This window comes from Zea mays, chromosome 5, assembly GCF_902167145.1.
Source record: "Zea mays cultivar B73 chromosome 5, Zm-B73-REFERENCE-NAM-5.0, whole genome shotgun sequence".
NCBI lineage: Eukaryota > Viridiplantae > Streptophyta > Magnoliopsida > Poales > Poaceae > Zea > Zea mays.
The window spans coordinates 102,619,523-102,691,611 of NC_050100.1; the positions used below are offsets into that span (position 1 = coordinate 102,619,523).

Here is a 72,089-nt window from a genome sequence, read left to right on the forward strand (position 1 = left end):
TCATCAACTGGTGTGAATATCCACTGGATGGGCAAGCAAGTTTTCAAGGACTAGTGTTATAGGAAATGGCATCATACTATGCAGTCAAATCTGCTTGTTAGTATGTTAGGTTTATTATTAGTTCTTTCACCCGTTCAGCATTGTTCAATTTTGGGTTATATACAGGGCTTGGATTGAATGAAGAGGTTCGACGAAGCTAAAGCCGAACTTGAGGAAATTGTTCACTACCTACGAGATCCTAAGGTGAATTGTTTTAGTCAGGCACACTATTTGTCTGTGATGATGGATGAGATAGAACAATGATTAACATTATGTCTAGTCCAATATGCCCATTATTTGACTATGTTGTATTGTTGTTGGCATATACCAATATTTCATGGCAAATCTTATATCCCAAGTTTTTTATATGCTCAACAGGCTGCACTTGAAGAAATATTATATCAGTTTGAGGAAAAACTCCAAGCTGAAAGAGAGGAAGCTGCTAGGAAGCAGGAAGAGTTGCAAGCACAACTACAAGCTCAACAGGCTGCACTTGAAGAAAACCAAAGTTTGTTGCGCCAGGCCCAAGAGGAAGTGAAGGGGATGCATACCAAGTTTGAAGAGACCAATGCACTGCTACGAGCTGTCCTGAAACTTCAGAAAGATTGAGGTAGGGATGCATACCAAGTCTGAGGATGATGCCTTTGCTTAAGGTTTTTCTACCTTGCTAGAACATATCTGTGGTTAGAACTTTGTCAGAACTACGTGCAATCTGTTTGAATGCTTCAAACCTTTGTGGTGGAACCTTTGTATGTTTGAACCTCTGTTGTGGAAGAACTAGTGTGCTGGAATTGTGTATGACTTGTGATGAGAATGTTGTGTATGATGGCTTTTCTGTGTATTATGATTCTGTGAGCTATCATGAAAGCTCAGTGTGTCGTCACTGTATGTGGGTGCCATAAGTGACGATCCCAACTTTAGGTGACGCGTTGACTGGAAAAAATGTGACAGATAACACCGTCATATATAGCAACAATATGTGACGGACGAACGCAGCCGTCACAAAAGGTGATGACATTATGTGACGGTACTCTGAACAGTCATCACAAGGTACATAATGTGACGGTCGTTATATGACGACCCTTATGACGCAACATTTTCGTCATAAGATGCTTTTTATGACCAATTTTGTACTAAACATAACACTTTACTTTTATCATACAAAACCATTTTTTGTAGTGCACGGCCCCTCCCCGGCGGCCCTCCCTGCCCGCGCGCCCTCCCCCGGCGAGCCCCTCCCCGCGCGCGCCCTCCCTGGCCCCGACTTGCCCCGCCGCGGCCCCTCCCCGGCGGCCCTCCCCTGCCCGCGCCCTCCCCTGCTCCCTGACGAGCCCGGCCCCCGTGCCCCGCGCCCTGCGCCCTGGCCGCGCCCCGCCGTGCCTCGGCCGCGCGCCCGCGGCCACGCGCCCCCGGCCGTGCCCTGCCCGCACCCTTGCGCGCCCCTGCTCGCGCCCGTGCCCAGCCGACTGGCGTCCCGCGCGCCTGCACAGTTCGCGTGCCCTCAGCACGCGTAGCGTGCTCTCGCGAGTGCGACCGTAGTCGCGCTGCGTTTAACCCTCGTTTTAATCCATTTTAATTTTAGTTTAGTCGATGTGCTGCGTCGCGCGCTTCATCGCGCGACGATTCTTTTAATTTATATTTATTAAAGTGCTGTGTTGCGCGCTTCGTCGCGCGACGATTTGTTCTAAATGCAGTTCTGTTAACATAAGCCGTCATGCGTTTCGTCGCGCAACGCTTAACGTTTATCTATAATTAATGCAAGAATCTCGTTGCACGCTCTGTCGCGCGGCAGTCGTTCATTTCTTAATTCAATTTAAATGTTGTGCCGCGCGTCTCGCCGTGCGACCACTCCCTTTCATTCATCTTTATTTATTTATAATGATTAAATGTAGAACATGACCTTACTTTATGCTAAACGCAGTGGCCAAATTAATACCCTTCTGTTAAGCGAGTGATTTAATTTATAATTATGTAACGTGATCGCTTCTCGACTCTAGACTCAATTGTCTTTTCCACTTTCTGTCTTAACGATAATTGCGGGCCCCGCGTTGAACGTCTGTTTGATTTTTGTTTTCCATTGTATGGTGTACAGTTCTTTTGTATTAAATGTGTGGAATGTATGTTTGAACTCGTATAGAGAACGATCTGGTTGAAGAGTCTGAGGAACTCGCAGGAGAAGCCCCTGAGCAGCAGCTGGTTGGTGGAGGCAAGTGTCCCTTGACCTATCTTTGTCATATACATTCTATAATTCACTTCCCGCATTTACACAGTTATACCTAAGGATTGACTAGCTTTTGTTATCCATGTCCTTGTTTACCTATTTGGGTTGGATTATTATTGTTTAGCTTTATGCTATTGCTCAACTCTAATCAATGAACATGATGAGATTTATCAATGATACGTTGTTTCCCTCCTTTATTATGATGTTATACCTGTGGCATTCAAGGGGGCTCGAGCGGTTTCTCGAGTGCCTCTCCGTAAGGACCTATTCGTTGGATGATCGCCCGGGAACACAGTGCAACCATGAGGGTGGAATGGGATGCCCTTAGCTGAATAATTAGAGGAACCGGGGTGTAGTTCGCTTATCTGTCGTGCCGTTAATGGGGTTTGGTGTATGCGGCTCGCTCTGCCAAGTTTGGGTTCGCCCCTTGGGGAGGAGTGCGGTGCATTTAGGAAACCTAACGGGCGGCTACAGCCCCGGGGAATCTTTGTAAAGGCTACATAGTGATGCCCTGCTGGGTCACCTTGGTAGTGATCAATGGAGAGTCATGATCTCCGGGCAGAAAGGGAATCACGGCTTGTGGGTAAAGTGCGCAACCTCTGTAGAGTGTATGAAAACTGATATACCAGGCGTGCTCGCGGTTATGAGCGACCAAGGGAGCTCCATTGATTAGTGGTACTTGATCAGAGATGTTCGGATTACAGGTGGTAATGAGATTGATGGTTTTTGGTATTGACTCTAGTAATGGTAAGTGGTATTCTTTCCATTTGGAAAGAGTATGTTTGGGTTAATAACGTGGGTTAAATCTAAAACTTGGCTTTCTCTACTAGTAATAATAATCTGACCAACTAAAAGCAACTGCTTGACTTACCCCCACATAAAGCTAGTTCACTACAGCCAAACAGGATACTTGCTGAGTATGTTGATGTGTACTCACCCTTGCTCTACACACCAAACCCCCCCCCCCATCCCCAGGTTTTCAGCATTGCAACCACTGCTCAGGAGAAGATGAAGCCGTGGAAGGAGACTTCTAGGAGTTCCAAGATTACGACGAGTTCTAGGCGTGGGTTAGCGGCAACCCCCAGTCGGCTGCCTGTGAAGGCCGCGTGTATCTATGTTTCTTTTCCGCACTTTGATTATTGTAAAGACTATGTGGACGTCTCAGACATATGATGTAATCGACTATTATTCCCCTTTTATATTATAATTTGAGCACTGTGTGATGATGTCCAGTTATGTAACTGCTGTGTACGTGAATTGCTGATTCTGGCACGTACATGGTTCGCATTCGGTTTGCCTTCTAAAACCGGGTGTGACAGGGACCCCGGATAAACCACTTACAACCAGGATCGCAAGATTAAGTAAACACAAATCACACACCAATAATTTGCAGCGGAAATCTTATTACCAAATTTTACAAGTTACATCAAGTTTACATTGTACATGATCGGAGTGATCACAAAAGTGATTCAAGGAAATAACTTTGAACTATTATAGATTATTTATAGTTTTAAAATATATGCTAGCTCAGTGACAATCCTCAATAAGAAGTATAGAAGAAGTACTTAGACTTATAAGAAGGTCGTGCCCACTGGCGCTTAACACCAATCACAATCAAGTGACTCGTAACCTATAGCAACAATGGGATATAACCCTAAGTACGCAAGTACTCAGCAAGACTTACCTGACTAAAGAAAAGACTCTCAAGGGTATGCTGGTTTTAAAAGGATTCAAGGTATGGCTTATCAAGAATCAAGGACTCTGTTTGCAGAAAAGTTTACTATGAGTGGATCCTTAAAATCCATTTTTACTTGTCAAGTTAAGTCAAAACCTGAATCTAGAGTTCTTTGTACCCTAGTTCAAGCACTTGGCCTAGACTAGCCGTCTTTTTATCATCCCTTCAGTTCACTGGATTGCTATGTGTAGGGCAGTGACCAAGTATTTATGTCCGAGAAGTAACGGCGATCCGAATCGATTAATACCCAGCTGGGGATCTCCAATCACACGACATATGTAGCACTTAACCCTTGCATATGTCAACTCGCCACCGGGGTTCTTAAGACCAGATCAGGTTCACGCCAACCGAGAGCACAGATACACCACCGTCTAGCCTCTTGCCACGGAGGGTGCACGCTACTCTCGCCATCACTCCACTCCCATTGCGTGTTGTCTTATTCTGGTATTAGTCTGCCCGACGCAAAACTTACCCATGAGGAGGCATGTGACCAGTTAAAGGGTCCTCAATCATCAAGCCTACATCGACACGGTCCTTAATCGACACAGACGGAGACACTACACCGAGACTCTCTTCTTGTGCAAGTCACCCGCCCGGTCTCAGCTTTATCATTTCAACCCAAAGTTTGGTACCTGTCAGAGGTACATATTTTCCGATGTTGAACCCATCACACCCATGATGGATCCACCATCTAGTTTTATTTTTGAAAACATCTCATCCCACTTGAAGCATCATCTTTTGTCAAAACAAACCATTTTGTTTTTCTAGAGCAAGACTAAGCATAAATAAAACCTTTTTATAAAACAAGTGATCAAGGAAAGGTAATCAATCTTCCAAGGAAGGACATACAGCAATTGTTTAGCACACAACTCCTATCACCTAATGCATCAAGCAAGTGAGAAAGATTTTAAAATAGCAAGGAGGTGGTAAATGCACCGGGGCTTGCCTGGATAACACTAGGTTAGTGTTGTTAGACGACGTCCACTTCGCGATCATCTTTTGTTCTGATACTTGTTTAGTCTGTCCATCTTCAATTCCGTTCATCAGCACCATCTTGTGGTCGACTCAGTTCTGGTTCTCCGCATCACGTGGTTAATTCACGTACCTGAATGAAATGCATTATGCACATGAATGCATATAGATAGGAATATTACAAACCTAAATAGTGTTATGCGATAGCGAATTAAACACCTAGTGACGAACCGTCGTACCATTTTATACAAAAACTCTAGTTATCGACTTACGACTAAGCGCATGATTACACTTCTCTAAATTAACTGAATCTAACGCAAACACCATGAAACAACAAACTATACAAATTTAATACGATTGGCCTAACACAACTTATCAGCTAATTAATTAAATTATAAACTTATCTCTCGCTTTATAAATTATACCACATCGCTCACAAAGAACTATTTTAATTTTATTTCACACCTCACATATTTTATATGTCAACAATTAATCAAACATTTCAGGTTTGACCACCAAAATATCCTACAAAATCAATGACAACAGCCTTATCGAATAATCATTTGGATTACTAAATCAATTCTTCACGCTATTAATTCTCCTCACTCCTCAGCAAAGAGCCAATTTAAACCTATTCGACATATGCATCCACCACATACTACCTGCGATGCATTTTAATAATCATTTAATATAACCACGACCGTATTTATCAGCTATATGAGCGAGACACTAACTTATTATTCACTTAACCACTCCTCACATAATAATCAATTTAAACTTGCTTTATCCGAATTCTTGAGACCGTTTGACGATGCAAGGGATGTTGACGAGTTGGAGGCTTCCAGGGTCGAGCACGACAGAGGGCTTCGGAGCTCAACGCAAGTGGCACACAACTGACAGATAGATCGTCGGGATCGACGGGCACGTCGCGGACGCGACATGGACGCGACATGGATTAACGACGAGGAGCAAGGGGGTGTCACAGCACATGAAGGACGACACGAAGATGTTGGGCACCGACTACGACGTGCGTGCAGATTCCTAGGACTCGAAGAGCTGGGCAAAGCCGAGAGCCAACCCCATGTGGCACCAATGACAACGCGAACTCGCAAAGTTTTCCCGCTGCACATAGAACGCCGGTACGGCGTCACGGCAAACTCCAAACATCGACGGTGAAGATCTGAGCACAAGTAGGTCGGGCGCGACGAACACGGGCGACCAGGCAAGCAGCGATGGCCGGTCCAGCCCGGAACACGAGCAGGGCGGACCCGGTGTCCAAACGCCAAGCCCGGGCGGACTGGACAAGCCGGCATGGGGCGCAGTTCGACATCGAGGAAACGAGCACCACTGGCGGCCGAACGCTGGCGGCGAACTACGGATGTGACGCGACAGAGAGACACGGCGCAGTGGAGTTGGACGAGCGCAGGGCGAGCAGGGAGGAGCGACCGAGCTAGGCTGCGGCGGGGAAACTCGACGGCAACGCGATGGAGAAGAACTGAACAGGGAGCTCCGGCCATGGACGGAGCTCGAGTACCAGGGAGGAGCTCGGCAAAGCACCGGATCAGGGGGAGCAATGAAGGTGCCGAGCAGAGGCGCGCGCGGCCGGGCGAACCAAAGGACGCGGAGACAGAGAGGAGCGTTCGGCCAGAGGAAAGCAGGGAACGCCGAGCTGGAGAGCTGCGCGGCTGGGGAAGGGGCGAGCCAGCAGAGGGAGCGAGGGCGAGCAGGGCGCGCAGGGGCGAGCTCGGCAGGGCGCGAGTGAGCCGAGGAACGGGCGCAGGAGCAGGCGCGGCATGTGTCGCGTGCAGAGGGAGAGAGAAGCAGGCACGGTGGAGAATAGAGAAGAATAGGGGCGCGCGTTAAGGCTGGAGCAGGAGCACGCCGGCGAGCTCGCGCGGCCGACTAGCAGAGCAGGAGGGAGCTCCGGCCGGACTTGGCAGAGGAAGCTGGGGGGTCGCGACTTCCACGGCCGAGCAGAGAACCGGCATGGGCGCGCAGGGAGGACACGAGAGGGAGAGGACGGCCAGGCGCGGCCGGGCTGAACTCCGACTAGGCGCGCGGAGAAGAAGGAGTAGAGGAGATGGACGCGCGCTGGAGAAGATAAGCAGAGAGAGACGCCGTGGAAAAATCTTCAGGTGAACAGCGGCTGGAAATATCAGGGGTAGGGGCGGCGGGGGATCAGGGAGAGGAGATACTTTTTCCCTTTTTTATTTTTCTTCCTTTTTCTTTTTATCGAAAATCACTGATATTTTTAAATCAAGATTTTTAGCGACGATAAAAGAGTCGATGCGCAATACGGCAAACGGCTATACACATTTCAGTCTAATGATTTAGCGAACTAGATCATTTACCAATTACTTGTTGTCAGTACTAATTACTGTGGTCTGGTTTGTTCCGGACAGGATGTAAATGGACCGAATTAAACGAATCGGCTTCGGTATTTTAATCTGCATTTAGTCTCGTCTGATTTTACGATTCTCACCAGCTGTCGATCATTTGCTTTAACGTCAAGGATCACATGCTGAGAGGAAAGATTCACTTAATCAGCTGGCGCATCGTTCTGTTCGGACAACGCGGCTCCAAATTGTTCATAAAATCAGAAGTCTTCTGATTTTTGTATTTACTTACGCGCGTGATTTGAACAGTTCAAAATTCGCCAGCGATGAAGATTCGATAATCCAAAAGTTTCTCGACCCTTTTTAATTGCGTAGATTATCGAAATAAAAACGACACCAAACTTGAATTTTTGTGAGATGATTAAATTCCAAGCTAATCGAGATTTCTCGAATAATCTTGGTAATCGGAGATGGGATTAATACCGAAATCGTTATTTACCCCGGCCTTTCTTACTTATGTCCATAATCGTTGTTTACGTACCGTAACACCTAGGGTGTTACAATGTTGAGTTTTTGTTTGTTGCAATTTATGCTTGAAATAAAAAATTTAACTCGTCTCTAAATTAGACTTGAATTTTAAATTTAAAATAGAAAGCAAAAATTAGAAATATAAGCTAATATAATGGATCTATGTATTGTTGGGGACTTGTTCTCAAATGCTATGAATTAAGAACAAGGCAACACAAAATGTTAATGGTTAAAGTCCTTCTTCCTTCGAAGCATTATCTCTCTTAGGATATAATGATCTTCAGACGAAGGTTATGAAGGACGTACCTTCATCATCGCAGTATATATTAATGGAAGTAGAAGCATATGAAACATGAGAAATAACATGAATAACCATATAACACTATTCATATCCCTTTATTATACCATCATGAATGAACATGAACAATATTGAATTACATTTATACCTTCGGCTTGACAGAAGGCAAAAGTCCAAGTGTGACGCACGAATGAATACAAGTCAGCGTGAACAGTACGAGAGTACTATTCATCTATTTATAGGCATAGGACGCAGCCTGTGCAAAATTACATTCATGCCCTTTATGTTTACTATCGTCTTGAGGACAATTTATCGAGGACTAAATAGCCTTTTCCTCTTTAAGTCGATTCCATTTTCTGCTGTTGAGTCAAAGCTTCCCTGCACGTAGCTTCAGAACTGATTCAACCTTCGTCCTGACCATGCTTTTCATATTGTGTACAACTTCACTCCGAGTCCGAAGGTTCCTGTACATATATTATACTTGGGAAACATTGTTAATCGTGTTTTTGAGGACCTTCGAAAGACGAAGGCCCCCAACAGTAGCCCCTCGTAGTATTAATTTATTATAGCCACGAATTCAGACTGTGACGTGAATGAAGGCCTTAAGCCAAAGGTCCGAAAAAACACCTTCCCTTTACTAGAATAGTGACAGTCAATGACAGACGGGCCCTCCAAGTTGCAACGCACTGGGCATATAAATATGAACCATAGCGGCAGCATTTGATACGTCATTTCTGCCGTTTGCGTTATTTTCTCAAACTTTTAGCTCTTGCTCATTAGTTCTTGCCTGATTTTCGAGTTTTTAGAGCTTCGGTTAGACACGTTTGCTCCAAGTTCGAATAGAAGAAGATGAGTGGAGAGAAAAAGATGACTGAAGAGAAGAAAACAACCGAGGAGATGGAGCTGTATGAAGAGAAAAAAGTTGCAGATCCTTTCATCGCTGGATTCTATGAGTCCATGGTAAAAACAGATACAGAGAAAATTACTAAGGAAATCATGGAGGGTTTATCCGATGAATCTGAAGACAGTGATAGTTATGACGCGAAGAGTGGGGATGAAGATTCTAAGAATCGACTGTGGCGCCCAAGACATACTATCTTCAGAAAACCGACTATCAAGCAAAGTCATATTGATGCCATGAGGGGGAGATATTTTCGCCACATGTCTATTGTCAGAGTTGGAGGAGACAGTACTGCCCCTGCTCCGGAGGAAAACGAAGTTGTTATTTACCGAAGCTTCTTGAAGGCAGGCCTTCGGTTCCCGCTGAGTAAATTTGTGGTCGAAGTATTAAAGATATTTCAAATCTTTCTCCATCAGATTACCCCTATGTTGTGAATGGCCTTGGAATCTGTCCAATTTCCTTCAGCCCTTCTAGCAGCCTCTTGGCTTCCATGCACAATAATAGGATCCTGGTGAGATGGTATCTTCATACATAGATATGCTGGATGAAGTATTGCTTCGAAAGCATTCAATGTCCCTCGTCCAATGATTGCATTATAAGGATAATTCATGTCTATGATGTCAAATACAACTTGCTCTATTCTGGTATTGTGGACATAACCGAAGGTGATTGGCATTGTTATTTTTCCAAGTGCCACTATCTGCTTCCCTCCGAAGCCACACAGGTGGTGCGTTGCATCATATATTTTGTCATCCTACTCTTGCATTTGTCTGAAGGCTTTTGCGAAGATAATGTCTGCTGCACTACCTGTGTCTACGAGGACATTGTGAACCAAGAACCCTTTGATAACACATGATATGACCATGGCGTCATTGTGAGGGTAATCCTTAAGCTGAAGGTCTTCTTGAAAAAATGTGATTGGTACATGAGACCATTTGGACTTGATGAAGGGTCCTTGCACTCTGACATGTTGTACCCTTCTCTGTGCTTCCTTCTTCGGCTTCTTATTGGCTGGTCCAGAGCTTGAACCGTCTGTGATTGGGAACACTAGCTTCGTAGCCAAAGGTGACACAGCTTGATCACCTTGCGAAGCCATTATCGTGGTCGCGGAAGTGAGTTCACTGGAGGTGGGCGCCAATGTTGTTCACTTGTTCTCAAATGCTGAGAATCAAGAACAAGGAAACACAATTGTTAGACATTAAGGACCTTCGTCCTTCGAAACATTATCTCATTCTGGATATAACGATCATCAGACAAAGGTCATGAAGGACACGCCTTCATCATTCATAAAAATAAGAGTTTATAGACACGATAGATGTTACCCATTCATATATTTATTACATGATAAACATATAAACATTAACATAATTTATATTACATTGATACCTTCTGCTTGTTTGAAGGTGATGATGCGAGGGCAATTACAATCCAGTGTGAACAGTATGGGGGTATTGTTCACCTATTTATAGACACAGGACACATCCCGAGTAAACATACATTTATGACCTCAGCATATACTTATAATCCTAGTACAAAACATCAGGGATTAACTAGTCTTTTCCTCTTCAACTCAGCATGATGCCTGACCTTCGTCATCACCTTAAGCCGAAGATGTTCACCTTCGGCTTTCCCACACATATTCGTTGTAGCTTCAACATTCGTTCTTGTCACCTGTAGACAGTATCTTCATCTTGAGGACCTTCGACAGAGAAGAAGACCCCAACAGCTCCATCCTCCGAACTGGTATGCAATCACAACGTTGGATCCGAAGGCATTGTCCGAGATCCGCCCACGCCAGCCCCCAATCCTAGCCATCCGCAGCGAGATCGACAGACCCAATCCTATTCCGTGAAGGGGTAAGAATAGATCTAATCCAGGCCATCCGTTAGCCGATCGATGGCTAGGGACTCATCTTATTCCCTTAGCTGCCCAGCTCCATGGCGCGCGCGGACTGCAGCGGTGGCTGCGACGCGGCACCAGTGACCATCCATCCTGGTGCCCGGTGAACCATCCCATATGCCCCTAGCGCAACACAACATAGAACTTCTTGCGAATAGGTTAGGGACAACTCACCGGTGTTTAACGTAGCAGAGAATCTCGACCACGGTAAAGGGCGGAAACAGGGTAATGCCTGCCTTCCGGCGAGAAATTCCAGTGCCACCCGCTTCCCCGCCTGCGGTCTTCAAGTCGAGCACCCACACCGGTAGGCGAATTCCCACGGCCACTTGCCGAGGCCACAGGGATTTTCGGGCAAGATCACGGGCGCGGCAGCTTCGACTACTCTCGCCAATGACAATGGCGTACCAAGGTCAAGGGCTGAGCTATGGGGTGGGCGAGGCGGAACAACGGAGGCGCGGTCGCGGCAGGCATATATAGGAGCAAGGAGAGTCCGAGGCGGATCTAGGGAATCCCATTGGCTTTGATCCGAGTTTTGCGGATTGAATAGAGCGACAAAGTTTTTGGTTGAGTGGAGATGATGAATCTGGACAGTGTGGCCCCCATGACAGAGGCAGAAGTCCGATGCGTACGTGTGAGGATGGGTGGCTAGCGCTAGGGCCCCACCGGTCAGTGTTCGGGTTCTCACCGGCGCTCGCGAAGGGTTTCTGACGAGGCGGGACCACCCATCAGCGCAGAGGTGACCGGGTGCCACGGGCGCGCGAGGAAGGGAGTTGGGCCGAGCGACCGACTCGGCCCGTGCGACTGGTGGCTTTGAAATGGGCCGAGGTATGAGGAAACCGGCCCAGGTGGTCTTTTCCTTTTTCCTTTCTCTTTTCTTTTTTCCATTTTCAAATTCAAATTTACCAACTTAAATTTGTCTCCCGAATTGGGATACAAATGCAAAAATACAAGAACTTCAGCATGAGGTGTGTGGGGGATAGATATCCCCTGGGTCCACTAAAGAAGTAAAAGGCCTCACGAAAGGCCCGAGGGCCCAATAATTCGTAAGGTCATTCTTTCGTGGGCCTGGGGAAAGACAACCAACAAAGAAGAGAAGACGTGAGACCAGATTGGTGCAAGCCCGGACAGCCCACATCGTCGAACGAGTAAATCGCAACGGAGACCCGACTTTCCCGCGCTGAAGCCCCCATGCAATGGAGCCATGCGAGGATAAGTCGGCGAGGGTTACGTAGGGATAAACTCAGGAGGTTCACTACCTTTTAGCTACTTGTTGTTATCATACCCACGTGTACTGCCCTACGGTCGAGTATATAAGGCCTAGGGGGCACCCCTTCAGAAGGATCGACCCTGTTTGACATAGCCACCCACGTAAAACTCTTTGCGCCCTCTATCAGAGAACCCTCTTGTAACCACGCTCATATACTCACCAGGACGTAGGGTGTTACGCACTTCTAAGCGGCCCGAACCTGCAAATCTTGTCCATTGTCCCTCGTGCAATCGGCACGAACCATTTTGCTACAGTCGTTGACACCGTCCTACTCCTAAAAACACCTTGAGGGGCAACCCCGGGTGTGCGGTCGGACCCAAAACACCGACAGCTGGCGCGCCAGGTAGGGGTTGTGTCGACGATCCAAGCTAGCTCAATGGCCGTCACCTTCCACAACAAGATCGCCGTGCGTCCCGGATCTGTATTCTGCTTCGGGACAATCTCGTCCGTAGCGGATGAAGAAGGAATTCTACACCGCCTCGCAGATCTGCCGGAACAGAAGTCTCCTCCAACAAACTCCGAAAATGCTGGAAAGACGCTACCTCCGGCTCTTCGGAAAAAGATCGTCTCCGGGGAGGCTGGAGCTGGAAGCTCGCTGACCCGGAAGACTCCGCTGTCCACTTCCCCGACGAAAGAATGGACACGGGTCGTGAGAAAGAAGGAGACCAGGGAGAGGCAAGTCGTTCTTCCCGTTCCTCCGGCCTCAAAGGAGAACGGAAAGAAAATCGCCGCGACAGCAGTACCGTTCTACCCCGACGTCCTCTTCATCGGGAGAGCAGAGTCGCCCGCCGTCTCTGACGATGAACCGACCACGCCTGGAGAAGAACCACCTCAGCGAGAATCCTGCCGACGAAGAAACCGACGCAGGAACGTTCGGCGACATCACGCAGCCGGAGAACGGGATCCGGAGCAGCCTGTCTCGCGAGACGAGGTCTCAGAGATAGGAGAAACTTCGGAAGAACGCGTCTTCAGGGAACGAAGGAACTCCCGACGACGTGATCGCCGGCGGACTCAGGAGCAAGCCGAGCAAGATGCAAGGCAACGACGCGAGAATCCGCTCTTCGGGCGCAACCTGAACCCCGACTTTGCCCGAGCTATGAACACGCCGAGCAAAGTCGGAGGCGTTCTAGCTCGGATAGCTGACGGTCTTCCTCGGACTCCCGACGCCGAAGGATACCGACGCCTGTTCACTCAGGCGGCCAACCATCTTCTACCGCTCGCTCACCCGCCGAACGATTTGCGACACGCCATCAACAGTCGCCGAGACGCGCGAAGCTCTATCAATGCTTCGCGCGAGCGGCGGCATGAGAACGAAATTCGCCGTCGGGAGGAGTATGACCGAGATCGTGGCTTCCCGACTCAAAGCCAGGCCACCCGAACTGAGTCGGCAACAGCTTCAACTGGTGGTACCACCCGGGGACGGTCGAGGAACCACCACCGCCACTCCCCTCCCCGGGACAGACGTCCTCCCCGACGACAGGAGGACACATGCGGAGTATCCGCCCTTACTCCGCGCCTTAGGGCCATCCAATGGCCTCCCAACTTCAAGGTATCCAATGTCGACAAATATGAACCTAAGCAGGATCCAGGGGGTTGGTTAGCCGTCTACACCACCGCTGCTCGGGCTGCCGGAGCATCCGAAGACGTCATGACCGCGTATCTGCCCATCGTCCTTGGGCAAGATGCGCTGCAGTGGCTACGACATCTACCCCGACACTGCATCGACGACTGGGGAGACTTCAGTCGACGTTTCACCGCCAACTTCCAGTCTCTCTCCGACAAGCCAGCGCAACCATGGGACCTCAAATCCATCAAGCGTCGGGGGGATGAGACTCTCCGGTCATACCTTGAAAGGTTCCAGACCATGAGAAACCGCATCCCCGAGGTCACGGAGGCGGCCGTGATCGAGGACTTCTACAGAGGATCTAACGACTCGGCTTTCGTTCGAGCCATACTACAAAAGGCGCCGACTACCTCCGAGGAGCTGTTCCGGGAAGCCGACCTCTACATCAACGCCGACGAGCGGGCCCAGGATCTCATCGGAGGAGCAAAGCCTGCACCGGCAGCACCACGACGTGACGCGAACCAGCCATCCGACAAACGCTGGGAGAAGAGGCCTCGTGAAGAGGTACACGCTGCCGGACCACCCGCCTCTCGCGCCCGAGGAGGGCCTCGAGGAGGCGAGCGCACGCTGGACGACATCCTCGACGCCCAGTGCCCATACCACAAAGACATGCGCCACACTCTCCGCAACTGCCGGGATTTCAAGCACTCCGTCGGGCATGGCCGACCCTTCCAACCCCTACCACCTCCTCCGCCGAGGGGAGGACCAGGTGAACCACGACAGCCCCATCAGCCGGAGGAGGGAGGAGGAGGAGCTTTCCCGCGCGTTGACAGGGAGGTCAACGTCATCTTCGGCGGACATGGGTCGCAGGAGAACAAAAGACAACAAAAGCTCAACGACCGCCAGATACTGGTGGCGACCACCGGCCCTCCCGCCCCATACCGGTGGTCGGAGCACCCAATCACTTTCACTCGGGAGGATCAATGGCTCAACTTTGACCATCCAGGCAAATACCCGCTCCTCGTCGATCCGGTGATCCGAGAGAGCCGGGTAAAGAAGGTGCTAGTGGACGGGGGGAGCAGCATCAACGTCACCTTCCCCCGTATGCTCCAAGGCTTGGGAGTTCACCTCAAAGAGCTCCACGAGTCAGACACTCCTTTCTTCGGCATCGTGCCGACGGAAGGGGAATACCCGCTGGGCCACATCTACATGCCGGTCACCTTCGGGACTCCGGATAACTACAGAACCGAGTTCCTGAGGTTCGAGGTGGCGAACTTCGACTGCGGGTACAACGCCATCATCGGAAGGCCGGGGCTAGCCAAATTCATGGCCATCCCGCACTATACCTACATGATACTGAAGATGCCAGGACCGCAAGGAATCATAACTATGCGCGCCGACTTCCAAGGCGCCGCAGAATGTTTCCGAGTGGCCATCCAAGCAGCCCTCACCACCAAGCCGTCGACGGTTCCTTCTACGCCGGCGAACTCTAAGCCTGAGGAAGACCTCGCCGTACCGGCAAACGAAGCTCAGGCCGCGACCTCTATGCGGCCGACTGAAGAAACCAAGCGAATCAACCTGGGGTTCGCTGATGAGCGCAAGACGGCCATCATCAGCTCCAGTTTGAATGACAAATAGGAAAGCGCGCTCGTCCAGTTCCTGCAAGATAACCGAGACGTATTCGCATGGCAACCTGCGGATATGCCGGGAGTCCCGAGGGAGTTGGCCGAGCACAAATTGAAAGTCTATCCTCAGGCGAGGCCGATCCGGCAAAAGCTGCGTCGTTTCACACCAGACAAGAGAGAGGCCATTCGTGCCGAGTTAGCTCGCTTGGTCGCGGCTGGATTTATTAGAGAAGTATTACACCCCGAGTGGTTAGCCAACCCTGTTCTTGTACTCAAAAAGAATAAAGTGGATTGGTGCATGTGCGTCGACTATACTGATCTCAACAAACACTGTCCGAAGGATCCCTTCGGGCTCCCGAGGATAGATCAGGTGGTGGATTCCACCGCTGGGTGTTCTGTGCTGTCTTTTTTAGATTGCTATTCCGGGTATCATCAGGTTAGTTTGGCAAAAGAAGACGAGGAAAAAACGGCGTTCATCACCCCGTTTGGTGCTTTCTGTTATACCTCCATGCCGTTCGGCCTCAAAAACGCTGGAGCGACTTATCAGAGAGCCATTCAAACATGCTTAGCCGATCACTGGGGCAAGCGTGTGGAGGCTTACGTAGACGACGTGGTGATCAAAACGGAGAATCCGGAAAACTTCATCGAAGACTTACAGCTGGTTTTCAACAGCCTGAGAAGATATAGATGGAAGCTCAATCCTGAAAAATGTGTTTTCGGGGTACCAGCAGGAAAGTTGCTCGGATTTATTGTCAGCCACCGGGGAATTGAAGCTAATCCAGATAAGATTGAAGCTATCATGAAGATGGAAGCTCCTCGGTCGCAAAAGAAAGTTCAGCGACTCACTGGATGTATGGCAGCCCTGAGCAGATTTATATCCAGGCTGGGAGAAAAAGGTCTGCCATTTTACAAACTACTCAAGAAGGTGGATAAGTTTCAATGGACTTCAGAAGCACAAGAAGCTCTAGACGCACTGAAGAAATTCCTGACAACACCACCAGTATTGAAACCGCCCCGGCGAGCTACGCCGACTCAACCGGCTGAAGATTTGCTGCTATATATCTCTTGTACGACTCACGTGGTAAGCACTGTGTTGGTAGTCGAGCGAGTGGAAGAAGGGCATGCCTATCCGGTACAACATCCTGTTTATTTCATCAGTGAGGTTCTAGGCCCATCGAAGAAAAAGTATCCTCAAGTTCAGAAGCTATTATATGCAGTACTTCTAACTGCCCGCAAGCTGCGCCACTACTTTGACGATCACAAAGTCATAGTAGTTACTGGTTTTCCAATAGGGGATATTCTTCACAACAAGGAAGCCATTGGCCGAATAGCCAAGTGGGCTTGCGAGTTGGGATCCCATGATATTGAGTTCCGACCTCGCACTGCCATCAAGACTCAAGCACTGGTTGATTTCGTATTAGAGTGGACAGAACAGCAAGTTCCAGACAATCCAGAAACGGCAGAAGTATGGCGAATGTATTTTGATGGCTCGCTGAAGCTGCAGGGAGCAGGAGCAGGGATTCTCTTCACCGCACCTGGAGGCGAGCACCTCAAGTATGCTCTCCAGTTGCTATTCCCGGCCTCTAACAACGCAGCCGAGTATGAAGCTTTGATACACGGATTAAACATCGCCATATCATTGGGCGTCAAGAGACTGATGGTGTATGGAGATTCTCTGGTAGTCATCAGTCAGATAAACAAGGAATGGGATTGTTCAAGTGATTCAATGGGAAAATACTGCGCCGCCGTCCGAAAGCTAGAGGATAAATTCGAGGGTCTGGAGTTTCATCATATAGAAAGAGATCGGAACACGGCGGCCGATGTACTGTCCAAACTCGGATCCGGTCGGACTCAGGTCCCGCCCGGGGTCTTCGTGCAAGAAATTCTCCAGCCGAGCATCTCGACGGATCAAATAGAAGAGTGCAACATCATAGATCAACCTGAGTCAGACTCTGATGACTGGAGGCAACCGATTATTAAGTATATAAAGAATGAAGAAGAACCAGATGACAAGAACTCGGCAGAGCGCATTGCCAGACAATCAGCTCACTATACACTCATTGGGGAGGTATTATACAGGAGGGGCACGTCAGGCGTCCTCATGAAGTGCGTTCTCCCGTCCACCGGGAAGCAACTTCTGGAGGAAGTCCATGCAGGGCAGTGTGGAGTACATGCGGCATCCAGAACACTAGTCGGGAAGGTTTTCAGGTCAGGATTCTATTGGCCGACGGCGAAGAACGATGCAGCCGAGTTAGTTCAGAAATGTGAAGCTTGCCAATACCTGTCAAAGCAACAGCACATGCCAGCACAGCAGCTACAGACCATACCAGTAACTTGGCCTTTCGCATGCTGGGGATTGGATATGATTGGACCTTTCAAGAAAGCTCAAGGAGGATACACCCATGTATTGGTGGCAATTGACAAATTCACCAAATGGATAGAGTTCCAGCCCATTGCCTCTTTAACCTCCGCTAAAGCCGTGGAATTCATACAAAGCATAATATTCAGATTCGGGATACCAAACAGTATCATCACTGACTTGGGATCCAACTTCACCAGTTCAGAATTCTTTGACTTCTGCGAGCAAAAGAGCATTCAGATTAAGTACGCATCTGTAGCCCATCCGAGAGCCAACGGGCAGGTTGAGCGAGCCAACGGAATGATATTGGAGGCACTCAGGAAAAGGGTCTTTGATAAGAACGAAAAATTCGCAGGAAAATGGATAAGAGAATTGCCTTATGTTGTTTGGAGCTTGAGAACCCAACCTAGCCGGGCCCTGCATGGAAACACTCCTTTCTTCATGGTCTATGGGTCGGAGGCAGTACTACCTGCTGATCTCAAGTTTGGGGTGCCAAGATTGATCTTCGAAAGCATAGCAGAAGCCGAAGCCACCAGGCTGGAGGATATTGATGTACTTGAGGAAGAACGACTGAATGCAGTAATCCAATCAGCACGATACCAGCAGACCCTAAGGCGCTACCACGACAAAGCTGTGCGGCAACGTTTCTTTTCGATAGGAGACCTCGTCCTCCGCCGAATTCTAACGGGGGAGGGACGGCACAAGTTATCACCCTTATGGGAAGGGCCATTCATAGTAGCAGAGGTCACTCGGCCCGGATCGTATCGCCTCACCCTGATGGATGGCACAGAAATTGGGAACTCCTGGAACATAGAGCACCTCCGAAAGTTTTACCCCTAGCTGTATTTCAAAACAAGCCGGGGCGACCATGTATTCTGTAATAATGGAAATACGTCATCAATAAAGAGAGATTTCAAAGATACTTGGCTCGTTTACGATTGACTTGCATTCTTACTAACTCGGGGTGACCACTATGCCCTACAAACGGAGCAATCGACTTAAGTCGGCAACGACTTAAGGCGGTGCAACATGCTCACGCTTACTTAACTCGGGGTGACCACTATGCCCTACAAACGGAGCAATCGACTTAAGTCGGCAACGACTTAAGGCGGTGCAACATGCTCACGCTTACTTAACTCGGGGTGACCACTATGCCCTACAAACGGAGCAATCGACTTAAGTCGGCAACGACTTAAGGCGGTGCAACATGCTCACGCTTACTTAACTCGGGGTGACCACTATGCCCTATAAACGGAGCAATCGACTTAAGTCGGCAACGACTTAAGATGGTGCAACATGCTCACGCTTACTTAACTCGGGGTGACCACTATGCCCTACAAACGGAGCAATCGACTTAAGTCGGCAACGACTTAAGGCGGTGCAACATGCTCACGCTTACTTAACTCGGGGTGACCACTATGCCCTACAAACGGAGCAATCGACTTAAGTCGGCAACGACTTAAGGCGGCGCAACATGCTCACGCTTACCTAACCTAGGGTGACCACTATGCCCTACTAACGGAGTTATCAGCTAAAGTCATTGACGGCTCAAGCCGGTGCAGCTTACTCGCGCTTATGCAACTCAGGGGATGACTTCCATATCCCACAAACAAACTTCATAATCATCATGCAGCGTTACCACAAATTTGCAATTCAGATACAATAAGAGAGTGATGATGCCATTCGAATGATAAGCCAATAACCTCTAACGAGTACTTGATCATGCTAACCGCGCGCTAATAACACGCGAAATGTTTCTTTATTTTCCAATGTCTTTCTCAGGAACGACCGACGAAGAAGGGCGATTCGAAGAATCGGGGGCAGCATTCACATCGGCTTTTATGTCTTCAGGGACAACCACGCCAGGTCTTCTCATCAAGATTCGTCCTGCCCGAATAGCCTTGTCCAGGGCTTTATCACGCTGAGCTTTGAAAGTGACAGCGGTTTCTTCGGCAACTCTAGTAGCCTGCTGAGCAGTTTCTAACTCCTGAGCAATGGATTTCTTAGAAGCTCGGAGTCCCTTGATGGTGGCATCCTTTGCTGATAGCAACTGTGTAAGGCGGGTCACTTCGTCCGAGGACTCTTGCAGCTGGCGACGCTGATTGTCCAGCTCTTCCATCGTAAAACGGTGGCTCCTCTCCAAGATGGTTAACGAATTGCTGGAATCTCGGTACAATCTGTCCAGGTTGTCGCGAGAAGCAGCAAGGATGCGTTTTTCTTCCTACAAGCAAAAATCAACTCATTCAGAATCCATGAGCATGATAAGGTGAAGCACGGTTTCGTAAGTTACCTTTTCAGAGTTAAGCTGAGCATGAAGAGAAGAACTCAGAGCGTTGGCATCATCCAAAGCCGCGGAGACCTGACTCAATTCGATCTGATTCTGAGAATACTTCTCCTCGAAGTCAGCGCACCGTCGAGCCATTTCAGCTTGATCCTGGGAATGTCTTTCTTCAAGAACTGTGATCTGTCGAGTAATCCCTATCAAGAGGTATTCAAACAAAATGAGGTCAGAAGGTAAAACAATTCACGGACAAGAAGAAGAAGAAAGGACACCAACCAGCATTAGTTGCCTCCAACTCGGATACACGACCCCGAAGCAACGCCGGATTCCAACGCTCAAGAGATGAAGCCACTTCCGGGATGGAAGCTCCCTGCGACTTCAGCTGGCTGGCCATTCCATCCACCAAAGCCTGATAAGAAGAGCGGATGAACATAATGACAACAATTCATGCAACATAAAGATCAAACTAAAGCACAGCACAGCACCTGGAGGTTGGAAAAGAGCGAAGGGATCCCCAAGTCAGGAGAAATCAGCTGGTAACCAGGTGCCAGACCACCACCCGAAGCAGCTTGCAGCAGACCAGCAGGAACGAGCTCAGTACATTCAACAGAGCCTAACGCCAGGCCAGTGGGGATGCTGCCCTCTAAAGCGACCCCCTGATCCGGAGTTTGGGCCACCACCATACCGCCAGAGTGTGGAGGTGAACCTGCATGAACATCCATAGAAGTGCAGGAAGGAGACCCCGCTCGGACACCCTCGGGGGCTGGGTCAAAGTTGGCACTGCCCACTTGAGCCGGATCATCCCCGGCAACACCCTCGGGGGCTGGGCAGTGGCTTACACTCCTCACCCGAGCTGAGTCCTCCCCGGCGACATCCTCGGGGGCTGGGCACGTGTTAGCACTATTCAAGGGGTCCAAGCTCTCTGCCGTGACCACTTCTAAGGTTGACGGGCCTTCAGTTACTTCCATGGGACCAGGACAATCCAAATCAACATCCCGACCCTCGAGATCATGCTCTAAGGTCGATGAGGCACGGGATGACCTCAGCCCAGCATCTGGCACAGCTGCACAAGTCTCTGTCGCATCAACATCCACAGGTTCCGACAACAAGTTCTCCGGGACCATATCCTCTAGAGCTTGATCAAAGTTGGCCATGGACAGTTCTTGCAGACCAATAAGGGCAGACAAAGCAGGAGAGGGAACTCCACTACTTCCACCGCTAGCGACGAACTGCCGACTGTTTTTCCGAGTTAATGGAGTTTCATTTTCTTCCTCCTCATCTTCCACAGTAACAGCGCAAACAACATCCTCATTGGGGTAAGCAGCAGGCGGAGCACACCCATTGGGATCAATATCAGCAAGACCAGTTGCAGTCATTTCTTCAGCAGCAGGAGCTAAGGTACTGGCATCCCCGTCAAAGCTGGATACTCGCCGGAGGCGTCTTCTCTTCTTCTTCTGCTCATAAGCAGAAGGCTCAGGATGACTAGTTCGACTAGGGCGCCTCGGGCGAGTACTGACAGGTTTCGGGACTTCCAAGGTTGTATCAACCTCTGGAAGGGGCGCCACTGCCAACGTACCATCAGGAGCAGCATCAGATGAATCCTCAGCTAGCAGATCAAGCATGTCATTTATGTCTGCATCACTAGGGTTCAGGGGTACTTCAAAATAAATCTGCCGTTCATCATCAGGTATCTCCCCGAGCGAAGCAACCAAAGTACGGACCTCTTCAGCAGAAGGTCGCACTCTAAGACCCAAATTGCTATCAATCACGGGTGGATTGGACACAAAAAGGGTGAAAGCTTTGGGAGAAGGAAGGTTCCAAGCCGAGTAAGCCACTGGAGCACCAACGTTTGAGACTTTATCCCTGAGGATCATCTCAAGTCGGCTTACCAAGTCAACAGAAGGAATTCTCCTATTGGTAACTCGGGTTGAGTCGGCCAGCCCTCGATAAAGATATGCCGGATAGGCCCTGTCTTTTAGCGGCTGAATGTTCTTGAAAACAAAATCCGTGACCACAGCTTCAGCAGTCAGACCTCTCTCTTTCAGTAATCCGACCTCAGAAAGCAACACGCCTGCCTCGGCCACCTCTTGATCCGTGGGAAACTCAGTCCAACTCGGAGTACGAACGTCTGGCTGTCTTCCTGACCGGGAGGGGAGAGAATTTCCATAGTTATCAACTATAAACCACTCCAGACGCCAACCTTTAATGCTGTCTTTGAGGGGTATTTCGAGATACTCGGTTTTCCGCCCACGACGCATCTCCAAACTGGCACCTCCGACCAACTGATGTTGCCCCCCGACCATCCCAGGACGGCAGTGATACAGATACTTCCATAAACCAAAATGCGGCAGCACGCCGAGATAAGCTTCGCAAAGGTGAACGAAAATAGAGATTTGGAGAATGGAATTAGGGTTCAAATGAGTCAGGTTGATGTGATAAAAATCAAGGAGGCCACGGAAAAACGGAGATATGGGAAGGCCGAGGCCACGGAGAAGGAAAGGAGCGTAAACTACTGACTCGTGGGTATCTTCGGTTGGGACGGTAGTCCCGTGGCAAACCCGCCAAGAACAGAGTTCCCGCGGAGGAAGAACCCCGATGGAGACAAGACGGAGGAGCTCAGCTTCGGAAATAACAGACGTATGGTTACCTGCGAAGGGTAACTGACTGTTGGGGTCGATTACGGGGATCACTGCAGCAGACGAGTTCGCGGTTTTCCTCTTGGGCGCCATCTTGCTTCTCGCTGGCAAACAGAGTAGGAGGCGAGTGGCGGAGAAGATTCAAATGCGGAAATGCAAGAACTAGGGCACGGAAAGCAAAGGCGGCTAAAAGCGCGACTCTTAAGGGATATTCTTGAGCCAGATACCTTTTCAAAAAGTGCCCAGTCATCACCCGGCGGTTATTTCCGAAATCCCAGCATGCCACGTGGATATCCGACAGTTATTTCCAAGAAAGCCGACGTGCCACTTCATCACTCGGTTATTATCCTCAAAGTAACTCGTGAAGCTGGCTATCACTCGGCGTGTCCTCTAACACGCCGACCACGTGTTCAATCGCTCGGCATTACTTCTAAAATGCCGACGCCGACCTTCCATCACTCGGCGTTGCCTCTAAAACGCCGACCACGTGTTCAATCGCTCGGCGTTGCCTCTAAAATGCCGATGCCGACCTCCAATCACTCGGCGTGTCCTCTAACACGCCGACCACGTGTTCAATCGCTCGGCATTACTTCTAAAATGCCGACGCCGACCTTCCATCACTCGGCGTTGCCTCTAAAACGCCGACCACGTGTTCAATCGCTCAGCGTTGCCTCTAAAATGCCGATGCCGACCTCCAATCACTCGGGGTGTCCTCTAACACGCCGACCACATGTTCAATCGCTCGGCATTACTTCTAAAATGCCGACGCCGACCTTCTATCACTCGGCGTTGCTTCTAAAATGCCGACCTCGTGTCCAAATCGCTCGGCATTACTTCTAAAATGCCAATGTCGACCTTTAAACACTCGGCGTTGCCTCTATAACGTCAGGCTCATATTCTGTCGCTCGGCATTACTTCTAAAGTGCCGATGCCGACCTTCTATCGTTCGGCATTGCCTCTAAAACGCTGGTCTTGTGTTCGATTGCTTGGTGTTACTTCTAAAACGCTGATGTCAACCTTCACATCACTCGGCGTTGTTTCTACTATATCAAAAGAATCAGTTCAACGTTCAGAAAAAGCAACAACGAGTCATCGAAAAGGGGGGTCAACGACAGTTCTTCATTAAAGGGAAGTTAATGAGTTTACAAACCAACTCTTCGCGAGTTGGTGCTTCCCTACTTCTACTCTACATTACTACTACTAAACTACACCAATTACTATTACATTATTCTAACTATACTAATATCTAAAGACCAGTGGCGTTTAGCCACTGGCCCTGCTGCCGCTGCCCTTGCCGCCGCCGCCTCCGGTGCTGCCCACGCTGCTGCCGCCCTTGGTGCCGCCCTTGCCGCCGCTGCCTCCACCGCCGTTGCCGCCATCACCGTCGCCGTCGCCACCGTCGTCGTTGTCGCCGTCGTCGTCGTCGTCATCCTCGCCCTCACCGCCGTCCGAGTCCTCCTCGTCCGAGGAGAACTCAGACTCATCCGAGCCCTCGAGCCCGGAGCGCTCGACGGCCCGGATGTACGTCCAGACCTCCGCCGCAAGCCCCTGGGAGTCGTCTGAGTCATCAGACGACTCACGCAGGGGGATGGGAGCCGGAGACCCCTCGGACTCAGAGGAGAACTCCTCCTCTGAGTATTCCGAGTCACCAAACTCCTCCGATGGAGGAGTCGGCTCACGCTTGCGCTTGTTGTTCTTGCCCATGGTGGAAGCAAACAGAAGGGAGGAGAAGAAGGCAGTAAAGAGCAGCGAAGAGATGTGAAAAAACCAGAGAAGCAAAGGGGTTATTTATAGAAGGGAAAAGCAACCGCTCGCTTCCAACCGCGGTCACTGAACAGTCGCAAGGCATTCAATAAGCACTCCCACCCATCTGAAGACACGTCAGACGGCGGACGCCGTTTCATGCAACACTACACCCATTGGGACTCCAGTCAAAAGTGCAAAGGATATGATTACACTAGCCGTCCCATCGCATTACTACTCAGAAGCAGTCGGCTAAAACACTCAGCGTACCAAGCCGTCCCTTGCCCACACCCATTGGGGGGGGACGCCCAGGAATTATCAGTATATTTTTCAAAACGGTCACATCCGTGCAGGACATGCAGTGAATACCTCAAGACAAAAATGAGATATCAGTAAGGATCAGAGGAAAGCCAAATATAGCCAGCAAAGTACAAGATATGGCCGACAGAAGCGACGTGAAGACTAGACAGAGAACGTCCGTCAAACGTCCAATCAATCGCAGAAGCAAATAAATTGCACCACCTAGCAAGATATGGATGGATTACAAACTCGGCTGCTAAAGACAAAATATATGCTGACCTCTGCAGCAAAGTTTTGATGACATAATGCTGACTTCCAAAACATAATGCGAATAGCTTCATGCCAATTTTTTCAAGCAAAAGGAAGACCTTCGAATGGATTATCCTCAAAAAATCCATTTGAAAGTCGGGGGCTACACCCATTGGGTGCACCTCCGGTGCACCCCATGGAGTATCATTCTAAACCGATATAGCGTCGACTTCTAAGGCGTAGAGCAAGATTGAAAAGACCAATCCTCAACCGAGATGCAGGAGCGCGAATGGAGATAACCTTTGGAAGAAGACCTTCGAGTAGATTATCTTCTAAAATCTACTCAAAGGTCGGGGGCTACACCCATTGGGTGCACCTCCGGTGCACCCAATAAAGTCCAGAATCTTACAATCCAAATTGCCGACCTCTAAGGCACAAGCTCAAAACTAAACTTCGGTCGAACGAGTGATCAGAGCAAGAGTAGGCAACAGGAAATTATTTTTCGGACCTTGGATCTTTGAGTAGATTACCTCTAAATCAACTCAAAGATCGGGGGCTTGTGGGGGATAGATATCCCCTGGGTCCACTAAAGAAGTAAAAGGCCTCACGAAAGGCCCGAGGGCCCAATAATTCGTAAGGTCATTCTTTCGTGGGCCTGGGGAAAGACAACCAACAAAGAAGAGAAGACGTGAGACCAGATTGGTGCAAGCCCGGACGGCCCACATCGTCGAACGAGTAAATCGCAACGGAGACCCGACTTTCCCGCGCTGAAGCCCCCATGCAATGGAGCCATGCGAGGATAAGTCGGCGAGGGTTACGTAGGGATAAACTCAGGAGATTCACTACCTTTTAGCTACTTGTTGTTATCATACCCACGTGTACTGCCCTACGGTCGAGTATATAAGGCCTAGGGGGCACCCCTTCAGAAGGATCGACCCTGTTTGACATAGCCACCCACGTAAAACTCTCTGCGCCCTCTATCAGAGAACCCTCTTGTAACCACGCTCATATACTCACCAGGACGTAGGGTGTTACGCACTTCTAAGCGGCCCGAACCTGCAAATCTTGTCCATTGTCCCTCGTGCAATCGGCACGAACCATTTTGCTACAGTCGTTGACACCGTTCTACTCCTAAAAACACCTTGAGGGGCAACCCCGGGTGTGCGGTCGGACCCAAAACACCGACAAGGTGCATGTTTTGTATTTATTTATTTGTTAGTTGGCTAATTAAAGTCCATTAATTGAATATGCAAAAGAAAAAGAAACCAAATAATCTCCAAAGGTTCCATAGTCCCCAAAACACTAACATATATTTATTTTATTATTTTTCTTTTATGTAAATTTTAGGCTTTACATTAATGCTCCTGACTTTCTTTAGTTTCATCTATATTGTTAGCTTCGGCTTGATGACCAAGGTAACGACCTATATCTGAAACCTACTTTTAATGTAGTAGTTAGTAACTTGTAGATATTCGACGACAAAGGCTCTCCCCCACAGATACAAAAGTGCTTTTTATGAAGTTGTTGTTTAGGTTGGCAGCATTGGTAGTCATCCAACACGCGCTTTGGGGCACCTGATGTGTGGGTCAAAATTGCCACACACGTAATAATAATATTTTCTTTCGTCGCAAAGGAAATTCCATTTTTGGGTACCAAACTATTTCTTCCTCTTTTTATATTATAGAAGATCAATTGCATGGATTATTGGTGAATTGAGAACTGCACGGTACTGGATTGCTTGGAGCTATCTCTTGGGTTAGGCCTGCAAAGGCCCATCACGGCCCAGGGAATGATCCGGATGTTCGTGAAGAATTAACCGTTGTTCTGCAAATCCCTATCCTGTCGTCCTGCCAGTTTCCGCCGAATCGCTAGGCCACCGCCAAATCACCCCCGGCTACCCTCTCGCCTCAACGGCCCCAGCGTGGTCTGGTCTCCCTCCTCCTCTCAATCGCTGCAGGAAGCCAAGCGTACCAGCAAGCGCCAATGGAGAGGCCTTGGCTGATCCTAGGCCGAATACTCTACGTCAACCCGCCCCGCGACGACGACGACATGCTCGAGGTCGAGGACGCGGAGGAGCACGCCGTGGTCGGCGAAGCTCAAGCCGAGGAGGACGCGCAGGCGCAGGAGGAGCAGCACGCCGCGGCCGTGGACGCGGTGGTGGAGGCGCATGATGATCAGCAAGCCGAGGTCGGGGAAGGCGGAGCCGAAGCCGAAGCCGAAGAGGAGGAACAGCAGGCTCAGCTGGAGGAGAGCATCTTGAACGTGAACACGGACGCAGCAGCGTCGGAGGCGGCGCACGCGGCGCACGGCGCGGCGGAACCCGACTTCACCATATGGGTCGCGCCACCGCCGTGGCTAACGGACCTCGTCGCGGGCCCCGGTTCCCATCCCGACCCCGCGAGACCCGACATGTACCCCTACATCATCGCCTCCGGACGCTTCTGCCTCCTCGTCCACTTCTCCATCGCTCCCTTCTACGGCACCAACTTCGAGAAGGAACCCAACCACAGCAACCTCGTGGTGGTGCGCCACTTCCGCAGGTCAGACAATGGCCAGATCGAGGCGCGCGCTGTGCACGTACCCGACCGCCCCGAGGACAACGTCAATATACCCGCCCTAGCCAATATCGAGAGCGTCGGCTTAATATGCAACCACGAAACAGGTCACTACCTGATTGCCGAGCTCGTTGTTCCCACAGATAATCAAGACGAATCCAGCGTCATCTACATAAGAACGGAGGATGGCGTCTGGTACTCGAACTACTTTGCTTACCCCTTCTGGTGGGAGAGCCGCCGGCATTGGGTACCCCACGGCTCTGTCACCATAGGCAACGTGGTCTTCTGGTTCGACCTCTCGTGGGGGATCATCTTCTGCGACGACCTCACCCAGCCGCACGAGGAGCAAATATTGTCCTTCTTCCGCCTCCCGCGTGGTTGCGTTCTCCGCGACGGACACGCGCCGGACCTCCACTACAGCCGCTGCGTCGCTGTAAGCGAGAACGTGTTGCGGTACGTGCAGATCATCCGCAAACACGACCAAGCAGCGACGGTGCACATGTGGTATCGAAACCCGGAGCGATGGATCACCAACTATAATGAAAGCTTCGACGACATCTGGGACGACGAAAGCTACATCCAAACCGGGCTGCCACGGAAATCTCCCGGGCTCGTGGGCGTCTCCCCGGTAGACTCCAATGTGGTCTACTTCACCCTGGACCAGCGATTGTTCGGAGTCGATGTGCCCGAGCACCGGGTGGTGGACTGTGCGGAAAGTGTTGAGCCGCTGAACAGGACAGAGATGCTGGACGATTCGGTCTCAAGTCGCTCCTTGATCACTTGGAACCTGGACGCGGATGGAGGTAACTACCACGTTTCATTCTACTGTGCTTGCTTTTTTCAGCCGCAATTCAGATATCGTGCGTGCAAATGTGCTGCCGCAATTTGCTTGTGATGTGCAGTTACATGCTCCAAATTTCAACAGATCGAATTGCCTGATCATTTTTTTTCTGTACATGCATGTGCCCTTTGAGTTCCTTGTACTTCTTAGTACTGCATTCTCTGTTTCATAGGAGGTTGGCCAAAAGAAGTACACATCTCCTCATGTAATTGTGTTCCTTGGAGACATGGTTTGTGAATTAGTTTTAGAAACATGCATGTCTCTAAGGATAGGATGCCTTATAATTCTGTTTGAGTTTGCATCATGACGCAGAATGCAGTTGTCGTCTACTTGTCTTGCTTACTTCATTTACATGACCACAATCTAGCTAGCTTTCGCTTCCTTACTAAAATCAGACTCCACTGCTAACTAGCTAGGTCATTTCCATTTCTCTGCCTCTGATCCTTATAAATGTATTTCATCAACTTGTATATATGTAGTGCTTTATCAACCATGCATTTAACGTTTCAGTGGCGATTCTCTGTTGAACAATAGTAGTGTCCATTTTTTTTTCTTTGAACGCAGTTTGAATTTGAAGATCACATTTCTGTCAAAACGAATAAGTTGTCAATGCTTGAACTGATGTTAGGGGGCTCCGGTTATTCCATATACCATGAATAGGATGTTCCATTATTGCATATCCGTATTCAAATGAAATTATACTTTCACCTTGCCGTAGCGAGTTAGGGTTGTTTAGGATTATAATCTGTCCGGATTATATACTAGCTAGCTGGCAGATTTTCTCACGAAGCCACTTCCACGCGTACGACTCCAGGCCAGAGCTACGCGTCCGAAGTGGTGTTTTCAGTATAGAATCAACGTAACAAGATTAAGGGGGAGATTGTCGAGGATAATCCTGTTTACTTAGTCATTGTGCTTAGTCTTGGTGTCCAAGTTTAGAGGAGTTAGTTGTCAGCACGCCAGGGTGTTCCTGCGCGTTCAACCCGCGGCATGCGCTGAGTTTGTTAGTTCATGTAGAGTCAAACGGTGGAGCTAAAAATATGGGCACGATGGTCATGCTCTTGGCTGCGGGATGGCGCAGCCGGTTTCGGGAGCATGGGCACATGCGACCAGGTCCTCAGTCTCACCTGTGAATGAGTCAATAAAAAGAGAAAATGCAGTAAGCAGTTGTGCGCTGCGCCAAGGACCATCTTCACTGCTCACTGTTGTTCATCTAGTTCATCGCGCGTCCGAGTGAGAGTGAGGCTGATTGCTCTAGCGACTGATCGATCCCTAGCTGTTTCCAACAATTGGTACCGAAGCTTAGGTTCGTCGCTAGCTTCGTCGACAACGCTAACGCAGCAACAGCATGCCGCTGCGACGAAGATCAAGCACGCCGCGGCGCCGGCGATCGCCGTCCCCAACCGACAGCCGTGCAGGAGGCAGCGGCGGGCACGACCGAGGGCTAGTGATTCACCGCTCGGTCAGGGAGATCGGCAACTCCGGGTGGCCCATCTTGACAAAGACGAACAACACCGAGTGGTCGGCGGTGATGCGCGTCATGCTCTAGGGGAAACATCTCTGGGACGCCGTCAGCATCGACACCGATGACCGCAATGCCCTTGAGGCATTGTGCAAGGCTGTGCCCCCCCCTCGAGCTCCAAGGGGCCCTGGCCAACAAGGCCACGACCAAGGAGGCTTGGGATGCGCTGAAAACCCGTCTCCTCGGCGTCGATCAGTTTCGCAAGGCGAAGGCGCAGACGCTGCGTCAGGAGTTCGACGTGATCGCCTTCAGGGAAGGAGAGTCCGTCGACGACTTCTCATGCTGACTCACCAAGGTCACCGACCAGCTCGCGATCCTTGGTGAAGTCTATGAAGAAGAAACCATCGTGCATAAGTTTCTCCAAGCTCTCCCCGGGCGTTTCCATCAGATAGTAGTTGCAATCGAGACCCTGCTTGATCTCGAGGAGGTGTCCCTGGATGAATTGGTGGGGCGTCTCAAAGCAACGGAGGAGCGTATGGATCGCACGAAGGCAAAGGGAGGCGTCGGACCGAGAGCAGGTGGCAAGGAGATCAACGGCAAGTTGTACTTCACCGAGGAGTAGGTGATCGCTCGTCTCGCGTCCCGTCTCAACCTCAACACCGACGGTCGGGGACGCGCGGCAGAGCGCAAGCTGGCCCTAGTGGACGTCGTGGCGGGAGAGGCCGCGGCAGGGGCGCGACAAGGACACACACTCAGTTAAGGGGGGCGGTGAGGTCTACGACGACGCGTGCCGCTACTGTGGCAAGTCCGGGCATTGGGCCCGGAGTGCCGCAAGAAAAAGCGCGACGAGGCGCTGGCCTAGGCGAGCTAGCTCTAGGCCAACCTCGCTCAGGCGGAGGAGGAAACTCCCTCGTTGTTCATGGCGGTTGTGCAACCATCTGTGAAGGCTGTTCACGACGCACACCGCGTCGAGCATGTCTACCTCAACGAGCACAAGGTGTTGCTGGACTTCGATGGCGACGGTGAACAGCAGGAGATGAAGTGGTACCTCAACACTGGTGCGTCGAACCACATGACCGGCAACGCAGACATCTTCTCCGACTACACCCACGACGTCGTGGGCTCCGTGCGTTTCGGCGATGGATCTCTGGTGGAGATCGCCGGGCGGGGATCGATCCTGTTTGAGTAGAAGGATGGAGGACACAGGGAGGTTCATGATGTCTACCACATCCCTCGTCTTTGGAGCAGCATCCTCAGTGTCGGGCAACTCAATGAGAACGGCAGTAGGATCGACATCGACGACGGTGTTCTTCGTTTGTGGGATCGCCGCAGCCACGAACTCCTCGCCAAGGTACAACGTTCACCGAATCACCTGTACATACTTCCACTCAAGCCGACGAAACCGGTGTGCCTCGCGGCAAGCTACAACGATGACGAGTGGCGGTGGCACGCGTGGTTCAGCCACCTCGGTTTCCAAGCTCTGCAAAAGATGGGGCGCGATGGCATGGTCCGTGGCTTATCATCGATTGAGCACGTCGAGCATGTCTGCGACACGTGTTTGGCGGGGAAGCAACGTCGAGCACCTTTCCCGCAAGCTGCTACGTACCGCGCCACCAAGCCGCTCGACCTCCTCCATGGCGATCTGTGCGGTCCGATCACTCGGGCGACACCCGGCGGCAAGCGCTACATAATGCTTGTTGTCGACGACATGTCTAGGTACATGTGGGCAGTGCTGCTCGCCAACAAGTCTGATGTTGGGGACTCATTCAGGAAGCTGCACGCCGGCGTCGAGAACAAAGCGGGGCGGAAGATAAAGGCATTCAAGACCGATCGAGGGGGGAGTTCACCATGAATTCCTTCCTTGAGTTCTGCTTCGAGCTCGGCATCAAGCGTCATCTCACTGTGTCGTATAGCCCACAACAAAACGGTGTGGTGGAGCGCCGTAATCAGTCCGTGCACGCCATGGCACGGAGCATGATGAAGGCAAAGGCGGTCCCTGCCAGGCTATACGGGAGGTCATGATGACGGCCGTATTCCTCCTCAACCGCACCTCGACGAGAAGCTTGGTGGGGCACATGCCGTATCAGTCGTGCACTTCCTGCGGGTTTTCGGCTGCGTGGCTCACGTGAAGATCACCAAGCCGAACGCCGGGAAACTTGACGATCGAAGCACGAAGATGGTAATGATCGGGTACGAGGCTGGTTCGAAGGCCTATTGGGTGTATGACCCCGTCGCGAACCGGGTGCATGTCACCCGTGACGCGGTGTTTGAAGAAGGCGCAACCTGGGATTGGAACTCGTCCGAAAACCGCGACCAGGAAGGCTCCTGCGACGATGGAGACCAGGACATGTTTGTGGTTGAAGAGTGGGAGGAGCCCACTGCTACTTTGCCGACAAGCCACGCCTCCCCTCTTTACACGTGGATTAGAGGCGCTTCTCCATTGCCGTCGGGTTCTACTTCCCTGGTTCCAGCCACAGTGCCAGGATCACAGGGCTCTTCATCGGCATCGCAGTCGGTCAAGTCATCCTCGACTAGCTCCACGGCGGCATCTTCAACCACCTCATGCCCGCGCACTCAACACGTCAAAGGAGGGCCTGAGCCGTGGCAGGGCCCACTGCCACCGAAGGGTGTGATCCCCGTCGAGTTCGGTCACCCAGCTCCGGTGCGCTATAGGCACTAGACACGGATGACAACTCTAAGGACGCGCATAGATTCCGAGTCATCGACAACCTCTTGTACGACGACGACGAGCTTGTAGCAGATGGCGATCTGCTGCTGACTGTTGATGAAGAACCCTCAACCTACGGCGAAGCTGCAAAGCGCCAAGAATGGAAGTGGGCGATGGCCGAGGAGCTCAAATCCATCACCGACAACAAGACGTGGACACTCACTGACGCGCCGCTTGGCAAGAAACCCATTGGCCTGAAGTGGGTGTTCAAGCTCAAGTGCGACGTGGACAGCAACATCACCAGGCACAAGGCATGACTCGTGGCGAAGGGGTATGTGCAACACGCCGACATTGACTTTGACGAAGTTTTTGCGCCGGTTGCGCGCCTGGAGCCGGTGCGGTTCATCCTCGCCATCGCCGCACACTACGGGTGGACGGTGCACCACCTCGACGTGAAGTCTGCTTTCCTAAATGGGGACTTGGTGGAGGAAGTTTACGTCGAGCAGCCGCCGGCGATTCATCGTCCGAGGCAAAGAGGGCAAGGTGTACAAGCTACACAAGGCGCTGTACGGACTTCGACAAGTACCCAGGGCCTGGAACGCCAAGCTCGACAACTCATTGTTGTCACTTGGATTCAGGTGCATCACGGAGGAGCACGTTGTATACGTGCGAGGCACCAGCGACGATCTGCTGATCGTCGGTGTCTATGTGGACGACCTCGTCGTGGTGGGAGCGAACCAGGCTGAGGTTGTCAAGTTCAAGGGCGAGATGGCGAGGCTTTTCAACATGAGCGATCTCGGACCGCTCCACTACTACCTGGAGATCGAAGTCCGTCAGAGCTCGATGGGCATCACTTTATGCCAGAGCACTTACGCAGGCAAGATCATCGAGAAGGCTGGGCTGTCTGGGTGCAATCCGTGCGACACTCCAATGGAGCCATGCCTGAAATTAAGCAAGGCGAGCTCAAATCCTCCGGTGGACAAGACCATGTACCGTAGCATCGTCGGGAGCCTGAGGTACTTGGTTCACACGCGTCCTGACATTGCGTTTGCAGTTGGCTATGTGAGCCGGTTCATGTAGACGCCCACGACTGAGAATGGAAGCGCTGTCAAGCACTTGCTGAGCTACATCACCGGAACAAAAACCCACGGGTGTGTGTATCGCCTAGGGCTGGAAAAAAAGCTCGAGCTCGACGAGCTGGCTCGGGCTCGTAGCAGCTCGGCTCGGCTCGGACCGGCTCGACGCTCTGAACGAGCCCGAGCCGAGCCTGTTTTTCTGGCTCGTGAAAAGAGCGAGCCAGCTCGGCTCGGCTCGGTGCAGCTCGCGAGCTGGCTCGTGGCTCGACCCAACAACAATTTTTTACATAAAATCTTAATTAGCATATAATATTAATACCGAGTAGACAATTAATTTATGTTATTTGAGATTACTATACAAAAATAATCTATTTTATATATTATATTAGTAATATATCTATTTTACTAATTTAAAATATGTTATTTAAAATATTTTTAAGATTTTATATTATAATTTAGAGAGCAGATTTAATTTTATGCCTAGGCTCGTTGGCTCGGCGAGCCGGCTCGCGAGCCAGGAGCGAGCCGAGCCGAGCCGCTTTTTCGAGCTCGTGAGATGAGCGAGCCGAGCCGAGCTCGCTCGTTACATGAGCGAGCCGCAGCGAGCCGAGCCGATCAATTCCGGTACAGTGACGCCAATCACGCTGGAGACGGGGATGATAGGAAGAGCACCTCTGGCGCTATCTTCTTCCTTGGCCGGAGCCCGGTCAGCTGGCAGTCCCGGAAGCATTGTGTGGTGGCGCTGTCGTCGTGCGAGGCAGAATACATTGCCGGCGCAACCGCGGCGGGTCAGGGAGTGTGGCTGTCACGCCTGCTTGCAGATCTGCTGAACACGAAGGTCATCGCGCGTTGCTCTGCATCGACAATAAGTCTGCGCTCGCCCTCGCCAAGAACCCGGTGCTACATGATCGTAGCAAACACATCGACATTCAGTTTCATTTCATCCGGGACTACATCAACAACGGCGCCTTGGTGATGGATTTCATCAGGACGGATGACCAGCTGGCAGATTTTCTCATGAAGCCACTTCCACGCGTACGACTCTAGGAGCTACGCGTCCGAAGTGGTGTTTTCAGTATAGAATCAACGTAACAAGATTAAGGGGGAGATTGTCGAGGATAATCCTGTTTGCTTAGTCATTGTGCTTAGTCTTGGTGTCCAAGTTTAGAGGAGTTAGTTGTCAGCACGTCAGGGTGTTCCTGCGCGTTCAACCCGCGGCATGCGCTGAGTTTGTTAGTTCATGCAGAGTCAAACGGTGGAGCTAAAAATATGGGCACGATGGTCATGCTCTTGGCTGTGGGATGGCGCAGCCGGTTTCGGGAGCATGGACACATGCGACCAGGTCCTGAGTCTCACGTGTGAATGAGTCAATAAAAAGAGAAAATGCAGTAAGCAGTTGTGCGCTGCGCCAAGGACCGTCTTCAGTGCTCACTGTTGTTCATCTTATTCATCACGCGTCCGAGTGAGAGTGAGGCTGATTGCTCTAGTGACTCATCGATCCCTAGCTGTTTCCAACAATATCTAATTTATTTTGAACTAACACTTCATTTAAAATAAGTTAGATCATATAATCTGGACAGATTATAATCTCAAACAAACATGCCCTTGCTAGATGTGTTTTAACTTCATTATTTATAATCAGTTGTTACTACATCTGCTCCTGTAGCCATCACGGCTATGGAGCTGGCCAAATCTACGCTGAAGTCTACTGACGATGCAGGGAATAAATAGAGAGAGATAGCGTATGCGAGCGGAGGACAATAAATTTATAAACTCTGAACCTCTAAAGAGGAAACATCCATGTCTTCCTACTCGTTCCGACTGAATCCCTTTCTTCTCCATGCCTGCAAACAAGTCTTGTTCCCCTGCATCATCCTCACCGGTGTTTCCGAACACCATCAATCCAAATCTCGTCGCCACGATCGCCGCCAAGTTTGACAAGAGGATTACCATGTTGGATTCGACGTGGGAACAACACTTTTACAACCTGGAGAAGTTTGTGGCTGGCTGCAACTCCGGTTTCACGTCCTTCATCGAGGTCTAGTGCGACTTTATCGACCAAATCACCAAGTTTGAGTCTGCGGTCTACGACTCCATCAGTCGCACGAACACGTTGACCATGTCAAGGGTGTGCTCACTACCCGTCTCGGTGTCCTTGAGTCTGCCATCCACAGGTTCGATGGGTGGTGACCCCAAATCGAATCCTCAATCGCCGATCTGGAAGCTCTCCATTTATTGGGACCGCGATGTATGCAATGTGGGCACCAACCTGCTAAACACTCTCTCCAACAATGGGTCAGCTTCGGGGCACCCACCTGCTATTGACGACCATGCTGATGGCTAACTTTGGCACGGTATTGCACATAACCACCACGATGGTTAGTAAGGGAAGGTGTTCACCCATACCCATCACTCGCCGGCATTGCACCACAATCACTCCGATTAAGGGTGGCACGAGCTATCATGCAATTCTGCCTAAAATGTGATTTCCCAAATTTGAGCGTGGGAGCCCCAAACTATGGCATTTCCATGTACTCTATTGATTCTAACATGTGGGTTAAGGTACCATCCATGTACCTAGTAGTCCCTGCCGCACGTTGGCTCTAATCCATGGAGAAGAAGATCATCCACTTGTCCTGGACTAGGTTTTATTCTCTTCTAGAGGATCGCTTTGGCCATGATGAGCATGTCATCTTGATTAGAAAACTGTTTCACATTCGTCAAAACAGTTTTATCACCAAGTACATTACAGAGTTTCTGAATTGCTCTATAACTTGCATGATTATGAGTCACTGATCAACTCTACTATACTACTAGGTTCATTGACAGTCTTAAGGTCCCTATTCATACTACTATTTTGATTCAGAGACCCCCCGACCTCGATATTGTGTGTGTTCTTGCCTCTTTGCAGGAGAAGTTGCAGTACCAGATCCACCACGACGCTCTTACTACAAACAACCTTCACATCCCTCTCCATGATTTGAATGCCCCAATGCACTGAAGCAATCTATTCATGGAGCGTTTCCACTACTTGCTCCTCCTTCAACCAACGATAACAAGAAATAGTTTTGTGACCACTAGTCTGGCTAAGCATCCTCTGACAAACTGGATGCTCTCTAAGCATATCGCATGGCTAAAGGACTATGCATGATCTATGCAAAGACGTGGCATACGGGTCATAAGTGCTCTTCATCTATTCAAGAACTCTAGGATATGTTTCTCCCTAAGGATCCACCCAACTCTCCTACCATTATTGACCAAGATTCTCAACTATACATGACCTTATCCTCAGTTGCTTACACTGGTATAGAGTCTCCCAAAACTCCCAAACTATTTGGCTCGGTGCAACATCATTATGTTCTCATCTTGATTGGTAGTTGCAACACTCATTCATTCCTCAGTTCTGTAGTAGCTAGTAAACTTTTGGTCATCTCTCAATTGCCCAAAGCCTTATTTGTTGTTGTAGCCAATGGTGACACCTTGCAGTGTTCTACACACTTACCTCACTGTGGTTGGTCTACTCATAGCTCCAATTTTGTTTCTGATTCCAAAAACTCCCAAACTATTTGGCTCGATGCAACATCATTCTGTTCTAATCTTGATTGATAGTGGCAACACTCATTCATTTCTCAGTTTTGCACTAGCTAGTTCTCTCGGTCATCTCTCAATTGCCTAAAGCCTTGCTTATTGTTGTAGCTAATATTGACACCCTGCAGTGTCGTACACACTTACCTCATTATGGTTGGTCCACTCATAGCTCCAATTTTGTTTCTAATTTCCATTTCATACCTCTTGTTATGAAATTATCATCGGTATGGACTGGCTAGAAGAATTTAGTCCAATGGAAGTGCACTAGATGGCAATACCTTATGATGGTTCCAAGGTTTTGTTGTAGGGCATTTTGCTAGAACTTCCTCCTAACACAATGGTCCAACTCCTTATTGTTGACACCACTTGCTTTGTAGTCAACTTCAGTGCCCTGTCAGTAGATCCTTAGTTAGTTATCTCTAAATTTTACTAACTTGTTCAACCCACCTGATGGTTTATCTCCTACTCAAGCTTGTGGTCATGCCATACCCTTGGTCAAGGGTGCCAAACCAGTCAATATTTGCTTGTACCATTATCCTACCAAATAAAAAACTGAGATCCATGACATGCTGAAATCTAGACTCATTCAACATAGTACGAGTGAGTTCAATTCTCCAACATTAATGGTCTAGAAGAAGGGTGGTGTTTTCATGTCGACTTTCGTCACTTAAATTTGTTGACTATAAGGCTATAATTTCCTATATCAATGGAGGACATCTTTCATGAACTCACTAATGCTAAATGGTTCACTAAGTTCAACCTCTAGGCAGGGTTCCATCAGATCCTTCTGTAGCCTAGCGAAGAACATAAAACAACATTCTTCACTAATGAAGGTCATTTCAAGTTTAGAGTCCTCGCTTTTGGCTAAACATGGTCTCCACTCACTTTTCAAGGTGCTATGAATGCTACACTCAAACCACTTCTATAAAAATGTGTTATGTATTCTTTGATGACATCTTGATTTACAATCCTAATTACCAAAGCCTACTTGTATCATCTTAGACAGGTACTCCTTTTGCTGGTTGTTGATAAATGGAATATCAAGTTTAGTAAATGCTCTTTTACACAATAGCAGACTTCTTATTTGGGCCATGTCATCAGCCCTGAGGGCATTGCTACTAACTCCTCTAAGGTCTCAACCATTGTTTATTGGCCTTCCCCTAATTAGTTAAGGAGCTCTGTACTTTCTTCGACCTTGTTGGTTACTATCAAAAATTAGTGCAGAATTTTGGTGTGGATGGTAAACCCCTCACGAACTTGCTTAAGAAATATGCAGTATTTTAGTGGACTCATGAGCATGAATCTTCCTTCTAGAATTTGAAAACTGCTCATCACACAACCCCTATGTTAGCTCTCCCCAACAAATTGGATTTATTCACCTACGGAAAAGAATATTTGGCCATCTATTAGTTTTAGAACAATGGTGACCATTTTTACAGTCTGGGGAATTCTTGGTGAAAACAAACCAAAGATGCCCAACACACCTTTTAGATTAGAGATTACATACACCTTGGCAACAAAAAGTTTTCACCAAATTACTTGGCCTACAATACAAGATTTTGTACAAATATGGCTCTGAAAATCAAGCTATTGATGCCTTGTCTAGCGCCCTCACCCATATGTTTTTACAGTGTTTGCATCTCACTGTCTACACCCCCTTGGCTTACCAATGTTTCTGACAGGTACTTGTCCGATCAAAAGGCTAAAGATCTTTTACCCACTATCGCCAACAATCCATCTACCATGCTTGTTTATACTCTATAGCATGGTGTCATTCATTTCCGCGAGAAAAATTTTGTTGGCAACAATCCTGCTATTCAGTAGAGCAATGTTTCAGCATTTCACAACGGTGTCATTGGTTTGAACTCTAGCATACCGATCATATTAAAGGCCTATTGTTGAATTTGTTTCTTCTTGCTCGACTTGCCTTCAGGACAAACCTAACCACTCCAAGTAGCCTAGTGTCTTACAACCACTTGATGTCCCTGCAGCTGCGTGGCAAACAATCTCTATGGATTTCATTTCAGGTCTTCCCAAATTTGGCCATGCTAACAACATTCTGGTGAGTTTAGACAAGTTCACAAAGTACAATCACTTCTTACCTATTCATCATCCTTATATAGCAATCTCCATTGCTCAACTGTTCATCGATCATATTTACAAGCTTCATGGTCTACCTCTGGCTATTAGCTCTGACAGGGACCTAGTTTTAATAGACAAGTTGGTGCTAGAAGTTTTTTCTCCAGATGGTTTTTTGGGAACCTATTTGCATACCACTCCCAAAACGGATGGACAAATTCAACAAGTCAACCAATGTTTGGGAACTTATTTTCAATGTTTCGTTCATGCCTGCCCTTCTAGATGGCTCAGGTGGCTTCTTCTTGCAGAGCACTGGTACAATACCAGCTGCCATTCTTTCGTGGGAACCTCACCATTCGAGGTCCTCTATGGCCACAAGCCCATTCACTTTGGATTATCTGTCACAGAAGTGACGGTCCTCTCCGACCTATCATCTTGGCTAAAAGAACGCTCCCTAATGCAAGCCTTAGTGTGTCAACACATCTGTTGCATGCTTAGCAACAAATGAAGAAGTAGGTCGATAAATTCCACTTCGATTGTTCATTTGCCGTCGACGACCACATTTATCTTAAACTTCAGCCCTATTTTCATTTTTCACTCTCTAACTGCTCCTGTCAGAAATTGGCATTCAAATTCTATGGCCCTTTCCTATCCTCGAGAAGATTGGTGTTGTCGCCTACAAACTCGCATTACCACCTTCTTCTTCAATGCACCTTGTGTTTCATATCTCTTAGCTTAAGGCGCAAAACACCGACCCCATCAAGTGAGCCATGTATTACCTGATCTATTGGCTCCATTGCAGGTTCCTGAAACCATTCTACAGGAGAAGATGTCATCCCATGGTGCATCTTTCGTGCATCTAGTGCTGGTAAAGTGGTCGTGCATGCATTTGAATCGGCTACCTAGGAGGACACTAACAGTTATGCTAAGCCATCCCTCATGCACCTGCTTGGGGGCAAGCAGGATCTAAATGGGCGGAATGTTACTGTCCCTGCTTCTATAACCATCCCAGTAGTGGAGCTGGGCAAGCAGGATCAAAAAGTGACACTTGTATGACAGATGCTGCATCAACCTTTTACAGATTTTGTGTTGGCAATTTTGTATTGATCACTATCAATGTAAACTGATGCCAGAAGCTAGATGGGGCTTGTTAGTAGCAATTACTTGTGTGTTATTTTTGCATAACCAGTACACACAAGAGCAGTGATAGCAAAGTAACAAGACATACCTCCAATTGCATTTAACTATATTAATAGTTTGCTGCTCTCCCACTCACCATTATCTGACTACCATTTCTTCTCTGATGCAGCAATAAACGTCGGACATCAGCCGGATGAACCTTCAGACCATGCGGATTCGACAAGCGAGGGTGGAACGATGGATGAAGGAGAGCTAGATGATCCAAGTGACTCCGAGATAGTGGACATGACCGAGCACTAGTCGTTCTTAGGCATGGGAAACTCGGTCAGGACGACTAAAAAGAAGGGACATGAACTGCTCCATTTTTTGTTTGTGCATGCTTTTCTTGTGGAGATGTTAGAGAAGCTGAGGCTCCACGTGATGGACTAATTGAAACATTTTGTCTACTATAATCTTTTTTCTTTCAAGAATGCATCCGTTCACACGTTTCGTTAAAGAGGAAAGATCGTTTACATCGGATCATACTGGCGACATAACTAGCTTTGTTAGTAAGTCGTCGAACACGCAAAGCAGACTACCAAGGTTTGAACACCCCAGAATACATGCATGATACATGACTCTATATTTTGTTCATTCGCGCGACGAGAGCATAGGAACCATTCTGTCCTCAAAGCAGGCCGAGTAGCGTTGCCAGGTCAGAGTTGCTAGCGGCAATCTAGTGGCCGCTCTCTGCCACCACGAACTGCGCAACCTCTCCCGCCGAGCGAGTAATGGCCTCTTGAAAGACATACCAATTTCATGTCTTCCAAATTCACCAAGACACTAGGACGATCAACTAGTGAATCATACCCTTGCTTCGTTCCTGTCCACCATTCTGCCAAAGTGTTGGTGTCCAACATGAGAAGATGAAGCAGGCCAAGTAGCTGCAGCAGTCAACACCATACCCACCCTTGTGAGTTGTGAAGCATATGCACGTTCTGAATAGGTGATTGTCCGTTTCACGGTTTTCCTCGAACAAAAATGGTCCTGGGGGTGTGGTGCCGCCTCCATGTGTCTCCTGTCCACAACCACCAATGGGAAACGTTTTCTCTGCAGTTACATATTTATTGAGGCCAGATCACGGCCGACCTCATATACGTCAACGACTCATCTGCATCTATGTCCATAGACATAACTACAGAGGATCCGACCACCACTGATGAAGGGCCAGCCAGAAGAAGTGCTTGACCTTCACTAGTGCTCGCCACCCGCAAACACCAAAGATTGTTAGCATACAGATAAAGGCAGACACGGACCTAGTCCAACTCTATTTCTCTTGTTTTGAATGGTGGCACGATAATTGATTGGTTAGCCATTAGAAGACGATATGGTACGCGAGCTAAGGTTCACTGATAATAGACATGTCAACAGACACTAGGAGTGAAAATGGTCGGTAACGGTCATAAAAACCGTTTCATCCTGCAAGTTTTTGTGGTCGGAATCGAAAAACGGGAAAGTCGGAAAGAAATTACAGCAGATAAATTTTGGTATATCAAAAAACAGATAAATCTGGACAAAATATCTCAGAACCAATAAAAAAAATGGTGACTTCAATTAGAAAAGCTCATAATAAATAAGTTCCAACCACACACAATTGTTTATTCACATCCACATACAAGTCTCAATCACATAAATACACAATACCTAGTCTTATTCACACACAATTGCTCATAGATGTCCACTCATAAGTTTTAACCATACAATACATAAGTCTTAAACACATGACACATAAGCTAAAGATCTTGTATCATGTCATCTGGATTACTCGGTATATCTTCTATGACATCCAAAGAAGTAAATGTAACATCTAAAATCTCCAAGTCTATTGGAAAGGATGAGACGAGCTAAAATGCAAGGACACATGACAATGTTAGTAAAAAATATTCTATAGTTAAGGATGAAAATTGTTTAATTACATGATATTTATAAAAGAAAAGTGTACAAATTAAAATTGTTTAAAATCAAACTATTTAAATTATATGATAGTTCCAAATGAAAAGTATTTGAATGCAAATTGTTTAAATTACATGATGTTTAAATGCATTTTGATATGAGATGTTTGGTTCAAGAAATGACTACTTTCGCTGATGAATAAGATGATCATACTAATATTAATTATTTACTTGTGAACAATAATATGATTATTCCAAAATACGGAAAAATTACCATATTTCCTCGAATATGGGAAATACAATACAATTATGGGTAATTCCCAGATTTTCTCAAAAAAAAATCTAAAATGGACGTTAAAAACGTCCCACCGTGAGATACGATCACCACCATACATATTTCAGTAGCAGCCCAACTGCACATCACGAATTCCACAATGGTCACCATATCCAGGGACCGCCCGACTGCTAGAGGGTCAGGACATACCATGCACCATGGGTCATCTCGTCGTGTCCCCGTCGCTCCTCAACCACACTAGTAAGTGCACCGCGAGATCAAATCTAGCTGGAATAGTACTTTGGCTTCACGGTCGAAATGAGTTATCCGGCCAGCTAAGTGATTAGGCATGTGTTTAACATGACTTAAGGGACCACAACGATACGGTCCTTAATCAACACAGACAGGAATAAGTAGACAACCAAGACCTCCATGCCTTGTTGTTTCCTTATCTACATCTCGTCCGGTCTCAGATTAACCTTCATATTATCCATTGATATTTCCCGATGACTTTTACCCAAATCAATCATAAGGTAAGCACAGTACCTTGCAGGTGACAGGAAATCACCGACTTCTATCGTCTAAGCAGACCTAAGCATTTAAGTGTACCTAATTTATGCAGGTGACAAGGATAGGGATAAACAAGGGTAATCAAGGGTAAATGCATCAATTGTTTCCAAACAACTCCTACAACCTAATGCAACAATCATAGGCAGGTAGGTGAATAAAAACAATTATTGCAAACCATGGGAACTAGATGTCGGGGCTTGCTTGGAATCCAACACTACGTTAGTGTTTTTGTTAGACGATGCCCGCTTGATGGCTTGCCTAGAATCCAACACTACGTTAGTGTTTTTGTTAGACGATGCCCGCTTGATCAGTTCACAGTCTGCAGGTTTGTCTCCAACAACATGTCGTTCACGTCCATATGCTCAACATCGAGCGTACCTAAGGAGATGCACGATGCATATGTATGAGCATAATAAAGAGTAACATAAGACTATAAGATTTCACACGATACTACAACACTCATACACAAGCACTAGTTATCCATACATCATCGGCAAATGAATCTAACATCACTTAAGGCATGGGATACTCGACCCTATACTTAAATTAATTTGCACGCAAGCATGACATGGGAAATGGGCAAACACATCAGCAAAGGGACATATGCTAACTTGAGTATAACAACTAAAAGTATTCATCAATCAAGAATTAACTAAATCTACTTGGCCAAACAAAAGTAAGTCCAAGCAACAAACTTAACATTTGCAGATTTTGGACAGCAACACAGCCTGTACCTATTTTAGCCATAACTAGAGATTTTAAAAATCCAAAACAGGTGATCTAAGACTTTCTATAAAGCTAATAAAATTGTCTACAAAATGTTGGGGCGAAGGCGAACACGCTACCCTTAGCTCGATGCCTTCGTCGTCTCGCTACACCGACGAAGACCACATCCATAGAGCGAGCCCGAGCAAGCCGGAGGCGTCGATCGGATAAAGACCGACACGGTCCCCCTTCGTCCTCTTCGTTGCAAGACGAAGGCTCTGTCGAAGTCTACTAGTCCCACGCCCTCACCGCGTCGAGAGGCCCAGGTGGGATTCGGCCCACTGTAACGGGCCCCGCACGGATAAGCATATTACGGGCCGTGTCTGTAATAGCCTTTTCTGTAATGACAGTCTGTAACCTCCTCTTGTGAGAATATTCTAGGGATAGACCGGGTACTCGAGGGCATAAACGTCTTTGACAAGGGACGGGTAGTCGCTCGAGTACCTATAAATACCCCCGTACAGTGCCCTTGAGAGGCCAGATTAATAGAGCTATTGCCATCTCACGACAAACTTTGCCAACACTATTTGCACTTCCATGTTGGACCCACTTGCTCAGGAGAGCAAGTACCAACATTTAGCGCCCACCGTTCGTGCTACGAAAAACAACCCGCGATGGCCCCCAAGCGAGCTAGTTCGAAGGCAGCCCCATCCATCGACGAAGTAGCGAAGGCAGAGCTGCTAGCTGAGAAAAAAGGGCAAGGCCCTCGTGGACAACACCCCCCAAGAGGCCTTCGAAGATGAAACTGTCAGCAAAAGACAGCACCAAGAGCACCCCACCCCCGAAGGCACCCTACGCACCTGCAGCTCCCTCTAATACTCCCTTAAATGCTACTGAATCATCAATTCTTCTAAAAACAGTAACACCTATATCCGTAAAAAGATAGTTGTAGCCCATTTTGCATAATTGAGAAACTGAAAGCAAGTTATAATTTAAAGAATCTACAAGAAAAACATTGGAAATAAAATGGTCAGGTGATATAGCAATTTTACCAAGTCCTTTGACCAAACCTTGATTTCCATCCCCAAATGTAATAGCTCTTTGGGGATCTTCATTTTTCTCGTAGGAGGAGAACATCTTTTTCTCCCCTGTCATGTGGTTTGTGCATCCGCTATCAATTATCCAACTTAAGCCCCCGGATGCATAAACCTGCAAAACAATTTAGGCCTTGTTCTTAGGTACCCAAACGGTCTTGGGTCCTTTCACATTAGAAACAAGCACCTTGGGTACCCAAACACAAGTCTAGGAGCCTTTGTGTTTGCCCCTAATATATTTGGCAACTACTTTGCCTGATTTATTAGTAAGCATATAAGAAGCATCAAAAGTCTTAAATAAAACATTAGATTCATTTAATGCAGTAGGAGTTCTCTTTTTAGGCAATTTAACATGGGTTGATTGCCTAGAGCTAGAAGCCTCCTCTTTATACATAAAAGCATGATGTCAAACATTATAAGGTTTCCTAGCATGAATTCTCCTAATCTTATGCTCAGGATAACCAGCAGGATATAAAATGTAACCCTCGTTATCCTGAGCCATGGGAGCTTTGCCCTTAACAAAATTAGACAATCTTTTGGGAGCATTAAGTTTGACATTGCCTCCCTGTTGGAAACCAATGCCATCCTTAATGTCAGGGCGTCTCCCACTATAGAGCATGCTTCTAGCAAATTTAAATTTTTCATTTTCAATTTCATGCTCATTAATTTTAGCCGTTAGTTGAGCTATGTGATCATTTTGTTCTTTAATTAAAGCTAGGTGATCATGAATAGCATCAACATTAATATCTCTACATCTGGTACAAATAGTGACATGATCAACAGTAGATGTAGAGGGTTTGCAAGTATTTAATTCATCAATCTTAGCATGTAAAATAGCATTCTCATTTCTAAGATTGGAAACAGAAACATTGCAAGCAATTAAATCTTTAGCCTTAGAAATTAACTTTTCATTCTCAGTTTTAAGGCTAGCAATTGATTCATTCAATTTATCAATCTTAGCAATTAAACTAGTATTATCATTTTTAAGATTGACAATTGAATCATGACAAACATTTGATTTTTCAACCTTAGTAATTAAACTAACATTCTCAGTTCTAAGGTTGGAGATAGTGTCATGGCAAATGCTAAGCTCTTTAGTCAAGTTTTCACATTTTTCTATCTCCTGAGCATAAGCATTCTTCACCTTAACATGTTTTTGTTTTCCTTAATAAGGAATTCCTCTTGGCTATCCAAGAGTTCATCCTTCTCATGAATAGCACCTATTAATTCATTTAATTTTTCTTTTTGTTGCATGTTAAGGTTGGCAAAAAGACTAAGCAAGTCATCTTCGTAATCACTAGAACTACCCTCCTCACTAGATGTAGTATACTTGGGGGTGGTTCTAGCTTGTACCTTCTTTTTCTTGCCATCCTTTGCCATGAGGCATTTGTGGCCGACGTTGGGGAAGAGAATACCCTTGTTGATGGTGATGTTGGCGGCATCCTCGTCGTCGGAGGAGTCGGTAGAGCTCTCGTCGGAGTCCCATTCCCGACACACATGGGCATCACCGCCCTTCTTCTTGTAGTACCTCTTCTTCTCCTTCTTTTTTCCCCTCTTGTCGTCGCCCCTGTCACTATCACTTGACATAGGACATTTGGCTATAAAGTGACCAGGCTTACCACATTTGTAGCACACCCTCTTGGAGCGAGGTTTGTAATCTTTCCCCCTCCTTTGCTTGAGGATTTGGCGGAAGCTCTTGATGATGAGTTTCATTTCCTCGTTGTCGAGCTTGGAGGCATCGATAGGGATCCTACTTGACGTAGATTCCCTCTTTTCTTCTTCTGTCGCCTTGAATGCGACGGGTTGCACCTCGGGTGTGGAGGTGCCGCCTTGCTCCAAGTTGACGATATGTTTGGAGCCTTTGATCATCAACTCAAAGCTCACAAACTTTCCTATTACTTCCTCGGGAGACATTAGCTTGTATCTAGGATCACCACGTATTAATTGAACTTGAGTAGGATTACGAAATACGAGTGATCTAAGAATAACCTTGACCATTTCATGGTCACCGCATTTTGTGCTCCCGAGGTTGCGCACTTGGTTCACCAAGGCTTGAGCCGGTTATACATAGCTTGTGGCTCCTCTCCTTGGTTGAGGATGAATCGACCGAGCTCCCCCTCGATCGTCTCCCGCTTGGTGATCTTGATCACCTCATTTCCTTCGTGCGCCGTCTTGAGGACGTCCCAAATTTCTTTGGCCGTCTTTAACCCTTGCACCTTATTATACTCCTCTCGACACAAAGAGGCGAGGAGTATAGTTGTGGCTTGGGAGTTAAAGTACCGAATTTGGTCGGCCTTATTCGAATCGTAGTCCTTGTCCCCTACCTTCGGTACCTGCGCTCCATACTCGACAATATCCCATATGCTTTTGTGGAGTGAGGTTAGGTGATGCCTCATTTTATCACTCCACATACAATAATCCCCACCATCAAAAAATGGTGGTTTGCCTAGGGGAACGGAGAGTAATGGAGTGCGCTTAGAAATGCGAGGATAGCGGAGGGGCATCTTACTATACTTCTTGCACTCGTGGCGTTTAGAAGTGACGGACGCCGATTCGGAGCCGGAGGTGGAGGGTGACGAAGAGTCGGTCTCGTAGTAGACCACTTTCTTCATCTTCTTCTTCTTGTCACCTCTCCGTTGTGACTTGATGGAGGAAGAGGATTCCTCCTTATGCTTGTGGCCGGACTCCCTTGAATGGGTTCTTCCCGAGCTTGCGGACTTGTCGCCGTCGGTCACGATCTCCCTCTTGGCGTGATCTCCTTACATCACTTGGAGTGGTTAGACTCTAATGAAGTACCGGCTCTGATACCAATTGAAAGTCGCCTAGAGGGGGGGTGGATAGGCGGAAATTGAAATTTACAAACTTTAAGCACACTTCAAGCCGGGGTTAGCGTTAGAATAAAATCCAAGTCCGAGAGAGAGGGGGAAAACAACTGAACCAAGAAATAAAGCGGATGACACGGTGATTTGTTTTACCGAGGTTCGGTTCCAAAGAACCTAGTCCCTGTTGAGGTGATCACAAAGACCGGGTCTCTTTCAACCCTTTCCCTTTCTCAAACGGTCACCTAGACCGAGTGAGCTTTCTCCTTAATCAAACGGGTCACTTAGACCCCGCAAGGACCACCACACACTTGGTGTCGGGGACCATAATTAGGGGTACCCCAAGACTCCTAATCTCAGCTGGTAACCCCCATCAGCACAAAGCTGCAAAGGCCTGATGGGTGCGATTAGGCCAAGGCTCGGTCCACTCAAGGGACACGATCTCGCCTCGCCCGAGCCCAGCCTCGGGCAAGCGCAGCCGACCCCAGAGGATTCACGTCTCGCCCGAGGGCCCCCTCAAGCAACGGACACACCTTCGGCTCGCCCGGGGCCCAGTCTTCGCCATGAAGCAACCTTTGCCAAATCGCCACGACGACCGACCGTATCGCAGGAGCATTTAATGCAAAGATGGTCTGACACCTTATCCTGACGCGCGCCCTTCAGTCGACTGAGCCGAAGTGACTGCAGTCACTTCACCGCTCCACTGACCAGTCTGACAAGAAGACAGCGCCGCCCGTGTCGCTCCGACTGCTGTGCCACTCGACAGAGTGAGGCTGACAGCGGCCAAGTCCAGCCTTGGGCGCCATAGGAAGCTCCGCCTCGCCCGACTCAGGGCTCGGACTTGGGCTTGGCCCCGGAAGACGACGAACTTCGCCTCGCCTGACCCAGGGCTCAGACTCGGGCTCGGCCCCGGAAGACGACGAACTCCGCCTCGCCCGACCCAGGGCTCGGACTCGGGCTTGGCCCCGGAAGACGACGAACTCCGCCTCGCCCGACCCTAGGGCTTGGACTCGGCCTCGGCCTCAGCCGACGGTCTCCGTCTCGCCCGACCCAAGGGCTCGGACTCGACCTCGGAAGATAGACTCGACCTCGACCTCGGAGGAGCCTCTGCCTCGCCCTACCCAGGGCTCGGACCGACCACGTCACAGAAGGGGCCATCATTACCCTACCCTTAGCTAGCTCTGGCTACGGGGAACAAGACCGGCGTCCCATCTGGCTCACCCCGGTAAAACAAATAATGATGGCGCCCTGCGTGCTCCATGACGACGTCGGCTCTCAGCCCCCTTACGGAAGCAAGCAGACGTCAGCAAGGACTCGACGACCCCGACAGCTGTCCTTCCGCAAGGCTCCAGCGCTCCTCCGACGGCCACGACATCCCATGAACAGGGTGCCAAAACCTCTCCGGCTGCCACGACGGCATGTACTTAGGGCACTAGCTCCTCTCTGCTAGAGATGTTAGCACACTGCTACATCTCCCATTGTACACCTGGACCCTCTCCTTACGCCTATAAAAGGAAGGTCCAGGGCCCTCTTACAGAGGGTTGGCCGCGCGGGGAAGGACGGGACGACGCGTGCATCGGCCTCTCGCTCCCTCCCGCGCGGACGCTTGTAACCCCCTACTGCAAGCGCACCCGACCTGGGCGTGGGACAAACACGAAGGCCGCGGGTTTCCCCTTTTACGCCTGTCTCCCTCCGGCTTTTCTCCCCTTCGCGCTCCGTCTCGCGCCGACCCATCTGGGCTGGGGCACGCGGCGACAATTTACTCGTCGGTCCAGGGACCCCCCGGGGTCGAAGCACCGACAGTTGGCGCGCCAGGTAGGGGCCTGCTGCGTGTTGACGAACAGCTTCCCGTCAAGCTCCAGATGGGCAGTCTCCAGCAACCTTTCCAGCCCGGGACGGTGCTCCGTTTCGGGAGTCTTGAGTTCATGTCCCTCGACGGCAGCTACGACATGATACTCCTTCCCCCGCCACGCGACAGCAACAATGGCGGCCGACAACCCGCCCGCCGGCGGCGGAATCGACGACGTCTTCCCCATGTGGCGGAAGAACAACATTCGGGTTTGTCCCGTCGCCTCCCTCGCCGACGGAGGAGGAGGCGGGGCAACCAAGGCCAAGCAGGAGGCGGCACCTCGTCGGCTGTCGAGCGAGTCGACGGCGCCGGCACCCCAACGGGGGACACGTCGGGCATCGACTTCGCGTCTGAGACAAAGACGAGCGCCGTTTCCCCACAACACGCCAACTCCAAGCAGACGAACGACGCCAGCACACTCGCAAAGGACTTGCTGGGCGTCACCCTCGTACCTGAGACGACGGTGCAGTCTGCCCCTGACGTGACTTCGTCACCGCCCGTCGACCAAGAGGTACCGACCCATTCCCATCTCGTGCCTTTTGGATTCAGCCTCGACCCACCAAGCGACTTTGCTTCGGTGGATGCTTTCATAGAGGCAAGTCCAAACCCTCCGGGGTACGGTATGCGGTCACCCTGGGACTGGCTGACAGCCGTCTCGACCTACGGGCCCTCGGGTTCCGAGGAAGATGACGAGCCCGACTTTTGTTGGGATTTCTCCGGACTTGGTAACCCCAGTGCCATGCGGGACTTCATGACCGCATGCGACTACTGCCTCTCCGATTGTTCCGACGGTAGCCGCAGCCTCAGCGACGAGGACTGCGGCCCGAGTCGTGAATGTTTCCACGTCGATCTAGGGGGGTCCCGGCGAAGGCAACCATCTTGGTATACCGGAGAACGGTGATCCCCCTAGGCCTGCGCCTCGCGTTGACATCCTACGGGAGCTAGCTGTGGTCCCAGTCCCTGCGGGGGGTCAGGACTCACAGCTCGAGCAAATCCGCGAGATGCAGGTCAGGCTCGACGAGGGAGCAGGAACACTTGAGCCGTTCCGCCGGGACATCGGGCAGGAATGGGCAGGCCAACGGCCGGAGAAGCGCGTCATCTACCCCAAGGCATCCAGCACCGCATCGCAGACGATGTCAGGGCAAGGCCGCCACCGGCTTCTAGTGGGGTCGGCTAGAACCTGGCTGCAGCGGCAATACTTCTCCACGCGATGCCGGAGCCATCAACCACCGAAGGGCGGCGTATCCAGGGAGAGCTCAAGAACCTCCTGGAGGATGCCGCGGTCCGACGGGCCGAAAGCTCTGCCTCCCGAAGGCAGGGGTACCCCTCGGAACATCGCGCCGCGACTTCCCGATTCATGCGGGAAGCCTCGGTCCACACCGGGCGCACGCGCAACACAGCGCATGCGGCCCTGGGACGCCTCGGCAACGAGCACCATCACCGCAACCGTCGAGCCCACATCGACGAGAAGGTGCGCCAAGGCTACCACCCCAGGCGTGGGGGACGCTACGACAGCGGGGAGGATCGGAGTCCCTCGCCCGAACCACCCGGTCCGCAGGCTTTCAGCCGGGCCATACGACTTCCCGACCCGGTTCTGAACCCCGACTACTATCGCAACGTACTCGGGGGAGACGAGGCCAGAACTGTGGCTCGCGGACTACCGGCTGGCCTAACACCTGGGTGGAACGGACGATGACAACCTCATCTTCCGCAACCTCCCCCTGTTCCTCTCCGACACCGCTTGAGCCTGGCTGGAGCATTTGCCTCCGGGGCAGATCTCCAACTGGGACGACCTGGTCCAAGCCTTCGCCGGCAACTTCCAGGGCACGTACTTGCGCCCTGGGAACTCCTGGGATCTCCGAAGCTGCCGCCAACAGCCGGGAGAGTCTCTCCGGGACTACATCCGGCGATTCTCGAAGCAGCGCACCGAGCTGCCCAACGTCACCGACTCGGATGTCATCGGCGCGTTCCTCGCCGGCACCACCTGTCGCAACCTGGTGAGCAAGCTGGGTCGCAAGACCCCCACCAGGGCGAGCGAGCTGATGGACATCGCCACCAAGTTCTCCTCTGGCCAGGAGGCGGTTGAGGCCATCTTCCGGAAGGACAAGCAGCCCCATGGCCGCCAGCCGGAAGATGTCCCCGAGGCGTCCACTCAGTGCGGCACCAAGAAGAAAGGCAAGAAGAAGTCGCAAGCGAAACGCGACGTCGCCGACGCGGACCTTGTCGCCGCCGCGGAGTACAAGAACCCTCGGAAACCTCCCGGAGGCGCCAATCTCTTCGACAAGATACTCAAGGAGCCGTGCCCCTATCATCAGGGGCCCGTCAAGCACACCCTTGAGGAATGCGCCATGCTTCGGCGCCACTTTCACAAGGTCGGGCCACCTGCGGAGGGTGGCCGGGCCCGCGATGATGATAAGAAGGAGGATCACAAGGCAGGAGAGTTCTCCGAGGTCCACGACTGCTTCATGATCTACGGTGGGCAAGTGGCGAACGCCTCGGCTCGGCACCGCAAGCAAGAGCGTCGGGAGGTCTGCTCGGTGAAGGTGGTGGCGCTAGTCTACCTAGACTGGTCCGACAAGCCCATCACCTTCGACCAGGGCGACCACCCCGACCGCATGCCGAGCCCGGGGAAGTACCCGCTCGTTGTCGACCCCGTCGTCGGCAACGTCAGGCTCACCAAGGTCCTCATGGACAGAGGCAGCAGGCTCAACATCATCTACGCCGAGACCCTCGGGCTCCTGCGGATCGATCTGTCCTCGATCCGGGCGGGCACGACGCCTTTCCACGGGATCATCCCCGGGAAACGCGTCTAGCCCCTCGGACAGCTCGATCTACCCGTCTGCTTCGAGACTCCCTCTAACTTCCGAAGGGAAACCCTCACGTTCGAGGTGGTCGGGTTCCGAGGAACCTACCACGCAGTGTTGGGGAGGCCATGCTACGCCAAGTTCATGGCCGTCCCCAACTACACCTACCTCAAGCTCAAGATGCCGGGCCCCAACGGGGTCATCACCGTCGGCCCCACGTACCGACACACGTACGAATGCGACGTGGAGTGCGTGGAGTACGCCGAGGCCCTCGCCGAATCCGAGGCCCTCATCGCTGACCTGGAGAACCTCTCTAAGGAGGCGCCAGACGTGAAGCGCCACGCCGGCAACTTCGAGCCGGCGGAGACGGTTAAATCCGTCCCTCTCGACCCCAGCAACGACGCCTCCAAGCAGATCCAGATCGGCTCCGAGCTCGATCCCAAATAGGAAGCAGTGCTCATCGACTTTCTCTGCGCAAACACCGACGTTTTCGCGTGGAGTCCCTCGGACATGCCCGGCATACCGAGGGATGTCGCCGAGCACTCGCTGGATATCCGAGCTGGGGCCCGACCCGTGAAGCAGCCTCTGCGCCGATTCGACGAGGAAAAGCGCGGAGCCATAGGTGAGGAGATCCACAAGCTAATGGCGGCAGGGTTCATCAAAGAGGTATTCCATCCCAAATGGCTTGCCAACCCTGTGCTTGTGAGAAAGAAAGGAGGGAAATGGCGGATGTGTGTAGACTACACTGGTCTAAACAAAGCATGTCCAAAAGTTCCCTACCCTCTGCCTCGCATCGATCAAATCGTGGATTCCACTGCTGGGTGCGAAACCCTGTCTTTCCTCGATGCCTACTCAGGGTATCACCAAATCAGGATGAAAGAGTCTGACCAGCTCGCGACTTCTTTCATCACACCTTTCGGCATGTACTGCTATGTTACCATGTCGTTTGGTTTGAGGAATGCGGGTGCGACATACCAAAGGTGCATGAACCACGTGTTCAGTGAACACATTGGTCGAACGGTCGAGGCCTACGTCGATGACATCATAGTCAAGACGAGGAAAGCCTCCGACCTCCTTTCCGACCTTGAAATGACATTCCGGTGTCTCAAGGCAAAAGGCGTAAAGCTCAATCCCGAGAAGTGCGTCTTCGGGGTCCCTCGAGGCATGCTCTTGGGGTTCATCATCTCCGAGCGGGGCATCGAGGCCAACCTGGAGAAAATCGCGGCCATCACCAACATGGGGCCCATCAAGGACTTGAAAGGCGTACAGAGGGTCACGGGATGCCTTGCGGCTCTGAGCCGTTTCATCTCGCGCCTCGGCGAAAGAGGCCTGCCTCTGTACCGCCTCTTAAGAAAGGCCGAGTGCTTCACTTGGACCCCTGAGGCCGAGGAAGCCCTCGGGAACCTGAAGGCGCTCCTCACGAACGCGCCCATCTTGGTGCCCCCCGCGGCCAGAGAAGCCCTCTTGATCTACATCGCCGCTACCACTCAGGTGGTCAGCGCCACGATCGTGGTTGAGAGACGAGAAGAGGGGCATGCATTGCTCATCCAGAGACCAATCTACTTCATCAGTGAGGTACTGTCCGAAACCAAGATCTGCTACCCACAAATTCTGAAGCTGTTGTACGCAGTGATCCTGACGCGGCGGAAGTTGCGACACTACTTCGAGTCTCATCCGGTGACTGTGGTGTCATCCTTCCCCCTGGGGGAGATCATCCAGTGCCGAGAGGCCTCGGGTAGGACTGCAAAGTGGGCAGTGGAAATCATGGGCGAGACAATCTCGTTCGCCCCTCGGAAGGCCATCAAGTCCCAAGTCTTGGCGGACTTTGTGGCTGAATGGGTCGATACCCAGCTCCCAACAGCTCCGATCCAACCGGAACTCTGGACCATGTTTTTCGACAGGTCGCTGATGAAGACAGGGGCAGGCGCGGGCCTGCTCTTCATCTCGCCCCTCGGGAAGCACCTACGCTACGTGCTACGTCTCCATTTCCCGGCGTCCAACAATGTGGCCGATAGGCCTGCTAATGGCAAAAAATCCAATCCACTCCCACCCATACCCAAATCTAATTAGTTTGATATCCATTCCACACCCAACCAAAAATACTAGAAGGAAGTTAAATCCAACCCATCCAATAACATTATTGATCCCAAACCAACCCGTAATTGGGTGGAAACCCATGGAAAACCCGTGGGTTTTTCCAACACTAGGCAAAGACAATTTAAAAATCACCTTTTAAAGCAGTAAATTAATTCAAATGAAAAAGTTTTCAACTACAAATTTGTATAACTCATCATGATGTACATTTTATATTTTGAACATTTCTTCATATGACAAACTAAAAATAAATTTGTTCATAAAACCTATATCTCTCTCGTAGTTTATGGAACTACGAGAGATATGTGTAGAATTTATGCATATTGTTATAACTATCATTTGAGATGAACAAATGATCAAACAACCAAAATAAACTTTGTAGATCTTGAAAAGTTATAAAGTTTGTAGTTGACAACTTTTTCATTTGAAGTCATATTGTCAACGAAAACTATGTCTAAATTTAAAAAATTTAAAATTTGAATTTTGAAAACAACCTCAAAAGAAAAAACCACCAACATGAAAGTTGTAGGTATTCAAGAGTTATGAAACTTTGTAATTGACAATGTTTTGGTTTGAAATCATCTTGTCATACAAAACTATGTTTGAATTGTGAAATTTAAATTTTTCAAACTAACTCGGATGGAAAAACCACCAAAATAAAAGTTGTAGGTCTTGAAATGTAATGAAACTTTGTAATTGTCAACTTTTTTATTTGAAAACATCTTATCATTGAAAAATTCGTGTGAAGTTTTCAAATTTAAAATTCAAATTTTGTAAACGGCATCAGATGTAGAAACTATTAAAATAGAATTTGTAGATCTCAAAAAGTTATGCAACTTTATAGTTGGTCACATTTTCAAATAAAATGGTACTGATAAAATGGTATAGTATAGTGTGTTGTGTGTGACTAAAGAAATCAAAGACTTCTCTAAACCTAAAATAAAATGGTACTGATTAGTGTGGTAGTCTGATTGGTGAATACCCATAGAAACCCATACCTATACAAATCCATCTATACCCATGGGTATCAACCATTCTGACCCGCAATATAAAATAAGCCCACCCAACCCAACCCGTTAATAATTAAAACCCATCATAACCCACCAAAACAAAACCATTTCTTAAACCCACCTAAAATACCCATTTACACCCACCTCATTTGCAGGCCTAGTGGCCGAGTACGAGGCTCTGGTCAACGGGTTGCGCATCGCCATCGAGCTAGGGGTCCGACGCCTCGACGCTCGCGGTGACTCGCAGCTCGTCATCGACCAAGTCATGAAGAACTCCCACTGTCGCGACCTGAAGATGGAAGCCTACTGCGATGAGGTTCGGCGCCTGGAAGACAAGTTCTACGGGCTCGAGCACAACCACATCGCCCGACGACACAACGAGACTGCGAACGAACTGGCTAAGATAGCCTCGGGGCGGACAACGGTTCCCCCGGACGTCTTCTCCCGAGGCCTGCATCAACCCTCCGTCAAGACCGACGACGCGCCCGAGCCCGAGAAGGCCTCGGCTCAGCCCGAGGTATCCTTGGCTCAGCCCGAGGCAGCCTCGGCCCAGCCCGGGGCACCCTCGGCCCAGCCCGAGGCACCCTCGGCTCAGCACGAGGCACCCTCGGCCCCCGAGGGTGAGGCACTGCACGTCGAGGAGGAGCGGAGCGGGGTCACGCCTAATCGAAACTGGCAGGCCCCGTACCTGCAATATCTCCACTGAGGAGAGCTACCCCTCGACCGAGCCGAAGCCCGACGGTTGGCACGGCGCGCCAAGTCGTTCGTCTTGCTGGGGGACGGGAAGGAGCTCTACCACCGCAGCCCCTCAGGCATCCTCCAGCGATGCATATCCATCGCCGAAGTCCAGGAGCTCTTACAAGAAATACACTCGGGGGCTTGCGGTCATCACGCAGCGCCTCGAGCCCTTGTTGGAAACGCCTTCCGACAAGGTTTCTACTGGCCAACCGCGGTGGCCGACGCTACTAGAATTGTCCGCACCTGCCAAGGGTGTCAATTCTATGCGAGGCAGGCACACTTGCCCGCTCAGGCCCTGCAGACGATACCCATCACCTGGCCGTTTGCTGTGTGGGGGCTGGACCTCGTTGGCCCCTTGCAGAAGGCACCCGGGGGCTACACGCACCTGCTCGTCGCCATCGACAAATTCTCCAAGTGGATCAAGGTCCGACCCCTAAACAGCATCAGGTCCGAACAGGCGGTGGCATTCTTCACCAACATCATCCATCGCTTTGGGGTCCCAAACTCCATCATCACCGACAATGGCACCCAGTTCACCGGCAGAAAGTTCCTGGACTTCTGCGAGGATCACCACATCCGGGTGGACTGGGCCGCCGTGGCTCACCCCATGACGAATGGGCAAGTAGAGCATGCCAATGGCATGATTCTGCAAGGACTCAAGCCACGGATCTACAATGACCTCAACAAGTTCGGCAAGCGATGGATGAGGGAGCTCCCCTCGGTGGTCTGGAGTCTGAGGACGACGCCGAGCCGAGTCACGGGCTTCACACCGTTCTTTCTAGTCTATGGGGCCGAGGCCATCTTGCCCACAGACTTAGAATACGGTTCCTCGAGGACGAGGGCCTACGACGATCAAAGCAATCGAGCTAACCGATAAGACTCACTGGACCAGCTGGAAGAGGCTCGGGACATGGCCTTACTACACTCGACGCGGTATCAGCAGTCCCTGCGACGCTACCACGCCCGAGGGGTTCGGTCCCGAGACCTCCAGGTGGGCGACTTGGTGCTTCGGCTGCGACAAGACGCCCGAGGGCGGCACAAGCTCACGCCTCCCTGGGAAGGGTCATTCGTCATCGCCAAAGTTCTGAAGCCCGGGACGTACAAGCTGGCCAACAGTCAAGGCGAGGTCTACAGCAACGCCTAGAACATCCGACAGCTACGTCTCTTCTACCCTTAAAGATGCTTTCAAGTCATTCGTACACCTCATTCACACACAAAGTCTAACCATCAAGGAAGGGTCAGCCTTGCCTCGGCAAAGCCCGACCCTCCCTCGGGGGCTAGAAGGGGGGGAACCCCCTCCGCGTCAAAATTTTCCTCGGAAAAGATCTTTTCTGCCAGAATATCTTTCGTGCTTTTTGGCTACTTCGAAAGTGGGATCCTGAAAACGACGGAGTACACGTAAGCAGCCAAGGCTGACCGAGCCGAGGGACTCCTACGCCTCCGGGATACGGATACCTCACTCATCACCTTCTGCGATAAGTAACTCACGCTCGGATAGGTGATTCCGCGGACCGAACAAGTCTTCACGCTCGAAAACTCTTCTGTCGAAACGATTTTTTGGGCCTTCTCGACTATATCGATAGCATAATCCTACGGACGAGTAAGAGTACACGTAAGCGGCAAGGCCGACCGAGCCGAGGGACTCCTACGCCTCCGGGATACGGATACCTCACTCATCACCTTCCGTGAAAAGTAACTCTCGCTCGGACAAACAATTCTGTTACCGACAAATAAGTCCAGATACTCGAAACAAGAGAAAAAGAAACACAGCTTTACAACACAACGACAGTATGTTTGGGCCTCGGCGGCTGCAGAAAACATACGCACACTACAAGATAAACCGATCCTGCAGGCTCGGACCTCGACGGAGGGGGAGCAGCAGCACCCTCGGCGTCAACTACACCTTCGGCGAAGTCCGATCTAGCCTCGGACGGCAACGCGGTCGGAGGATCTCCACTCCAAAGGACGACATCAGCGCCACACCCGGGCCATCGCCGCCAGAGTCTTCTCTAGGAATCTGGCTCGAGCAAACAAGCTCGGTCGGCCACCCTGAAGCCTCAGCCAGCTATCCCCCGAGGACATCAGCCCGGCTCGTGGCCTCGGCAACTCGATTCCGGCGTCGGTCCCGCCAGTGGACGGCCCGGCCAGGCTCCGGCCGACGAAGTCTTCTTTTCGAGCCAACTCTGCCTCTGTCCGTGCTGACACCGCTGCCTCCGGCTTCGGCTCATCGAAGAGCGGCCGAGGGATCCTTTGACTAAGCAAGAGAAGCCCCGGGCGGCAAGGCCGACCGAGCCGAGGGACTCCTACGCCTCCGGGATACGGATACCTCACTCGTCATCTTCGCACGAGGCAACTCACACTTGGTTGAGCGGTTCAGTTAGCCGACAGGCGAGTCCTAGTGCTCGAAATAAGGAAAAAACACGGCTCCGTGCCGAAAATGCATACATGTTCAGGCCCCGACAGCTACAATGAACAGACACCGGCACTCAAGGTGCCATTACAAACGGAACTCCGGTTCCGTCCCCGCGGGTATGAACAACCTCCACACCGGGGAGCCTGCGGGGCGACAAGCTCCGGGCGACTCGCCAACGACCTCTGCAGCAGCAGCTATGGTCCCAGGACGGACGCAACCACCGGAAGGCTCTCGTTCGCGTCCCCACTCAAGGGAAGCGAACCAGACATTAAAGCCAAAGAGCCGGAGGTCGGTCCGTAGGCGGCGCTGACGGCTTCGATGGTGGGGAAGCTTTCTCCAGCTACCACCACGTCAGCACCGACGGCGGCGTCCGCCCCTCCACTAACGCCACACCGGCGAGCGCGGGCCGCTCTAAAGCGCACCGGCAGGTCCTCGCCACAAAAGCGAGGAGGAGGAGGGAATGTTGCATCCTAGCTGGGCAGCAACAGTTCGCCTTCCCCGGCATGGCTGGAGGACGCCTCCTCCGCAGAGCCGGAGGATGGTTTCCACCACCAGAAGCTGGAAGAGGAGGTGGCCAGCCGACCCGTGCGGGAGGTAGAGCCCCGGCTCACCTCGCTCTCCGCCCCAGCAAGGATGATGAAGATCCTTAAAGCTGAGGGTGGGACCAAGATCGCAGCCCGGCTTGCTTCTCCCCACCCAGGGGCTGGTGGTCACCATCTTGGGTGACCGCCGGCGAGGGAATGCGGCCGGGCTGCCTGATGAAAATCCTTGAAGCCGAACGATGGCTGAAAGGTACCAACTTCCACGAAGTTGCGTTCCTCCAACGACAAGGCAGAAAGACTGCGAGTGTTCCCCATCCGGGGGCTCGGAAGGTGGAAAGACGCGATGCATAAGGGGAGCGCGAAGACATGGTTGCCTTTCAAGGGGGTCACCCTCCTTTTAAAGGCAACTCTCCCCACTTGCGTCCTCAGCCATCGCAGGCTGAGTCTTCTCCAACACGCTCCAAGGTCCTCCCCCTACGACATGGGGGCTGGGTCCCATGCGTCATGCAAGCTGGCCCAAGGCAAAAGAAGCCAAACCGCCGCGCGCGGTGCGCGCAACTGCCCAGCGGTTACGAGCATTCCTCCACTTTCGCCCAGACCAGTGGGTGAAAGGGCGGACCGCCATGCAGGCGGCATGCAACCGCACCAAGGGGGCACACCCTTTCGACTTCGACGCGTCCAACATGGAGGCCCAGGCCCACACGTCTTGTAACCGGCGCGCCAGTTGCTACGTGCAAGAAACTGCACCGCCACTCGCGCCACTACCGTGCCTCCTCGACTGCGGAACCAGTACCGCGACTCGAGGCAACCCTGCGTATGACCCAACAGTGCCAGCTAGGCACGTCGGTCACGGGTCAGTCAGCCGCGGGAGAAAGCGCGACGGTCGAAACAGCCAGAAATGGGCTGGCAGTAATGGCGGTGGCAGGCGGGCGGAAGCAGCGGCCAAGTCGTCAGCCAAGCTCACGTCCCCTCCCGGGACAGCGAGAGAACCCTCTCCCACGGCGTGAAGACGGCGCGCCCGTGTTCCGTTCCTCGAACGGCTCGCGCACGCGCAACGGCTGCCCCGCGAACCACTCGTCCCATCGCATTAACTCTGCGGCAGGACAGGCGGCGCCTTTGGCAGGCGAAGCAGGCGACGCTTCACCTCCGCCATAATGACCGCGTCAAAAAAGGTGCGCCACATCATTCGATTTCGTATCCTTTTCCTCTTCCTCTTTCTCTCTCTTACAACAGGGACCGGGAAAGGGGATACCCCGAAAGGGATCCTTCTCCGTGAAGGAAACGGGCCCCGAGCCCCCCTACTGATCAGAGGTTCGAAGGCTGGCCCCTCGGAGGGGTTCAACAGCCGCCTCAGAGCACTCAGGCTCCGCGCCCACTACTGGTCAGAGGTTCGAAGGCCGGCCCCTCGGAAGGGTTCAACGGCCGCCTCAGGCCACTCGGGCTCCGCGCCCACTACTGATCAGGGGTTCGTAGGCTGGCCCTCGAAAGGGTTCGACAGTCGCCTCAGACGCAGAGCGAGGGATGACCCTGGGTACGTTCGATACATAACCAAGGCTCGGGCTACACTCCCGAGGTACCCTAGGACATTTCCGAGACCAACGGGAACGATTTTTGTAACGGAATCCCATCAGAGGGGGTCATCGAGCCCTCATACCCCGTCAAAAGGGGACCGGGTCCGGCAAATCACCCGTAGGTACTTTTGGAGCGCGCCTCCGGGCCACTAGCCGACCCCTAACAAATGGGGCACGGGCGTCCACTCGGATTACCCGTTAGCAGCTCACTGGAGACACCATGTTCGGCGCCATCCGAGGGCAACATGGCGCTTTTCCCCCTCCTCCTTGTGGAAAGGCGACGCAGGGGCGTATGTAAAAAAGTCAAGTCTGTCCTTGACCGTCCTCTCACTCTGTGCGGAGGCTCGAGGGCTGCTCTCGCAAACCCGGCTCTGGCCAAACCGTTGACAGCTTCAACATACCATCCCGAGAACTTGGGACCCGACCGTACACCCGGACCGGCCGAACAACCAGACCGGCCGAAGCATCGTGAAACACATTAAGACCTCGAAGGAGTCAAACCACTCCTCCGAGGCCTCGGGGGCTACACCCGGCGGGTGCGCTCACGCGCACCCACCGGAACAAAATGCAACCGAGAAAGGCCGGTCCCCTTGCAAAAAAGTGCGACAAAAGCCTCCAAGCGAGTATTAACACTCCCTTCGAGGCTCGGGGGCTACTGTCGGGGACCATAATTAGGGGTACCACCAAGACTCCTAATCTCAGCGGGTAACCCCCATCAGCACAAAGCTGCAAAGGCCTGATGGGTGCGATTAGGCCAAGGCTCGGTCCACTCAAGGGACACGATCTAGCCTCGCCCGAGCCCAGCCTCGGGCAAGCGCAGCCGACCCCGGAGGATTCACGTCTCGCCCGAGGGCCCCCTCAAGCAACGGACACACCTTCGGCTCGCCCGGGGCCCAGTCTTCGCCAAGAAGCAACCTTGGCCAAATCGCCACGACGACCGACCGTATCGCAGGAGCATTTAATGCAAAGATGGCCTGACACCTTATCCTGACGCGCGCCCTTCAGTCGACTGAGCCGAAGTGACCGCAGTCACTTCGCCGCTCCACTGACCAGTCTGACAAGAAGACAGCGCCGCCCGCGTCGCTCCGACTGCTGTGCCACTTGACAGAGTGAGGCTGACAGCGGCCAAGTCCGGCCTCGGGCGCCATAGGAAGCTCCGCCTCGCCCGACCCAGGGCTCGGACTCGGGCTCGGCCCCGGAAGACGACGAACTCCGCCTCGCCCGACCTAGGGCTCGGACTCGGGCTCGGCCCCGGAAGACGACGAACCCCGCCTCGCCCGACCCAGGGCTCGGACTCGGGCTCGGCCCCGGAAGACGACGAACTCCGCCTCGCCCGACCCCAGGGCTCGGACTCGGCCTCGGCCTCAGCCGACGGTCTCCGTCTCGCCCGACCCAAGGTCTCGGACTCGACCTCGACCTCGGAAGACAGACTCGACCTTGACCTCGGAGGAGCCTCCACCTCGCCCTACCTAGGGCTCGGACCAACCACGTCACAGGAGGGGCCATCATTACCCTACCCTTAGCTAGCTCTGGCTACGGGGAACAAGACCGGCGTCCCATCTGGCTCGCCCCGGTAAAACAAATAATGATGGCGCCCCGCGTGCTCCGTGACGACGGCGGCTCTCAGCCCCTTACGGAAGCAAGGAGACGTTAGCAAGGACTCAACGGCCCCGACAGCTGTCCTTCCGCAAGGCTCCAGCGCTCCTCCGATGGCCACGACATCACATGAACAGAGTGCCAAAACCTCTCCGGCTGCCACGACGACATGTACTTAGGGCACTAGCTCCTCTCTGCTAGACACGTTAGCACACTGCTACATCTCCCATTGTATACCTGGACCCTCTCCTTACGCCTATAAAAGGAAGGTCCAGGGCCCTCTTATAGAGGGTTGGCCGCGCGGGGAAGGACGGGACGACGCGTGCATAGGCCTCTCGCTCCCTCCCGCGCGGACGCTTGTAACCCCCTACTGCAAGCGCACCCGACCTAGGCGCGGGACAAACACGAAGGCCACGGGTTTCCCCTTTTACGCCTGTCTCCCTTCGGCTTTTCCCCCCTTCGCGCTCCGTCTCGCGCCGGCCCATCTGGGCTGGGGCACGCGGCGACAATTTACTCGTCGGTCCAGGGACCCCCTGGGGTCGATACGCCGACACTTGGTGTCTCTTGCTTTGATTACAAGTCACTTAGAGAACAAGAATGAGGAAGAAGAAAGCCAACCCAGCAAACAAGAGCACAAGGAAACACAAATGGTCCTCTCACAAGTCTAAATGCGCTAGAGTGGATTTTGAGACTTTGAGCGGATCGATCTCTTGAATTGTGTCTTTAGAGTGGTGTCTATTGCTCTTGTATTGAATGAGATGTAGTGAATGATTGGATAGTTGGAGTGGAGGTGGTTGAGGGTATTTATAGCCCTCAACCATCAATTCAACCGTTGGGGAGGGCTGCTGTCGATGGGCGCACCGGACAGCCCGATGCGCCATCGGACAGTGTCCGGTGCGCCAGCCACGTCACCCAACCGTTAGGGTTCTGACGGTTTCGACCGTTGGAGCTTTGACTTCTTGGGGCATCGGACAGGCACTGTTCACTGTCCGGTGCGCCTTCTGGCGGCTGCTTTGACTCTGCGCGAACTGTCCGCGCACTATGCGTTGTCAGACGACCGTTGGAGTCGACCGTTGCGGTGGCTAGCCTTTGCTCCGCTGGTGCACCGGACAGTCCGGTGAATTATAGCGGAGCGCGGCCTCAGAAACCCGAAGGTGAAGAGTTGGAGTCGATCGCCCCTGGTGCACCGGGCACTGTCCGATGGCACACCGGACAGTCCGGTGCGCCAGATCAGGGTTCTCTTCGGTTTCTTTTGCTCTTTTTTTTGAACCCTAATTTTGATCTTTTTATTGGTTTGTGTTGAACCTTTGACACATGTAGAATATATGATCTAGAGTAAACTAGTTAGTCCAATTATTTATGTTGGACATTCAACCACCAAAATTATTTATAGAAAAATGTTAAACCCTATTTCCCTTTCAATAATTACGAGTATTAAATATAATCTAATTATAAATTAATTTTAGATGAATACTAAAAGATGAGACTGATTTATTAAACTTAATTAAGTTTATAATTCATAGGCGTAGTTAATATTTAAATGTTTGATGTCACATAAACTAAACTTTAGTTTGGAGAAACCGAGCCGTGCTGTACAGATCGTACAGGGAAGTATGTGTTTCTGGTGACAGCCTGACAGGTCGCCGCTGTGTGTGAGAGATTTCTACCGACAGCAGACCCGACGTTTGTTTTTATTTTTTTATTAAACTAATCAGACCCGGCGTGCCGGCGTTCGTGAAAACACTCCATGCGTTTGCATGAGACGTCCACCGTGGTGGTACAGTACAGTACTAACAAGGTGTCAGTGCTGGATGGGTGATGGGTCATTGGATCCGCGGACCAAGAGGGACCAGGACTGAGCACTGAGCAGCATGGGTGGGTGTGGGTTGTCAGGAGTCCCAGATCCCCAGTTGCATTCATGGCATTGCAGGCATGCTGGAGTGGAGTTGCTCCCTGGCTGGATCCATGTTCATCCCAAACTGTCATATGCCAGGACAATCATGATGGATGCGGATGATCTTGATCTCCCAGCTCCAATGCAGACTTGCAGTGATGGTCTTGTCCGAAGTCCCAATTGGACTGAACGTCATGATCGAGGGATTCAGAAAACGATCATCTGCTGGACCTGGTACAGCCACAAAACACGTTGCACACCTGCATCTACGGAAATTTGTTTTAAAATTATAATCATTTTTAATTTACTATTTTAAGGGAGCGGCAGCGGCAAGATCTGTCACATTGGATGGTAATTTTTACGTAAAAAAAAAATCTTGCCACAGTATTTTTATTGGCGCAACAGTATTATTTTATCGTGCCACCAAGAATAGCATCAAAGCTCGACTCTAGAAAAATCATAACTCTTCGATACAACGTTAGATGAAGATAATTTCTAAAGTTACGTGTATGAGAGACTCCTGAATTTGTCAACTGATGTCATTTAGAATCACGAACTTTAAAAACACATTTCTACATTCTTAAAATTGTTTAATGGCACACCATAGTGGGTAATGGCCAATATTGTTCAAAAATAGACTAGCGATGCACTCCTTTTATAAGTTTAGAGATGTATGGTACATCACTTAACAAGTTTAAGAACCTAGAAATGTATTTTTAAAGTTCATGAATATAAGTGACATCCTTTGCCAAGATTACGTTCATCATCGATGCATCTAACTCTAATTTTTATATGAAAATTATAGATCTTGATAAGAGGTACAACTTTCTACTTTTAGTTTTTTCTATTTTAGAATCCTAATATTCTTAAAAATAATATAAGATTTGAGCAGTCCAATACTCATGCACTATTAGAAAAAATAATATATTTTTATAATATTGAATAAAGATCTTTTATATTTAAATTATAGTTCTCAAAGAGATGTACAACTTCTTGTTTTTGAGTTTTTACGCTGGATATCACTAAGATACTCGATAAAATAATATATAGTTTCGGTAACAATATTAATCGTTCTATAACGCTTATCGTCTCACGGAACTTTTTTTTGATAGGCAAAAGATATTTTTTATGTGAAAGGGGCTCTAACCGAGTTGGTTAGGTACGGGAGCCTATCTTTCATGACCTTTCTTGTTTGGGGTTTTGATTGAGCTTCTTCTTAATATGATACCGTGGAGACGATCTTTCCCTTACCGGCCGAGTTTTTTAAAGATATTTTTATATCAAAATTGTAGATATCGGTGAGATTTACAAGTTTTTAGTTTCAAGTATTTCTTTTGACATCATTAAAATGCTCAAGAAAACAACACAAAATCTAAGAGGCATATTAATCGGGTACTAAAGATTACCTTTTTAGAAAAATTATATCTTTCTGTAATAACGATGAATAAATATACTTTTTATGTGAAAGATGACGCCCTCGATACTAGATAAGATATATATATTTCCTAAAAAAACTTGGTAATGATTGATATGCCCCTTAAATTTTACATTATTTTCTTGAACATTTTAATAACCTTAAACGAAAAAACTTCAAAATTTAAAATTCAGATTTTTATAAATAGCTAAAGTTTTGATATAAAAGTATCTTCATTCGATACTTTTCAATAAAAATATAGTTTTTGTGAGCCAATAAGTTTCCTGGTGCATGATTAATTTGCTAGTTCAAATTTATATTATTTTATTAAGTATCTTAATAATCTCAAACATAAACATTCAAAACTACAAAGTAAACTATTATTGAGAGCTAAAAAGTATCTTCATTGATAACATAAGAATATTGTAATATGACAGGCTTTAGTACATAATTGTTATATTGCTAAAATTTTATATTGTTGTTTTAAACATCTTAACTTTCTTAAATAAAAAACTTAAAACTAGAAAGTTGCAGATATCTTCGAGATCTATAGGTTTCATATAAAAATCATCTGTAGCCAATGTTGTATCAAAGAGTTATAATTTTTTTAAGATTTTGCCTTGTCACATCACTTCTGGTGGTGCGGTTAGGTCTGTTCATTTCCCTCTGCTAATTTAACACCTATCACATCGAATATTTAGACGTTAGTTAGAAGTGTTAAGTATACAAAACTAATTATATAGATAAAAATTAAATGACAAGACGAATCTATTAAGTCTGTTTATTTTATGATTCACTAATTTGATGCTACAGTAAATATTTACTAATTATGTATTAATTTGTCTTAAAAAATTATCTTATTATTTAGTTTTTATTTATATAATTATTTTTAACTAAACTTTATTTAATACTCATATTTAACATTTAAATGTTTGATGTACTAAACTTTAGTCCGGGAACACGCCGATGGAAGTGACGTGAAAAAGTTGTCACGTAGAAAATACTTTCCAACATGATAGATCTAGACGCACTAATGCATATAACGTGACAACGTTATTCTGATCTAAAAAGGCGAAAAAGAATTTTATTATTAAATATTAGTTGCCACTAAAATAAAAAGAATATGCATCATCGAATGAGATTTCTGATGTCAGTTAGTTGCATTGATATACGAAGCTCTACGGTGATGATTCTATAGATATTTGCACTAACATTTTTCGGTGCGTCAGTGCTAGAGGCCACTGGAAAACATTTCCACCGACGGTTATTTTGGAAACCGCCAGTAAAAATGCTATTTCGACTGACGGTTCTCTCAACACAACCGTCTGTGGTGTTTTCTTAACAAATCACCAATGAAAATAGATTCCACCCGCGGTTCTCTTAAGTAAACCGGCAGTGGAAATGCAGTTTTCACTAGTGATTTTCTTTATTTGGCCGCCAGTGATAGTTTTCCCGCCTTTTTTAATTTTTCAAAGCGAAACTGAATTTTTATATAAATAGTGATAATCATATTGAAAGCAATATGGAATTAAATTCTATCAGAATTTATATACATCAAAATCTTGTGATTACAACCATCACACATTCTATACATCCAAGTTTTCACTAAGCTCTAATAATTATCTCGGCTAAGAGATAGTCTACTAATTTTTGTGAGTACTCTATACTCTAGCCTTGCTAATGTACCGATAACATCATGATATTTTCCTTCAACAGAAATGACTTCTTTCAATATGAATGTGCATAGGTCCTTAATTATGTCATATAATGCATCTTCGACAATGTTCTTCGGCTTTCCTCGTTGAAATTCCTAGAAAGGAAGTTTATAAACATCATCTATTTACACTCGATAACACATTTTCATCTTTAATGACATAAATACATACATGACTATTACTAATTCCTGTGTAGGGTTCGTGATGTGTCGTCCGTCTATCTCATGAACTCACACACATAGAACCCACATAGGACCGATCCGGGTGGTTGCTTGTGTCACTACATAACAGGAGATTGGTTTTAGTTGCAACATTATCCTATGTACGCACATGTATGATATGTGTTGGGGGCCTTCGGCTTCCGAAGGTCCTAAAAACGTGACTTAACAATGTTTCTGGAGTATAAGACATGAGCAGGTACCTTCGGACTTGGACCCTTCGGACTTGAGTCAAAATCACAGTATGAAGAAGCACAAGGGAAACGAAGGATGGAACAGAGCCGAAGCTGTGCGCAAGGGAGCTTCGGCATGACGATAGGGAAAAGGAAACCGACTTAAAAGGGAAAAGGCTATCTAGACCTCGATGAATTGCTATAGAATTATTAGCAAATGCAAAGGGCCCGAATGTAATTTTACATGGGCTGTAACCCGTGCCTATAAATAGATGAACAGTGCTCCTGTACTGTTCACGCTGACTTGGCATTCGCTTTTGCGTCACGCTTGTACTTTTACCTTCTTTCAAGCCGAAGGTACATTTGTAATTTGTACTCATTTCTATTTTTCCATAATAATAAAATAGAAATGAGTTAATAACAATACATAACTGTTTGTGTTACCTTTTATATTTTATATGTTTCCTTCTTCATTATTTATATGTTGTATTCACGAAGGTACGTCCTTCGTGACCTTCGTCCGAAAATCATTATCTCTCAAGGGAAATAATGCTTCGAAGGACGAAGGACTTTTATGTTTAACATTCTCTGTGTTGCCTTGTTCTTAACTCATAGCATTTAAGAACAAGTCCCCAACATTGGCGCCCACCTCCGGTGAACTCTTCTCGACCACCTTCGGAAGGCATTGACCTTCGTCATGCCACCAAAGAAAGCTTCAGCGACAGGGGCTGCCGCTCTGCAGCCACTGGATCCAAACCAGGAGACCCTTTCTCTTCGAGAGGCTCGAAGCCAGAAGAGAAAGGCCACTAGTCCAACGCCCTAGGAGGATGAGTTGGACCAAGAAATCAGGAACATGGAGATGCTTCATCAACAAGTACAAAAGAAGAAGGAGAAGATGGCTCGACTGGCCGACCTTCAGAGGAAGATCGACGAAGCTACGGAAGAAGTACGCCATCTTGCTCAGGATGAGCAAGATCGAAGGCCCCAACATAGGGAGCTTCATCGGGAAGGCTTCTACAATGAGGATGAATGGTATGAAGATTTTCATCAAGTAAATTTTGCTTTTGATGATGCTTCTCCTCTGTCAGCAGAACTACAGGCTACACCTTGGCCCCCGTCATACAAGCCACCCCAGCTCCCCATGTATGACGGACACTTAGATCTGAAGCAGTTTCTGATGAGCTACGAAGCCACCATATCTTCATATGGAGGCAATACTGCAGTCATGGCGAAATCTTTTGTCATGGCAGTCAAGAATGTTGCATAAACCTGGTACTCCTCTCTTCGGCCAGGAACGATCACATCATGGCAGAAGCTGAAGGATATGCTGATTACCAGTTTCCAAGGGTTTTAGACAAAGCCGGTTACTGCTCAAGCTTTGTTCCAGTGCACACAAGATCACGAAGAATACTTTCAGGCGTATGTACGAAGGTTCTTGCGTTTAAGGGCACAAGCGCCAACAGTGCCCAATGAAATTGTCATTGAGGCCATGATCAAGGGACTTCGGCCAGGACCTGCGGCCCAATACTTCACCAGGAAACCCCCTTAGACCCTGGAGAAACTGCTTCAAAAGATGGATGAATATATCCGCGCAGATAATGACTTTCGACAAAGAAGGGAGGAAGCTTACAGGTTCTCCAAAATGACCAGGGGCTTCGGAGGGAGAGTCCACCCTAGGCACGTCAGATCAATCCACTCTACTCAGAATGACGACAGGGGAAGTCAGCAGCAGAGGCCGTAGTATTCCTCCCAGGCTTCGGGGCAGCAACAGAGCTATCCTCGGCCCCCAGTTCCAAGGGGCAGAGGCACCAGGGGCTTCAGAGGAAGGTTTGGGGATCAGCCCAGAAAAATTTATTGCCTATTCTACGGTGAGGACAAGGGCCATACTACCAGGATGTGCCATATCACCATCCAGAAACAGAAAGAGATAGCAGAAGATGCAGCCCAACAGAGCCAGCCGAAGCAGGTTATGCATAATGCTTCGTACCACTCACCGTACATTCCAGAGTATGTGGGCAACCATCCTGTAGTTTCTGTTGCTTCGGCAAGCCAACCTCAGGCATCTTGGCAACAGCCTCCACCTCCGCCACCAATACAACCCGCTTATCCCCAAGGCCAGCAGCCAGAAGGGAGCCAGCACACGCACCAGCAGAGAGACTTCAGGGAGCAATCCGAAGCTTGCACAGTCAACAGTACTGTGCCAGAATCGAAGCACATCTACTATGATATATCCTACCTCTGAAGCGGTTTCTACATTTGTTATCATTTACCTTTTTCAATAAAGAGCAATCATTGAAAACTTAGTTCTTTTGTTGTTTTCAATTTCTTGAAAAGCTTCGTCATTATCATAATGTAATATACCTTCCTCAAAAATCGACGAAGTTCTAAAAGTTTTGACGAAGCAACAAAAAGTCATTTTAAGGAACGCATTGCAAGTTTTGACGAAGCAACAAAAGTCGTTCTTAAAAGAACGCAGTGTAAGTTTTCTGCTCAAAAGTCGTTCCAAAGGGAATGCAGAGCTTACAGCGAAAAATAAACGCTGATACCGCCGAAATAAAAGGCGAAGAAGCTCCTAAGGGAGGCTTGCAGCGAAAAATAAACGCTGATACCGCCGAAATAAAAGGCGAAGAAGCTCCTAAGGAAGGCTTACAGCGAAAAATAAACGCTGATACCGCCGAAATAAAAGGCGAAGAAGCTCCTAAGGGAGGCTTACATCGAAAAGTCAACGCTGATACACCGAAAAATAAGCGGTGAAGCCGAAAAATAAACGACAAAGAGAATGTGTTCTACTATGGGAATATGTGTGTATCTTCAGCACAAGTATCATTTTGCATACCATAGCATCATCACATCATTCGCATAACATGACATCATACATCATATCGCATCAAAGGCACAAAAAGGGAATACAATGATCAATCTTCGGAAATTGTTTCGAAGAAATTGTGCCAAGGCACAAAATAAGGTGTCGGGAAATCTATTGCTTACGAAGCATGATATTTTCACGAACATGGCTATTCTTCATGAAGCATGAAAAGAAGGGAAGGTTTTTTTTCCAAAGGCTCAAAAGCGGTATGTATGTAAAGTTTCATGCATCGTAAAGAACCGAATTACACACAGCTTATATATTACTTTCAAAACTATAGAATATTATACACTTTGTACAGCAAATATTACATCAATATTCCAAATGTTTTTACAACAATAGCTATTCTTCTCTTAAAACTACTTCTGCAGCTTCGTTTAGTAGTTGAAAAACAACTTTGTCCATAATAGCTTCGACCATCTTAATAATTTCATCTTCACTTTTTGCTTTGGGGCTCGTTTGTGGCTCGAAAGGCTCCGGAGGAGGAGATAATTCGACTGCAATATAAAATATGAATAAGTTCGAAGTCACAAGAATAAAGCATAAAGTCAAAAGCAATTAGACAATATCTATCTCCCTTTCAAGTTCTGCAGTTTTTTCAACTGCCTTTGCTGCTTCTCTAGCATCGTGGGTATCTTTTTCACTCTTCTTTATAATTTTGTGGGCCATCTCTCGGCCACCATTTTCCCAAATATCGGTAAAAAACTTTCCGCCAATCAGGCTTGCCTCAGCCGAAGGGTCTCTTGTATCTTCAATAGAAAATGCAGCTTCGGTTTGGGCCAGAATCTTCACATGCACGCATCCCGCCTTCTCTAAGATAGCCGCAATTCCTCTGGCACCTGAGAAGGCGCAGACATCTCCACGGCCACTCAAAACTTCCTCAAAGGCTTCGGCTTCGCCCTTGGTCCATTCGATTGGACCTTCGGGATCGCCTACTACGAAGTTTTCCTCATTTGAGTATGCGCCAATATTGGCGAAGCTGGTTTTTATCTTTTCTACACATGCCATAGATTTTTCATAGCATCTCTCTTTTGAAGAACGAAGCTCCACAACTGTTTTCTCCCAGTGATTTTTCCAGTATTCACTGGCGTCTCGGTCAGCTTCGGCAACCGCACATTTTAATTTTTCTCCTGCCAGCTGTTTCCGAAGATCTTCAATTTCGCGTTTCTGGATCTCAGCTTGGGCTTTGGAAGCAGCTTCGTCTTCTTTTATTTTATTAAGTAATGAGTTTAATATTTTATCTTTCTCAAGTCCTTCGTTCCTTAGCTCAATTACTTCGGAACGAAGGTTATTCAAGGCCATGGAACATCCCTCGTCTTCAGCGCTTTTTTGAGCCCTGAGGGCATTGCTAAGAATAAGGCCCTGCAAAAGGAATGTGGTCTTAGGAATAAACAAATGAATTAAAGCTGTTGTACAAAAATCTTATTTTCTCACCTT

The 72,089-nt window shown here is 49.5% G+C and overlaps 1 protein-coding gene and 1 pseudogene across 2 annotated transcripts; both read left to right on the plus strand.

Moving 5' to 3' along the window:
* The window catches only part of LOC103628365 (vesicle-associated membrane protein 721-like), a 2,104-nt pseudogene extending 1,456 nt beyond the window's left edge, over positions 1-648 (plus strand).
* A 25,634-nt stretch (positions 649-26,282) lies between these two features.
* Positions 26,283-40,841, plus strand: LOC100382143 (uncharacterized). 2 transcript variants are annotated; one of them, NM_001174903.1, is made up of 3 exons: positions 26,827-28,311; positions 39,135-39,205; positions 40,532-40,827. In NM_001174903.1, exons 1-3 carry the CDS (start codon positions 26,937-26,939, stop codon positions 40,535-40,537), a joined length of 1,452 nt encoding a protein of 483 aa, NP_001168374.1. In that variant the 5' UTR covers positions 26,827-26,936; the 3' UTR covers positions 40,538-40,827. The 2 variants fall into 2 exon arrangements, with proteins under 2 accessions (XP_008643990.1, NP_001168374.1); XM_008645768.4 differs by lacking the exon at positions 39,135-39,205 and having other exon boundaries at positions 26,283-28,311; positions 40,532-40,841.
* Positions 40,842-72,089: the final 31,248 nt, after the last annotated feature.

Bases quoted from the DNA above. Each gene is read 5' to 3' on its own strand.
- LOC100382143 (XM_008645768.4), top strand. From the start codon at position 26,937: ATGGAGAGGCCTTGGCTGATCCTAGGCCGAATACTCTACGTCAACCCG. The intron at 28,312-40,531 runs GTAACTACCACG...TCTCTGATGCAG, and splicing joins GAACCTGGACGCGGATGGAG to CAATAAACGTCGGACATCAG.